The 72089-nt window shown below is 40.5% G+C and overlaps 1 protein-coding gene and 1 long non-coding RNA gene across 2 annotated transcripts; both read right to left on the bottom strand.

The window, feature by feature from the left end:
* Positions 1–16561: 16561 nt before the first annotated feature.
* Positions 16562–25836, bottom strand: LOC132625001 (uncharacterized). Its single transcript, XR_009576607.1, has 3 exons — positions 25703–25836; positions 22077–23437; positions 16562–16882 (listed from the first exon to the last, which is right to left on the bottom strand). It is a non-coding gene; the product is annotated as an uncharacterized LOC132625001 (long non-coding RNA).
* A 29150-nt stretch (positions 25837–54986) lies between these two features.
* Positions 54987–63579, bottom strand: LOC132622483 (uncharacterized). The gene is made up of 3 exons (XM_060337100.1): positions 63395–63579; positions 61285–62712; positions 54987–55339 (listed from the first exon to the last, which is right to left on the bottom strand). The coding sequence occupies exons 2-3, from the start codon at positions 62708–62710 to the stop codon at positions 55311–55313; spliced, it is 1455 nt and encodes a 484-aa protein (XP_060193083.1). The 5' UTR covers positions 62711–62712; positions 63395–63579; the 3' UTR covers positions 54987–55310.
* Between the last annotated feature and the right edge of the window lie 8510 nt (positions 63580–72089).

The following is a 72089-nucleotide window of genomic DNA, read 5'->3' as shown; positions in this document are numbered from 1 at the left end:
TGGTATCCTCGTCCAATGGAAGCTCGGAGACGTCATTGAGGCCAAGAAAGGTCCTCGTGGTGGAGTCTAGTAGGGCCATTTGTTGTAGCTCATCCATGCTTGCCTCCCCCCACTCCATTCTCACTCTCAAGTCAGCAAATAACATCCTCACTAACGTTCAAGATAGTTGGTCCGCTGCTCGGACGTGAGGGATGACGAACCACCTTTTGCCAAATTGATGGTCGTGATATTAAATGACTTATCCAGTCGGGGCATCTCGAAATTGACCCCCATATTGGTCGGTACATCAAACTTCCGGCGCAACATCTGGGGCACCATGCTGGGGTAGAGAAGTCTTCCCTTTCCCTGATTCCTCATTTTTGCCATTTCCACCAACAAAACCTTGCCCATGTTTAGGTCCATATTTTTCAAGAGAAAATAGACCAAGCAACACCTCAATTTAGAAATGTTAGTGTCATTTGAGGTTGGCATGATCCGACAGTTGACGAACCTGAGCATTACCTTGGCCTCGAGCACAAAGTTGTTCCTTTTCAAGGACTGATGTCGCCCATCTGTATCTCTATCCTATAAAACTTTGAAGTCCGGCCCGCATAATGTGTTGCGAAGCTTGCTATAGTTAGGCCTACGCAAGAACCTCTCAAAGTGAGTATGATCTTTCTCGGGGAATTGCATCCATTGGTTAATGGTGTGGTATGAAAATGGAATTTGTTTCCCCCGAATTAGGATGACATACTCCTTCTCTTTTTCATAATCCAGCCCAGGCTCCCAATTGGCATAAAATTCTTTAACCATATCGATATTCGCGGGGCCAACTATCTGTCCGAAACGAGCATATCCCAGGGGAAAAATACTCATATGGATGCGCGAGAACTTATTGTGTAGCTTGTTCGCATCAATGGCAACTTTGGGGGCGGGAGCAATTGCTGGCTCAAAGTGTTGGAACCAGAACCAGTAGCGACCATGCAGTTCTATTGCCCCAAACTGTGGTGCATTGTTTGTGTCATCCTCCTCCACAGGGGCAGGCCTCTTGTTTTTTGCTCGGCTACTTGAGGAAGCCGGAGCTTTTCCCGTATTCGCTCGTTTAGGCCTTTGAGACATTATTCGTGAAAACAAACACACCAATTAGCCCAACATATAATCAAGAGGGTCCACCCCACACTTAAAGCATTGGTATGCTCATGGTGACAACAAATTTGTGGTGTTTACATAGGGATCCAGACTACCCCATTTTATCCAGGTCGTACGGGTGGTAGTCGAATGGCACTCGGGGCCATCACTTTTTATGACAACAATTCCAACACAAGACTACACCCCACACTTATTTTTCGCAACATAATCACCACCTAGCATGTATAAAAATATTTCCTTAACAACAAAAACATTCATGCCCATTAACAACAAATTTTCTTTCTTTATGGCATTTTGACAAACACCTAGCATGCGTAAAAATATTTTTCATTCATTCACTTAGCAAGCTAGGGGTTTTCCAACAATTCACTCCAACACACACATCAACACCACCCCACACTTAATTTTCGGCTATTACACCTCATAATCCACAAATTTTCACATATTACATGCTAATATTTCATGAAAAACAAAATTAATGGGGGAATGGGGAAGTGGGTTTGCCATGGAACAATCTTACCTTCAAAATAAATCATAAGGAAAGAGGGAGAAAGAGACATACCTTGATTCTTGCAAATAATGGGAGGGTTTTGAGGATTTAGGATGAAGAAGGTTGTTTTTCTTTTGTTTTTATCGAGGGTTTTGGGTTAGAGAGAGAGAGAGAGAGAGAGAGAGAGAGAGTAAAGGAGAAAATAAGAAAAAAGAAGGGAAATAAAGGGGTTGTGTGTTTTTCTTGTTATCATATTTTTTAAATATTATTTTTTAAATTTCGAAAAAAAAGACCTGGAGCGGCGCTCTGGGGGGCGCCCCAAGAGGTTTTTTTTTCAGAACCCAATTTTTTTTCCGTCATCCAAATTACCATCGCAGCAACGTGTGCGTCGCTTAGAACGACGCCCATGGCGGTACACACAGTCATTTCTTACCTGAATGACTTTTTCGCCTCCATTCCAACGCTGTTTAAGTGCTTACCTTCCCTTTTCCTTCGAATTGCCCCTCCAAAATTCTGCAGCATGAACAAATGTGACCTATAATTATAAAAATATTGGGTTGCCTCCCAACAAGCGCCTTAGTTAAGGTCGTGGCACGACACTTTTTGTATTTTTCTCATTTTTTCATTTTTTATGCTACTTTTACAAATATGGGTTGCCTCCCGAGAAGCGCTTGGTTTAACGTCGCGACACGACGTAGGCTTTACTTAAGCCTCTTCTAGATCAATGGAGGCCCTTGCGCGGTCAGTGGCCTCCCCATAGTAATGCTTCACTCTCTGCCCATTCACCAAGAATGTTTCATTCGAGTTAGGTTTCTTTAGCTCAACCGTTCCATGCGCGGTCACACGAACTACCTCGAACGGCCCAGACCACTTACTCTTAAATTTTCCACCAAAAATATTCAGACGGGAATTATACAGCAGTGCAAACTGCCCAGGCTCAAACTCACGAGGTTGGATGCGGTTATCGTGCAATCTCTTAGTTCGCTCCTTGTACATTTTCGCGTTCTCATAAGCATGATAGTGAAATTCGTCCAACTCGTGCAGCTGCAACAATCCATTTTCTCCAGCTTGACCCATGTTTAAATTCAGCTTCTTTATCGCCCAATATGCTCTTTGCTCGAGCTCAACCGGTAGATGACATGCCTTACCAAAGACAAGCTTGTAAGGAGATGTGCCAATAGGAGTTTTGTAGGCTGTTCTGTATGCCCACAGAGCATCATCGAGCTGCAGCGACCAATCTTTCCTACTCACGCTCACAGTCTTCTCCAAAATTCTCTTAATTTATCGATTTGATACCTCCACTTGACCACTCGTCTGAGGATGATAAGTAGCTACTACCTTGTGTTTTACCCCATACTTGAGCAGCAATTTATCCAAAAGACGATTGCAAAAGTGCGTACCTTGATCGCTGATGATGGCTCTCGGGGTTCCAAACCTCGTGAATATATTCTTTTTTATAAACCTTGCCACCACACTAGAGTCATTAGTAGGAAAGGCAATGACTTTCACCTACTCCGAGACATAGTCTATAGCAACTAATATGTACTTATTTCCCTTGGATGGTATGAAAGGACCCATGAAGTCGATATCCCACACATAAAATAGTTCAATCTCTAAGATGCCCTTCAAAGGCATTTCATGACGCTTGGAGATATTTTCAGTTCTTTGGCAACTATCACAGGCTCTCACAAATTCATGAGCATCTTTGAACAAAGTAGGCCAATAGAATCCCGATTGAAGTACCTTCACAACTGTTCTATCACCAGCGTGATGACCATCATAGGGTGACGCATGACATTTCTCAAGAATCACTGGAACCTCTTCCTCTGGGATACATCTTCTAATCAGCTGATTTGTGCCAACCCTGTAGAGATAGGGCTCATCCTATACATAGAAACAACTATCATGCAAAATCCGCTACTTCTTCTCATGATTAGCACCAGGGGCGATAAATATCACTCACTATAAAGTTCACCATGTCTGCATACCATGGCACCTCAGCTGACTGAATAGCAAAAAATTGTTCATCAGGAAAAGTCTCTCTAATCACCCCTGCTTCATCTACATGCTCACGATCTTCCAATATCGATAAGTGGTCTGCTACTTGATTTTCTGTGCCCTTTCGGTCAAGAATCTCAATGTCAAACTCTTGCAGCAATAGCACCCAACGAATAAGCCTCGGCTTTGCATCCTTCTTAGCAAACAAATAACGAACTGCAGTGTGATCAGTATGTACAATCACCTTTGTGCCCACAAGATATGATCGGAATTTGTCAAAGGCGTAGACAACCGCCAATAACTCCTTCTCTGTGACAGTATAGTTCATGCCAATAACTCCTTCTCTGTGACAATATAGTTCATGCCAATAAATCCTTCTCTGTGACAGTATAGTTCACCTGGGCTACGTAAAGAGTCTTGCTAGCATAATAGATAGGATGAAATAGTTTGTCCCTTTTTTAGCCAAGGACAGCTCCCACAGCAAAATCACTTGCGTCAGACATCAAAATAAATGGAAGTGACCAATCTGGCGCGATGATAATAGGGGCAGACACTAACCTCTTCCTCAACTCATCAAAATCTGTCAGACAAGCTTCATTAAACACATACTTCACATCTTTCTCTAACAGCTTGCACATTGGATTAGCAACTTTAGAGAAGTCTTTGACTAACTGTTGATAGAAGCCTGCATGCCCAAGAAAACTACGCACTCCTTGAACTGAAACGGGTGGTGGCAATTTTTCAATTTATTTAATTTTCACCTTGTCAACTTTTATGCCCTTGCTCGATACCTTATGCCCAAGAACAATGCCTTTACAAACCATGAAATGACATTTTTCCCAGTTAAGTACCAACTTCGTTTCTTCACAACGAGCTAACATGGCATCAAGATGGTTCAAGCAGTCATCAAAGGAATCCCCAAAGACAGAGAAGTCATCCATAAATACCTCCACATAGTTTTCCACCATATCAGTGAAAATAACCATCATGCATCGCTGGAAAGTACCTGGAGCATTGCACAAACCGAAAGGCATCCTCCGGAATGCAAACGTGCCATATGGACATGTGAATGTGGTCTTCTCTTGATCCTCAGGTGCAATCATGATCTGGTTGTAGCCCGAGTAGCCATCCAGAAAGCAATAATAATCGTGTCCAGCCAATCTATCGAGCATTTGATCCATGAATGGCAAAGGAAAGTGATCTTTTCTGGTGGCGTTGTTCAACTTGCGATAGTCAATACATATCCTCCAGCCAGTAACAGTTCGTTGAGGCACCAATTCATTCTTCTTGTTTTCTACCACAGTCATGCCCCCTTTCTTCGGGACACATTGTACAGGACTTACCCATTTGCTGTCAGAGATAGGATAAATAATGCAGCTGTCAAGCCACTTGATTACCTCTTTCATCATGACCTCCTTCATGATCGGGTTCAGTCATCTCTGGAACTCAACACTAGGCTTGCTGTCTTCCTCCAATAATATTTTATGCATACAATACGAACTACTAATACCTCGTATATCGGTTATCAACCACCTAAGGGCTCGAATTCGATCTCTTAGCACTCGTATTACACGTTCAACTTGCACATCAGTCAAATAAGTAGAGAGGATTACAGGCAATATGTCTCCATTACCTAAGAAAGCGTAGCGAAGATGAGGACGTAATGGCTTTGACTCAAGAACCGGAGCCTCTTCAATAGATGGTTTCGGTTTCATCCATGACTCTAGTCTGTCTAGCTCTTCAAATGGTGTGTTTGCTCGTAAATAAGAACATAAAGTGTCAAGGATGCTAAGACACTCCTCGACTTCTGCATCAATCATCAAATCTTTCCTATACATCAAAGCTGTCTCCAAAGGATCTCGCGAAGCTAGAAAGTGATCTAACTCCGCATTAGTGAGCTCCGGTTCCACCACGGTATTCATCTTCAACTCCTCATAATGGGATGGAATCTTGGTAGCTTTAAACACATCAAAGGTCGCCTCTTGTCCATCAACTGTCATGGACATCTTCCCATCTCTCATTCGGATCACAGCATCAACAGTAGCCAAGAATCCTCTCCCCAAGATGAGAGGAACACTCTTATCTACCTCATAATAAAGTATGACAAAATCAACCGGCAGAATAAACAGGCCTACCTTCACAAGAGCATCCTCAATAATACCATCAGGATAAGTAAGAGATCGATCAGCCAGTTGCAATGTAATAGTCATTGGCCTAAGCTCACCCAAGCCCAATGTTTGGAACACAGAAGTGGGCATCAGATTAATAATAGCACCCAAGTCACACAATGCTAGCCCAAATTCAATGTCACCAATAGTAATCGAAATCGTGAAGCTGCCCGGATCTTTCAACTTTGGAGGAATCTTACTCCTCACTCTAGAACTGCACTCCTCAGTAAGTGCAATAGTCTCAAACTCTGTCCAACGCCTTTTGTTTGCAACCACATCTTTGATATACTTAGCATATTTTGGAACCTCTTGCAAAAGCTCCACCAAAGGTATGTTGATGTGTACCTGTTTTAAAAGTTTGAGGAATTTCTTGCAAGCCGAATCCGCTTTCTGTTTCTGAAGTCACTGTGGAAAGGGAGGGGGTGGTCGAACCACTTCCTCTACGTGTTGCTCTGCGACTGTCTGCTTTGGCTCAGCTCGCTTAGCTGGGATAAGTTTTGCTTCTGCTATGTTCTTCTTTTTCGGAGGCACTTCTTCAAGTTGTCTGCCATTCCTCAAGGTGACTGCCTTGCACTCCTTTGGATTCTTCTCAGTATCACTAGGAAGAGCACCCAGTGTTCTGACATTCTGCATAATAGCCATCTGCCCATCTGACGCTCAAGCTCATGAATAGATTTCTGCATCTCACTCTGAATTTTCTGATTCTGCTGCTGTGTTACTTGTGTTTGAGCTATAAGCTGCTTCATCATCTCTTCCAAATTGCTAGCTGGCTGATCCTGAGGTTGCTGATAATTGTTCGGCCTGTGGAAGTCCTGCTTCCCGAATGGAGTATTGTAATTGTTTCCATAGTAGTTCCCACGATTTTCAACACCACGGTTCTGCTGCCCCACATAATAGACAGATTCTGGATTCAATGGGCAATTGTTATAATCATGAGGCTCACGACAACTTACACACGCTGCCTGCTGAATATGTTGAACCGGTTGGATCTGCTGAGCTTGAGGAAACGCAGTTGATCTTTGGACAATTCTACCTATCTTATTTCCTGGGTTACTAGTTGACGGGTTAATTATAACTTTATGATATTCTCTCGAACTACTCACAAGCCTGTAGATGTTACTATAACGCCTATTTCTCTATGGTCATCAGAGGTAACAAGAACACATTTAATTCTCCGTATTCAACTAAGTAGGACTAAAGGGTATATCTCTATCCTTAGTAGCGAAACGATTAAATCGAACAAACTCTATTTGTTCTTATTACATACGTGAATTCCCTTTCTCAAGTTCAGTTCACGCACCACAGATAATGTCTAACTATTGGCCAGATAATCAAACAATTAAGCACAAGAATAAATAAGCAACCCAAAATATGAAAATTTAATTGATAGAAATTGTCGTCAAACCAACTATCATGTATTTCGCCACAACCCCAGAATTAAGAAGTTTAGCTACTCATGATTCTCAACGGACAACAATAATTCATGAATAATCTAGGGTTGAAAAAGATGAAAATAAAATAGAATCTAGAGAGAGAAAGTAAAACGGCTTACAAGTCTTAGAATATCCAAGCACATTGTTTACAGCTTAATAAAATGTATATTTATAGTCTAGGGATAAAATAAATTAAGTAATCCTAATCTCGGTCGAACCGGGAGAACTTCCGCGCAAAATTGCTTGGTGCGTCGCCTGGGGTGATGAGGGAATTCCAGCCTTGTCTTCTTTTGAGCAATTTCACCAACCACTGTGCAGGGGCGTTGGGGCGGCACCCCAAGAGGGATTTTTCAGTTTCTTGTTTTGTCCAGCTCTCCTCTTCGCTCCTTCTCGTGCACACTTGGTCCTTGCTTCCAAAACTTGACAAAAACTGCTCGGTTTCTAGTCATTTGTCCTCATTGTACCTGAACACACAAACCATACCAACATAAGCACGAATACAATGATTCCATCATAGAAATTACGATTAAAGTACTAAGAACGAGATGTAAAGTGACGCTAAATATCGATATTTGTGCCAAATATCAACATGAAAATAAACGTCAAACTATTGAACTAAAACTAAAAATAGAAAGGTTTTTTGTGCATTTACCTTGTCCAAAAAAGCAAAGAAAAAAATAGAATTTTATCCATATCTTTTTCACTCCATAGCATTTGACATAAAGATAACTCAAATCATAGTAAGAAGAATGAAGTTGTTGTAAAAGTAAGCTGTTTTAATGCCTTCGTAAAGTTTCCAAGAACTTTCTTAGATCTCACCTTGTTGCCTTGCCTTAGCCCCCTGAATCAATAATAATGATAAATGGAACCATAGTTAATTGGTAGATGATAATGTGAAAACCATTATATTGATATGAGAGAGCATAGAGTGATTGGGAATCATCCAATGTTTTCACACAACAATAGGGGTAAAAAGTTGGTCAAGGAAACCTCAGTAGACCTATGTGCCTTATATGGTGAAATTTATTTCACCTCTAATTTCGTAACGGCACTATATGACGGCAAAATAGATTTGCATTATTAGTTTCTATCTCTTTCGGCTGGTGAAATTTAATTCCCCTCTAATTTTGTAACAAAAAAACCACGTTGTTGAATAGTTTTGTGATCTTTCATTTCCTAAATGTTTTCTACATTTACTTTCTTAACTAATTGAGAATATTATGTTTAAAAATTATTCAATGATACAAAAATAAATAGTTTACAATTACAATTTTAGGGGAATAGGCGGTGGAGGACTAAACGGCAATAATGCAATCCTTCTCATTTAATAATGTAATTATTTAGCCACTTTTAGATTTTTTAAAAATAAGTTAAATAGAAAGATTAGGAGAAAAGGGCAAAAAAATCCACAAAAAAGATAAATAGCAATGGTGGTCATAGAGAGGTGTCACATCACCTTGTTTATGTCTAACTTTATTATATATGGATGCTGGAATTTGCTATTAGCTTGTTAAAAAAAGTTAGGTAAATATAAAACTTGAGCTTATTTTTATAAGATTCTTCTCCCGCTTCCTTCCTCATCATCTTCTCTATATGTATGGTAAAAAATTAAAGAGTCATTACTTTTATTTTATTGGATTGGTTTGGACTAAATTGGATAGTTTGAAACAAAAACATACGGGTAATTTTTTTTAATTTTTGGTGGACTCTCGACAATGCTGAACAATTATTTCAAAATTATAAATTCAACTCTTGGTGATTCGCTATGAATTGTAGCAAGCCGGTGTAACGACCCATTTGGTCATTATAGTATTTTGACCCATTTAATCTTGTTGACCCTTTGCCCGAGTCCCATAGTACGACCTATGACTTAGTGAAGTCATTGGTTTGGGTCCCAAGGCCTTCGAGGATGTTTTAAGTCTGAAGTGAAGGCTTAATTTCACAGTGTTGGGGTTGACTTGTTCAACACCGGGTTAAACTGATCTCTTTTGGGAATTCCGAGGTCATCGTTGAGTCCGTAACGTGGTTTACAATCAAAAAGCATATATGGTTTGTGTTCGGGAGGTTCCGGATGAGTTAATACATATCCACGTGTATAAATTATGAGTTTTTCGAGACAGAGTTTATTGCATAAATTTTGCAGAAAATGCTATCGCTCATATATGAGTTAGAAATGGGCCACCAGGTTATTCAACATATGACAAGTACGAGTTTAGGGGTGCTTGGTCAGCAGTGATCGGGCACTCGTCATGGTCCATGGGTTTGGGTCGTGACAAGAATGTTACACCTCGAATTTTTTTTCGTTTATGCACAGTGAATAGACTAACGAAGGGTGAAACGTATGCGATGTTTTGATGAGTAAGAAATAACATTCGATGATTCTAAATGAGATTTCAAAGACATTCGAAGTAAGAGAAGAAAGTTGCAAGAGGAGGCAAGACATGCGAGATGTATCAGAAAGGATTTACGAATAAAGAATTAACGATGAATTAATGATGCTTTGGAGAAGAGTTATAACGTCCCCTAGATTGTTAATGAAGTGATAAACAAGTGTCAAGAAGGTTCCATAAGGATTGGAGATCAAACGAGTCAACGAAAATGATTTTTGGAAAACTGTGGATTGTACGGTCCATTATACGGACCGTACAAAAGATACGGACCATAGGTATGGCCGTATAACCTGTCCAGAGAAGATACTCCACTGGAACCATTATACGGTCACACATACGGACCGTATAAATTGTACGGACCGTATGTGTGGCCGTATAAATGCGTCGGGACAGAATTGTGTAATAATAAGGGTTCAAGTTTCATTTCATTCCATTTTTCCTTCACACCCCTTCTCTCTAAAACATCTCTCTACACTTCTCCAACAAGAATTCAAGGGGTATTTATGATCAATTACATCAAACCAAGTGAATCAAATGTAAGAAACTCATTAAAGTTCATCCAAGACAAAGAATCCAAGTGAAGGTGAAACTAGGGTTTTGCTCAAGTGAAGTGTTTGCACTCAAGGTTCATTCCCACACCATATAAGGTAAGTTTTATGGTATTTACATGTTGTTTAAGGTATTTGAAAGTTGAAACACTTGGATTGTAGAAGGATATAGGAAACGGGTCATAAACAAGAGAATAATGAGATTTTGAGTAGTAGTTGGAATGAGTTGTGAATATTAATATGTTGTGATTATAAGTATGTTATAGATGATATTGAGAACACGAGATAAGCATTATATGCAAGAAAACGTACTAGTATACTATGACCAAGATTATGGATGAATTGAAGTGGAATTGTGAGACGAGGGTAATGTAGATGAATGAAGATTGTTGGTTATGATATTGTGAACGTTATTATGAATGTTTGGGAGTTGATATACAATATGGGAAAGGTTGTTTAAACAAAGGAAATGCTGCCCAATTTTCTCCAGCTTTAGTAAGCACGTTCATGTAATCGATTAGCTAATGTGAATGCGAATTCTCTTGAAGGTAGAAACGTGAGCATTGAAGGAGAACTACCAAGCGATGGAAATTGTTAAACGAAAGAGGTATGTGAGGCTAGTCCTTTCTTTATATGGCATGAATCATATGGTATGAATCCTCCTATCTCTCTATGATTTTCCTACATATTGGGAACTATGAATCTACGAGTATAAAGAAACTTCATATGAGACAAAGAAAAGAGATACGTTACGAATACTACGATACCGATGATGAATCTAAGTCTAGAAGTCATAAAGCTCATGATATGATATTCCTACGAAGCTAATAATCCTTATATGATTCCTATGATAGTGTTATATCCCGTAATTTCGAACGTCGGATTATTTGTAAGCTGAGGTGGGGCCCACACGTCAAGATTTTTTTTTTTGGAACATGTGACAAGTTATATGAATCGCATATGTAAAATTAAACACAACTCGTGAAGGGCTCTTGGGCCAAATCAAAGTGGAAGCCCTCCAAACGAATATTTTTAAGAAAACGTTTTCGGGTGACTTGACTTCGAGGGGCAAAAACGGTATTATGCGTTTGGAATTTGGAAAACTACCAAGAAATAGAAGTTGTAGGTAATTGAATTAGCTTTCCAACCATAGGTTGTGGGTTCTCAGGCGACGTCGGTACAAGGAGATATAGATGTTTTAAGGTCGAAAGGTCAGTGGGCTAGGCCCAACTCGTGACCAACCGGGTTGGCCCAAAAAAAAAATAAGAGAAGAGGCCCAAATTTGAGGGGGGTGGCCGGCCAAGAGGCCTTGGCCCAAGCCCAAGTTGTAACATATTGTGATAAATATAAGAAAGGAGGGGCTAAGTCATCATTTTGTAAGAAGCTTCAAGAACAATTGAGAGAAAAAAAAATAAGAAAGGCCTACGGCCAAGAGAAAGAGAGAAAGGAAAGAAAAAAAAAATTCTAGCTTCCAATCTTGGTTCAAAAATCTTGTTCCTCTTGAATTCCTAACAAGTTCAAGATGCTCTTCGACGTGGCATAATTAGTTAAGCAAGAGGACAACGTTTACGGCGAGTTGAAATTTGAAGAAAAGGTAAGAATCTTACTCTTTTATATTGGAAGAATTATATATATATGTTGTAGCATGTGGAAATGAATAAAAGTGTGAAATTGATGTGTTATGGGTGTGCTTGTATGTGGCCGAATGTGGTGAGTGTTGGAGAGGAGATGAATTTATTTTATTTAGTATGTTAATTGTGTTGTTGTAGTCCTGTGATGAAAATGGAAGGTTAATGGTTCTAGTTGGCATGAGAAAATTGTTGTTAAGTGGTTGTCGGAAAGTATGTGATTTTATTATAGTTTATGTAATTATGAGAATGAAGTTGTAAGATGCAATTTGTTGTGGTTGTAAATGAAATTGGAAGATAAGAATATGTTGTGGATGTTTATGTTGAAGATTGGAAGTTTAGGTGGATTATGGTTTTGGTGGAAAGTTTGTATATTTTGTATATCTTGTGAATAGTTTGTAGAAATGATATGAAATGCTTTCAAAGCGTATTGTAATGATCTTGAATTAGTTAATGGATATGGAAAATGTTGATATTAGTTTGATAGTGTGAAGTTGGAATGGAAGTTGTTGAACTATATAGAAAAGAGGATTATTTATGTTATAGTGCGTTGTGTGGTAATTGTTGGTGTTGTTGGATTGTTGGGTTGTTGTTGTTGATATATTGGGCCGAGCTAAGTCTCGGGGATGCTATATGTATAGGGGAAGTGCTGCCGAAATTTCGGTAGACAAATATAGACTTAAGTTTGAATTGCTAAAAACTAGCAACTCATAATTGGTAACTATGACCAATTGTAGGTTTTGGGCGAAACGGGAATTGAATTTGAGCAAGCGTAAGGCGCAACTAAGGTATGTAAAGCTACCCTTTTCTTCTCTTGGCATGTCCTAGGTGTACTAGATTCGGATTTGAGCCTCGTGGGTTATTCTGCTCATAGAAATGCGAGTCTGAATTTTGGTACTATTCATTCAGCACAAGTGAATTATAGCCCTTAAGTTTTGCTGGAAAACTGTTCAAACATCCATAACCCGTACAGACGTGATAGACTCGCTTTGAAACCTTCATGGATAACTCCATAGAGTCCAATGTTTGTAATTTATATCCGCCACCTCGACTTGACCCGAGGTGGGCCCACAAGTTCCGAAACTTCCTTCGTTTGTCTCACTTGAGCTATTCTTGTATGATATAAAAGTAAGTATTCTGATATTCTGGATAAGCTACTCACCTTCTGTATTTTTCCTGATATACGATTCTTGTGTGATGCATGATTCTGGCATTTGTGATTTATATTTGGAAAGTAATAAAGTTGGCATTTATATTATTGTACGCACTATGTGATATTGACCGCTGGACCCCTGACCGCGGTGTGTGCGACATTGACCGCTGGACCCCTGACCGCGGTATGCCGCACTATGTGATGTTGACCGCTGGACCCCTGACCGCGGTATCTGCGACATTGACCGCTGGACCCCTGACCGCGGTATGTCGAGTTTGGGATGCTAACCGCTGGACACTTGGTCGCGGTATGTGTGATAGTGACCGCTGGACTTTTGACCGCGGTAATTGTGTGTTTGATTTTCTGTGTGTATGAGACGGAAATGTTTTTCAAAAGAAAGCAAAGTATTTTGGCATTTTAATTGCCGTATTTGCCTTCCGAAACCTTTTATGTATGATTTGTACGTCAGATGCAACACTTTGGTATTCTGGCTATTATGCTCACCTTCTGTACATTTTACTTCGGTTATGTCTTCGTTTTCTGTACTTCATGCTTTGCATACTCAGTACATCTTTCGTACTGACCCCCCTTTCTTCGGGGGCTGCGTTTCATACCCGCAGGTACAGATTCACGTTTTGGTGACCCACTGGCGTAGGATTTCCCTTTTGCGGTTCGGAGTGCTCCCTTTGTTCCGGAGCCGACGTTTTGGGTACATACTCTTCCGATGTGTATGTTTATGTTTATTCAGGGTACGGCGGGGCCCTGTCCCGCCATCTGATTCTGTTGATCCGTGTTAGAGGTCTGTAGACATAGACGTGGGTAATGTACAGTTTTGTTTGGACGCGTTGTGTAAATAGTGTTTGGGCGGCCCATCCGCCGTGGCGGCCCTATCGGCCGCGTGTATGTATGCTTCGGTACGTTATGTATAGTATGATAGCCTTGCCGGCTTCTATGCAGTATATATGGTTGTAGGCACCAGTGTGGAGCCCCGTCTGATATTCATTTATGTACGAGTCGTCTGTATGTTGTATCTGGTAAATGAGCGCGTAGGAGTGCCTAGTCCGGCCACTAGTCACGGCCTACGGGGATGGGTCGTGACAGATAGTATTTCCCTTGCCTCTCCATGACTTTCCTACCTTCCGGAAAACTAAGAGCCTATGTTTATGAATAGCCATATGGGATAAGATAAGAGGTATGTTACGAATGCGGTAATGATGATGATGAGTCTAAGTCTAAGGATTCTAAGGCCTATAATATTATGGTTCTACAAGGATAATGATCCATATTACGATCCATTGATGTTGTTCATTGACTACACTCACCTTATATGCTAATTCCTTCAAGGTGAGGCATAATGCTTATGAATGCTCCATAATGGAATCGGGGGCTCTCGACCTTATGTCACCCCGACATTGTTATAGACTGTCTATAAGCTCTAATACATGTCTTATGACTAATACTCCGAAAAGTTACGAGTCTATGTTCATAGAGGATTTCATATGAGATAAAGGTAAGAGATATGCTATAGATACGATGATGGTAATGATGAGCCTAAGTTAGAGATTATAAAGTCTATTATGCGATATTATTACGAAGTTCATGCTACGAATACGATGCGATTTTCATAGATTGTGTTTAAATCCAAATGTACGCTCTATGAAAAGTTATGATAAGTTTATGGGATATATGTGATGATAATAATGACGATGTTGATAGTGATGATGATAATGATGACGGTGATAATAGTGATGACACTAAAGATAGTTATGGGCTTTTATGCATATATGTGCGTATGTATGGCTATTATGAAACCTCGAGCTTATATGGCCGGGTAGAATGTATATATATATATATATATTTATGTAACGCGCGCGCACCTCTGCAGTTGGGTACGGATAACCCTGAAGCCTTGGTAGGCCAAGGTAGATATAACCCTGAGGCCTTGGTAGGGCCAGGTATGTATAACCCTGAAGCCTTGGTTGGCCAGGTACGTGTAACCCTGAAGCCTTGGTTGGCCAGGTATGTATATGATATAAATATGTATATGCTATGAATATGTATATGATATGAATATGTATATGATAAGGATATGTACATGATATAGACGTGAATATGATATATGTAGGAAAAGCCTGGAAAATATGTATGCGATATTGTCAAGCCACTACGTGGCCGTATACGGATAATGTTTAATGTGTATGAGCTATGACGATACATGTACTGTGATAATATATGATATAGGCATGAAAGGTATCCTCCTTTAAAAGTTACGTAGGTTATGTCTTCATTTCATGTCCTATGATTCTCTATTATGTTCATCTCATTCATGCCTTACATACTTAGTACAATATTCGTACTGATGTTTGTTTTCTTTGGACGCTACGTTCATGCCCACAGGTAGACAGGGAGGCGACCCAGATTTGTAGAAGTCGATAAACAGAGTGTTGATATCACTCTATTATTCCGGAGGTGCCATTGAGTTACTATTGTTTGTACATGTATGTTTTGGGCACGACGGGGTCCTGTCCCATCCATATGTCTAGTACTCTAGTAGAGGCTCGTAGATACGTATGTGTGGGTAGTATGGTCTCATGATTTTGATAAGTGTATATATGCATATAGGCATGTGTGTATTATTTTGATATGCATATAGGCATGTGTGTATTATTTTGATAGCCGAAAGGCTTATGTATATAAAAGTAATTATGTTTCCAATTGAGAAATGGCTTTCTTATGATATGAGTATGATAAGTAAGGGAATGAGTGGTGCTCGGTGGTTAGCCCCGGGTACCCGTCATGGCCCCTAGTCGGGTCGTGACGAAGAAACATCCCACAATCTATAGGAAGCCAATTCCATTGACTCAGTGTCTGAAGCATGCATCACTCGTAATGTCCTCAACATCCCATCTATAAAGTTTTGCGGGTCCTCATCTAACTTCAACCCAAAGAATTCTGGAGGGTTTATATTAATAAGATCTCAAACTCTGGCACTAACAACCCTATCACCATGACCCGTACCCTGTCGCTGGGCTTGAGCAGCTACTAACTGTAACTAAATATCCTCTCTCGTCTCCTGGCTTGAGGTATCCGGTGGAGGAACTGGGGGTGCTGGAACTGGAGTTAGGGCTAGAGCTCCTCTATGCTCCTCTGGAGCGGGCGGAGTATGAGAGAATCGAGATGGAACCTCATTCTTGAACTTGCCCTTCTTTATCTCGACCGGTTGTACCTGTCCAATTCTCCTACCAATCACTGACTTGCCTTTCTGGGACGCTGAAGCTTTCCTTTTCACAGGCATTACTGAAATCATAACACACGGTCACGAAAAAGGGAATCCTTGTAACATGGCTCTATCGCACGATCTAAGATGAGAAAGAAAGGAAATATTCTTAAATGTCCTGCAGCCTCCTGCTTAAGTGTGGGGAACTGCACACCCATAAACAGGACTCTACTAAACAAGGCTCGTAGACAGCCTTAGGACGAACTGCTCTGATAAAATTTTTGTCACGACCCAACCGGAGGACAATGACATGCATTCGGAGCTAACCTATCGAGTACCATATGACATACATGCATTTCATCATTATACTTGAGTGGGCCATAAAGCTAACCATCAAATGTCATAAACCGTAAGGGACACAAGCCCAAAAAATATATACATACATATCCTTCATCAAACTGGTTTCAAGTTCTCAAGCGACAAGGCTACCAAAACAAAGATACAACACAACAGGGACCAAGAAGGTCACAGAACATCTAACTGCATATATCTATCTACGAGCCTGTACATAGAGTGCATAACGTCATAAGGAAGGGACAGGACCCTGCCATGCTTATATATATGCACAAAAAAATCGTACCAACTGAACTGCAGCTTTGGAACAAGTGGAGTGCTCCTGTACAAATACCGAGGAACCAGTCTAAGGGTCTGATCCGTCACCCTGTCTACCTGCGGGCATGAACGCAGTGTCCATAAACAAAAGGGACGTTAGTACGAATAATGTACTGAGTATGTAAGGAATGAATAACGGCGCAATAAAGATATGAAAGAAACATGAGATAAGAGAAATAACCTGTACATCTAAATGTCTCTTAAGGAGGATATCATGGCTGCTTTCCTTTAAAAAAAAAAAACATTTTTCATACATATATATAATATCGTACCCGGCCATGATAGGCGCGGTGTCATCCATACCCGGCCATAATAGGCTCAGTGCCATCCGTACCCAACTATTGTGGTGTGCACAATAGGTGCCATACCCAGGCGACTATAGCGTAACTCGGTGTGAGCAAATAGCTACATATAAATATAAAGCATGTAAGATAGCCCAAGGAAAACGTTACATCTCTATCGGAGTGACATAAGGTCGGTAAACCTCCTATTTCCATTATGGAACCATCATCCTCGCTATATCTCACCTTGAAGGAACAATAACCATAAGATGAGATCAACAACAATAAACATGATCCATAATCATAAGACAAGATTCATAATCATGAGACAAAAATCAATAATATCATAAGAACATCAAGAACCATATACCTCTATTATTTCTAGGAATAGGGATATTATCGATATCATTTGTGTGGGTTTGTATCATTAAGATCATGCCTTAAGAAAGAAAGGGACAGCCTTAACATACCTTGTCGTCTCCTTAATTACCTAACGCCTATCCTCCCAAGCTTGTAAATCTACATTCAAGATGATTCACACTAAGGTTAAGTATTTGGAACTTCTCATAAGGTCAAACTAAAGTAATTGGTAAGCTAATGAAAATTGGACAACATTTCCCATATATCATCTACTTCCACCAACTCCAAAACAACTCCCGAAACCACCATTAAACATTAAAAATATCATAATAAAAAGATTATATTCAAATTATACTCCATTCATCCCCAAAAGCTCTTTTCATAATCCACTCATAACAACAACTTCAACACAACACCCTATGACTTTCCTCAAATCTTAGCATAATTACCAAATAAACTCAGAAGCATGAAACTAAGATGAAATATTACCTCAAAATTTAAGAACACTTCAATTCCCAAGATTACTTCACCTTAAAATACTCACCCAAGCTTCTTCAAGAAGAGGAGACAAGTTTAAACCTCACTTTGAAACCCTAAATACCTCGATCTTCAGTTTGATCTTTGATTTAGGCTTCGAGATGTGTTTGAATATGTTTGGAGAGGTCTCTAGAGCTTTCTTGAACTTGGGGTATGTTTAAAATGATTAAAATGAAGAGGGGTCGTCAAACTTTAAGTCAGAAAAATTCCACCGACTTACAAAATACTACCGGTATTTCTTGGCCGTAGGCAACTTTCTGGCCGTATAACATTATACGGTCCGTATAGTTGGACATATAATGCCACCCCAAATTTCTGCTTCTCTGTAAATTTTTATAATCCTTAAATATGGTTCATATCTCAAAATACGGACCATATCCCACTTATATGGTCCATATATTATATTTTCCAAAAACAACTTTTGACGAACCTTCCCGCTTCGATTCACTTATTCTCTAATCCTTCCGTAACTTCCAAACATGAACTTAAACACTTATTAGCATAAGTTAAACATGTCCAACCTCGTATGACCTCGAAGCAAATCCCGGTGTCCAAAATTAAGACAACTAACATACAACAAATCTTATTGTATAAAACCACAAGGTGTAACATTCCTCCTCCCTTAGAAACATTCGTCCTCGACTGTTAGCCTCCAGAAAGTCTATAAATTTTTTGGCATAGTCTCCCCTGTAACTGAACCACTACCAACCTGCCACATCGCAACCTAAACCATACAACGCCACACAGGGCAACAACAAGTAATAACAAAAATGGCCTCACACGACCAATAATTATAAGAAATGAAATACTACGCACGTGGAGGTAATGGTGTCTTTGTCTGGACCTCCTCTTGAAGTGGAAATAAGTGTGGATACCTGGATCTCATATCTTCCTCAACTTCCCAAGTCTTTTCCTCCACATTCTTGTTCCTCCAAAGAACTATAACTGAAGCTACATCCTTAGTCCTTAATAACCGAATTTGACTATCTAGAATGGCAATGGGAACTTCTTCATATGATAGTTGCTCGGTGACCTGAACATCATCAACATGTACAATTCTGGAAGGGTATCAAATACACATATGAAGTATTGATACCTAGAAGACTGGATGGACTGACTCTAAGTCCGATGATAGATCTATTTCATAGGCCACCTGGCCCACTCTATGTATAATCTTGTAAGGTCCAATGTACCGAGGACTAAGTTTACCCTTCTTACTAAACCTCATAACGCCTTCCATAGGCGACACTTTCAAGAATACATAGTCATCAACTTGGAAGTCTAACTCTCATCGGTGATTATTTATATAAGACCTCTAACGACTTTGAGCTGCCAAAAATCGATCCCGAATTAGCTTAACTTTTTCCACTGCTTCCTAAATCAGATCTGGCCCTACTAACTTAGTCTCTCCCACTTCGAACCATCCAGTAGGTGATCTACACCTTTGCCCATATAAAGGCTCATACGGGGCCATCTGGATACTAGAATGATATCTATTATTATACGCGAACCCAGTAAGTGGCAAATGATCATCCAGCTACCTCCGAAGTCTAATACACATGCATGTTGCATATCCTCTAGGGTCTGAATAGTACACCCAGCTTGTCCATCTGTCTGGGGGTGAAATGCGGTACTAAGACTCACCTGAGTCCCCAACCCTTCTGGAAGGACCTCCCGAAGTTGGCTATAAATTGCGCACCCCTATCGAAAATGATAGATGCCGGAACACTATGGAGTTGTACTATCTCCCTAATATAGAGTTTCACATAGTCTTCGGCTAAGTAAGTAGTCCGGACAGGTAGAAAATGAGCTGATTTTGTAAGTCTATCAATAATCACTCATATAGAATCGAACTTACACTGAGAACGAGGCAAACCTGTAATGAAATAACCATTGATTACCTCCTATTTCCACATTGGAATCTCAATAGTCTGCAATAATCAACCGGGCTTCTGATGCTCAATCTTCACCTGTTGATAGTTAGGACACTAGGCTATGAACTCTGCTATGTCTTTCTTCATTCCGCCCCACTAGAAAACTTTCTTTATATCATGATACATCTTTATCTTCCCGAGATGAATGGAATAACGGGAGTAATGAGTCTTTCCAAAAATTTGACAACATAACGCTGCAATATCAGGGACACACAGTCTGCCTCTATATCTGAGAAATCCATCTGCAGAAATCTTAAATGATGACTTTTTCATCTGAGGGGCTGTATCTCTATAATGAATCAGCATAGGATCCTCGTACTAGCGCTCCTTAACTTCAGCCGTTAGAGATGAGAATGTCGAATCCGGAATAGTAACTCCCGTATCGCCCAAATTCTTAGGCTGGCTAACCGCTGAAGCTCACGAACTAGTTCCCTTTTCTCTGGCTGAATATTGGATAGGCCACCCATAGATTTGCGGCTAAGGGCATTGGCTTCTACGTTCGCCTTCCCGGGATGATACAGGATATTAACATCATAATCTTTCAATAACTCCAACCTTTGCCTTTGATGCAAATTCAACTACTTTTGGTTGAAAATATACTGGAGACTCTTATGGTATGTAAAAATATTAATATGCATGCCATACAAGTAATGCCTCCACATCTTTAATGCATGAATCACCGCGGCTAACTCTAGATCATGTGTTGGGTAGTTTTTCTCATGCTTCCTCAACTGCCTTGATGCATAAGCTATAACTCTACTGTGCTGCAGTAATACACAACTTATCCTGACACCTGAAGTATCACAATAGATAACATAGCCTTCCGATCCCTCCGGAAGTGTCAGAACCGGGGCCGAAGTCAATCTGTTCTTCAAATCTTGAAAATTACGCTCACAAGAATCCATCCATTGAAACTTAACTGAGTCTGAGTCAGCTTCGTCAGTGGTGTAGAAATACAAGAAAAACCCTCTAGAAATCACCTATAATAACCTGCCAAGCCCAGAAAACTGCGGACTTTCATGGGTGTTTTAGGTCTCGGCTAAGTCTTTACGGCTTCTATCTTCTGCGTATCCACCCGGATACTGTCAGTTAAGATTACATGCTACAGAAAAGTCACAGAGTCCAGCCGGAACTCACATTTAGAGAACTTTGCATATAACTTCCGAGCCTGAAGAACTCTAAGGACAACACGTAAATGATCTGCATGTTCCACTTCTGATTGAGAGTATACCAGAATATCGTCGATAAATACAATCACAAATATGTCTAAGAAGGGTCTGAATATGCTATTCATCAGATCCATAAATACCGCCAGTGCATTCGTCAACCAAAAAGACATTACACGAAACTCGAAGTGATAATATCTAGTTTTGAAAGCTATCTTCAACCCTTACCTGGTGATACCTTGATATCAAATCTTTATTTCTCACAAATAACACGGGTGCTCCCCACGAGGATGTACTGGGCCTGATAAAACCTTTCTCTAGCAAATACTTTAGTTGCTCCTTCAACTCCCTTAATTAAGTTTGTGCCACTCTATAAGGAGAAATAGATATTGGCTTAGTATCTGGTAGTACGTCAATGGCAAAATCAATCTCCCACTCTGGTGGACTGGAAGCTCATCCGGGAATACATCTGGAAACTCATTAACCACCGAAACAGACTGAAGGGTCGGTGGCTTTAATTATATATCCTGCACCCGAACTAAATGATAAATACAACCTTTGGCAATCATCTTCCTTGCTTTGAGATAGGAAATAAACCTACCGCTCGGAGATGCTGTACTACCCTTCCACTCTAGAACTGGTTCTCCTGGAAACTGAAATTGAACCATCTTCATTCTACAATCAACATTAGCATAACAAGAAGGTAACCAGTCTATTCCCATAATAACATCAAAATCTACCATATCTAACTCAATTAGATCTGCCATAGTATGTCGATCACATATTATAACCATACAATTTCTATATACCCGTCTAGCTATCAGTGGGTCACCAATGGGTGTGGACACCTCAAAAGGTTTAATCAACTCAGGTGTCACCCCAAACCGATTAGCAACAAAAGGGTTAACATACGACAACGTAAAACCTGAATCAATCAATGCATATACATAATGAGAAAATACTGATAATATACCTCTAACCACATCAGCCGAAGACTCAAGATCCTATCGTCCAGCCAGTGTATAAATGCGGTTCTGAGGACCGGTCGAGCTGGACGCTCCCCCTCTGCCTCTACCACGTCCTGCTGATATTTGAGAGCCTTGCCCTGGAGGGCGTACCGATGATGACGAACCAGCTGTTAATTCGATAGGCTGAACTACACCTCTACCACCCCTCGATGGATACTCACGCATAATCTGACCTGGCTGACCGCAGACATAACAAGCATCTGAACTCAAGTGACACTGTCCAGAATGTAGCTTACCACACTGAGTACATCATGATAAAGGCTGACTCATCTGGCCTGAATCACCTTTATATTGAGAACCTGAAGCTCTAGAAACCTGACTCGGTCCTAAATAAATAAATCGATTAAATCTCTGACCTGCAAATCGCGGAGGTGCACTAGCCGCTGAAGGGCTTGAGTGTCTAGAATATTGCAGCCTCTGACACCCTCTGAACTCAGTAACAACACCGAAAGATCTAGCTTTCTTACTATAACCCCTATCATGCTCACGCTTCACCTTTCGCTGCTGCTGATGCTTCTCAAGATTCTGGGCGTGCGCCTGAATGCGGGAGATATCCATACCTCTCTGAAGTTAGGCCGTCAAGCAGTCATCAATCAAATATGGTCACACGATCTCCCATGTTAGGTACCATAGCTGGAGCACACCTAGCTAATGAATTAAAATGGACGTTGTACTCCCGAACACTCATGTTCCCATGTTTAAGATTCAAGAATCTATTAGCTCTGGCCCGTCAAACCTCTGGTAGCAAATAATGTCGAACAAAGGCATCTACGAACTCCTGCCACACGGGTGGAGCTGCATTAACCCCTCTGGACGACACCCAAGTCTCATACCAATGAACGATAACATTCCGTAATCTATAGGAAGCCAATTCCACTGACTCAATGTCTGAAGCATGCATCACCCGTAATGTCCTCAACATCCCATCTATAAAGTTCTGTGGGTCCTCAACTAACTCAACCCAAAGAATTCTGGAGGGTCTAAATTAATAAAATCTCAAACTCTGGCACTAACAGCCCTATCACCATGACCCGTACCCTGTCGCTGGGCTTGAACAACTACTAACTGTAACTGAATTGCCTCTCTCATCTCCAGGCCTGAGGCATCCGGCGGAGGAACTGCGGGTGCTGGAGCTGGAGTTGGGGCTGGAGCTCCTCTGGATCAGGCGGAGTATAAGAGGACCGATATGGAACCTCATTCTGGGACTCACCCTCCATTATCTCGACCGGTGGTACTTGTCCAGCTCTCCTACCAACCACAGACTTGCCTTTCTGGGCCGCTGAAGCTTTCCTCTTCACAGGCATTACTGAAATCATAGCACACATTCAGGAAAAAGGGAATCCTTGTAACATGGCTCTATCGCACAATCTAAGATGAGAAATAAAGGAAATATTCCTAAATGTCCTGCAGTTTATGACAAAAGACTTTGACAAAAGACAAAGTCCCCAAACAAAAGCCATAGTCCCCAAACTGTTCAGGACTAAGACAAATCAAAACCAAGCTACTTCATTTCATTCTTCTTTTAACACTTAAACTCATAAAATTGGAACACTTATGATCACTTACCAAATTAAGACCCATAAATGGATGAAAATCAACACAGATGCAAGAGTATAGCATATCAGTCCATTCTTTCATAATAAATTTACTTCACCCTTTTAAGTAAAATAACTATGGGGCAGGACCAATAAGAAAAAATCACAAATAAGAGAACAAACTTCTTTCCTAGACACCATTTCATTCCATTTTTATACTTTTCAGTTTCAACATGATCATAAATAAGTTACAGATTGACAATCAACCTATTAGCTAGTTATCAGTTAGATTAACTCTAATTAGTCTTCAAATGAGAGCTTAATCCTATAGTTCCTATAGTTAATCACTTCTTTTCATTTCCACTTTTCCCCTTTTTATCAAACTCTGCACATTTGGGAATAAATTATTTGCAGGTGAGGGGTTTATGACATGGAAAACATAGAACAAGTTATGAACACCATGTGTTTAGGCAACAAATCCAGACAAGAAAACCAGCCTTGAGCAAACCAAAAAGGAAACAGAATTCACACTCAAATGCCTTAATCATAATGGTTCTAGGCTTTGCTATTAATCATGGACAATTAACACACATTTGCCACAAATCACAGGTGATTACGCATAGTCTAGCCTACATTAGATGATAACACAACCACAAATACTGCCATGAACAGTCTACCAACCTACAAACTTAAAACATGAACTTGATACCTCTTTGTTTTAGTATTAATTGACAAACAAACCATTGATTTATCTTGTCTTAATTCTATTCTAAGTGAGCAAGATCATTTAAGAGAAAAGGAAAGAAGAAATAAGGTAACCTACTGTTATATCTTCAAAGGTTCAGCAAACAGGTTTAAATCCTTCCTAAGTGCTCATTTACTTATTTATTTTGAAAGAAAGAGAACACATCAAGAGTTGTATCCAAACCAACTTGTCAAGTTCAAACAACCAACATGACAAAAGACTTTGACAAAAGACCTCACTTTACAAGAGGGGCAGTTTATGACTGATTAACAAAGTATGGGACTTCTAATTGTAATCAATCACAAGCACATACTGCAAGAAAATCGCCCACATTCATCTAAATCTACACATAGACTGTCTCATCTCTCTTTAAAAATAAGTTAAACTTCCCTATGTTGACTCTAATTAGGATCATAATCAATAAACTAACAAAGCATTCAAGAAAGAAAGGAAAGGGGAAGGGATTTTCAAAAGCACTTCATACACACTTCTTTATAGTGAACATAGAACCTTAAGATCACATGAACAAGCAAAACCAATAAGTGATTCAAGCAGCCTGCCTCTTAAATGAATTTTACCATGACATTTACACTAATTCCTATCGTGTTTGCATCAAATAAAGCACATGTGAAGCATAGAACCAAATAAGGCACACTTAACAAATAAGCACCATCATTAATAGACATCAAAACATAGCTAACTTTTAAATACACTTAAATTAGGCAGAATACTAAATAACAAAAATGAAATGAATGAAGATTTGCCTTTTGTGTGCGCAGCTAAGAAAAGAACATATTTGGGAGCCTTTGGCAACCCAACCACACATGATAAATAAATGAAGTAAGGACTAATATTTTAACTAAAAAGACCCAACTATTCAGTCTAGGCTTTAAAATTCTTTTTTTACTAAGAAGTTTTTTTTTTTTTTAAAATCTGAGTTTTTCAACTTCTTTTACTCCCAAATTTCTCTATTTTTTATCTACTATTTTTTCACCTTCCAAACTTCTCTTTTGCATGAGGGTTGTAGAACCCCAAAAGTTCACCTGAAACCAAATAACAACGATGTGGGACAAAACCCCTTTTTTTACAATCAAACTCAGTAAACAACCAATCAACGACCCAGATCTTAAGGCAAGCCACCCCACGGTCAGATCTGACCTTTTTTGGGTCGATCTGACCCAACAAACGTAGACCAATAGTAACAATGTGAGCAAAATAAAATTTGAAGCAGAAGAAAATGACGATTTTGACTAAAGATTTGAAAATAAAGAGTAAAGTAAGGTTTTGTTACCACATTCGGGTAAAAGAAATCGTGGGACCAAGTGAATCTTTTGATATTTCACCACAAAGAGTATATAAATGCGGTGCATGTCAGCATACGTTCGTAACGATGCTACTTTTGGCATGGGAGAGAGGAGGGAGAGCATGGTGGCTACTAGGGTTTCATGAGAAAGGAAAGAGAGAGAGAGAGAGAGAATCGGGTGGGGGGGGGGGGGGGGAGGGGTTATTTTGAAAAATGAAAAAAATGAAGTAAAGGGGCGTGGGGGGGGGGGGGGGGTATACCTATTGTTCGTTTAAAAAATGAATTCGGCCAGGTCTCAGCCTGGTCTTGGGCTGGATTCGGTCCCAATTCTGAAATCAATTAAGTAGGCCTCATAAGCTCATGTATACACTTGATATATGTACCTCATATATATATATATATATATATATATATATATATATATATATATATATGTATGCTTGGTGTATACATTGAGTATATCTAATACCTGCAAACAAATAATTAGAAAGAATATTAAAATTGGAGAAAATTTTAATTACGGGAAAAATTAGGCCGTAATTATTTTATTAAAATAATTATAACATGTCGGTTAAATTAATGGGCCTAAAATGGTCTTAATTAATTAGCCTAGCATAATTATTTCAATTATGGCCTTTTTAACAATTTTTGGAAATTAAATTAAACCTATTATTTCAAATAAAATGTTAACAGGCTGATTTTGCAAAACAACTCTAATTTCTTTAAATTATGAACTGACTAAATTAATTATGGCCAAGGAAAAAATATTTATATAAAAGGACAAATTTTGCAGTAATTATCACTTAATTAATTAATTAGCCTAATTAAAACACTTAAGGCCAATTATGCCTATTTTGACAAATCATGCAGATTATATAAAAATAAGAAGTTTAAAAGGTTAAATAGTTAATTACTTAAATTATTTAAATTATTCAAACTTTCAAAGGTAAAAATAAAAGGAAAGAAGTATTTGCAAAATAATTTTAAATAATTAAATAAGAACCTTTCTTCTCTCTCTCTTTTTTCTTTTTAATTAAATTTAACAAAATCTCATAAAATATCATGAAAATGCTCATTAATTTATAAATAAAATTTATGATGCATGAAAATGCATTTTTGTTAATTTAAGGGGAAGAAATATTTATCTGGAAAATTTATAAAAATCATTTAAGGCTTTTAAAAATGCTCAGCTCATTTATTTATTATTCGAGGATTCTGAGTGATTGAAATAAATTATGGGAGGTTAAAAATTAGGTGTCAACACCACCTATCCCCGCAAGTCAAGAATATCATTTTCAAGCTACGGAATTTGGAGAAAAATAACCAAACAGGTCGTTACATATTGTGACTTGGTAGGATGTTTGGTTCGGTTCCCAAGGAACTTGGGAGTATTTTAGGTTATTGGCTGGAAAGTTGGTCGTAGGCCATTGGGTGTTGCCCGGTCAAATCGACTTCTGATGGGAATTCCGAGACCATGAGTGATTCCGTGGCGCGTTTTTATGTGTGAATGCATATTTGGTTTGTATCTTTGAGGTCTCAGGTGATTGTCGGGTTTCGAGGTTGGACTTGTGAAAAAATAGATTTTTCTGGTGTCTGGTGTCCGCTGTAGTGGCACCAGGCCCGCTATAGCGAGTGATCGATGTTTGGGATTAGGCGCTACAACAGACGGATGTCCGCTGTAGCGGATGCACTGCAACGAGTGTGGTCTCGTTAGCGCGAGCCCACTGTAGCAGACTCAAGACTGTTGCAGCGGAATTAAGGGATTTCAGAATCATTAAAGGGTTGGATAAAACCCTTAAACCCCTATCATTTCATTCATCACTTTCTAAGCATATCTGGGGAAAATTGAAGAGCTCTTGGTTGAAATGGTAAGTCTCCTAACCTAGTATTCATTGATTTAATCTTCCTAAGCTTGAATCCATGATAGAAATCCATTAGAATCAAAGAGAGAAAATGGGTTTTGATGATAACTTCTTGAAATGAGTTCTAATCATTCTAAATGGAAAACGTTGGTGGATTTGACGAATCTATTCATAGAATTTGATGATTTGATAGCTAACAGGCTTGAATCTTCCATTGGTGTTAATAACGGTTCGCTTTTAAGTAGGCGGGGTTAGCGCTCGGAAACCTACTTCTAACTTGTTAGTGCTCTTTCTATCACGACCCAACCGGAGGGCCATGACGGGCACCCAGAGATAACCTACCAAGCACCTCTTAGCATACTTCTGGTAATCATATCTAGATGGACCATATGGTTAACTCATAGTAATCATGATCTGGGATAGACACCATTTCAATAGATATAAGCATGTCTATGTAAACATCATATCCTATGCACATATGTACAACCCGAGAAGGCTGCTAAAATGATATACAAAACATGAACCGATGAGGTTACAAAACATCTAACTATATACATCTGTCTACGACCATTTTGATGAGTTTGCGGCCAATATGCTTGTCACACCCCCGCTGGGAGGCGTGACAGGGCACCCAACCCCTCGGCCGGAATTTCGGCTGAGCTAACCTGAACTAGATAACATAAGCATAATGGACTTGGAATAACTTAGCATAAAGCCTTAGCGGCACCTACATTCAGCAAAACCCAAACAGAATAGTAGACAACATCACCTACATATACATATACATATAATCACAGTATGCGCGCCGACGAGGCCGCCACAAAACAATATCATAAGTCAGTAGGCCCATTTAACAGAACATAATTCTTACGACCAACACCAACACACTACACAGGGTCTACGAGCCTCTAAAAGTAGGAAACATCATGCTCATAAAAGGTCGGGACTACTCCACCTACGTATCCAAAATATATACATTAACCATGCATTCATAATCATATACCAAAACAGGTAAGTCCAGATGAATGGCACTTGCTGACCCGCTGGCGATGTTCCTAGCACGGCGCACCTTCAGTAAACCTGTCTTGACCTACAGCACGAGATGCATGTCCCAAAATGGAATAGTCAGTACGGAAAATATGTACTGAGTATGTAAGGCAGGATGAAATACGGTAATGAAACAAGACATAACCATTAGATAAGAAAAATGAAGGACATAATCTGAAAGCAGCTAATATGTAATGCATGATAAAACCATTTTTCATATGCAATATAGTGTGTGTATATATATATATATATATTATATAACGTACCTGACCCTAGTAGGACTCTAAAAATAAGCATCATCATCATCATATCCTCCCGCGTCCGGGGCATCCCGCGTTCTGGGCATCCCACGTCCGGGGAAAATTCATATCATCATCATCATCATCATAACATACCCGGCCCTTTTCGGGACTCGATAAACATACCCAACTGATCAGTGGTTGCACATCTACGTGCCGTACCCGGCCGACTATAGCGTAGCTCAGTAAGTAAAATAGTGCAAATAGAGTATATATATAAATGCTATAAATGCATGCAGAGTTCAAGAAATAGACATGGGCCTTTCGGAGTGACGTAAAGTCGTGACCTCCAAATTAGTTATGGAATGTATATCGAGGCCAAAAGGATAATCAATAATAGTTATGATATCAATAAACAAGCATAAGGATTATACGTGACATTTTGTGGAATTTAAGAAAGGTCAAGGACTAACGGACTTTTAGTCATAATCAATAAGATCTTTTAGAGAAAATCGTATAAAATATGCTTTTCCATAAAATCGGTAAATCTCGTAAAACATGGCTTTTTCTCAAAATCCAGCTTTCTTATAAAAACGTATCCTTTCTTTGTAAAACTTCAGACGGTTCGAAAGGAGGAGCATGCAAGATAAATAGCTCTAAGACTCGTGCCATGGAAATGAGGACAGCTAAACCTTACATACTTGGCTCTGCTGCCTTGCTAATCCCGACTTGCTCCCTTATTCTACCGCTCGTACCTTCATCCCGAAACCTATATCGAGAAATACTTCCTTTCGTCAATTTCGTAGATTCCGTAGATTGATCTTATCCAAATCATATCATCTTGAAGAGTTCGATTAACGAAAAATTCGGTAGCACTTCCTCTATTTTTGTTACATCCAGGCATATGTCTGATAGCCATAAAGTAAATAACAACAACAACCATCAACAACAACGACAACAATAGTAACAACCAAACCCAGTTCTTAGAATCTAATAAAGGGCTTAACTCGTAATTTCGGTAAAACAAACAGTAACCTATCTAGCATAATTCAATACCCAATTCATTCAATTCATTAGATACCCAACAACATATATCATAACAAGTTTAACCCCACATCGATTTCATCCCAACAATCAATACCCAAACAGATAATTCCACCCTTTACCTCAATTTGACCACATATGCGATGATTAACGAATACAACTTCGAATTAACGAAACCCATGATTATTGTTACACCTTGGAAAATTCCCCGTTAATGTACAGTGAATAGGCTAGCGAGGAAAATGAGGTATACGGTGATTTGGATAAGTAAGAAATAGTATTTGATGATCTTAATCGAGATTCAAAGACATTTGACTAAAAGGAAGAAGTTTGGCAAAGAAAGTAAAGGAAATGTTATGTGTCGGGTAGGAATTATGGACGATGAGTTAATGATGGCATAATGATGTCTTAGAGACGAGTAATGACGTCCCTTAGATTGGTATTGAGGTGATAAACAAGTGTTAAGAAGGTTCCATAAGGATTGGAGATCAAACGAAGTGACGAAAATAAGATTCAGTGAACAGATGGGTTATACGGTCGATTATACGGACCGTATAATATTATACGGACCGTATAATGGATCGTAGAAGTTCCACAGAATGAAGCTACTGAAGGGTTGATTTCACGGTCAATTATACGGATCGTATAAAATTATACGGCCCGTATAATGTGCCGTCAAATTGACATAGAGAGGGATGGTCACGGGAGCAGTTTTATGGTCGATTATACGGACCGTATAAATTTATATGGACCGTATAATGGCGTCGGGAAAGATTTCAAGTTTTAAATAAGAGACCCAAGTTCATTTATTTCATTTCTATTTTCCATTCTCCACAACTCAAGACTTCTCTAGAAGCTTCCACACATTTCATATACAAGAATTCATGAAAAATTTATGATCAACTTTATCAAATCCACAAAACTAAGTGTGAGAAGCACATCAAAGTTCATCCAAGTCAAGAAATTTCAAGAAAGGTGAACTAGGGTTTTGATGCAAGAAGAGTAATACCACTCAAGACTTGTTCCTACACTATCTAAGGTAAGTTTTATGGTATTTGCATGTTATTTAGAGTATGGAGAAGTGGAGACACTTGGATTGTAGAAAGATATAGGAAATGGGTCATGAAAGTGTGAATAGTGACATTGTTGAGTAGTAGTTGGAATGAATCATGAAAATGGATATGTTAAGATTGTAAATAGGTTATGAATGACATGTAGAACATGGAATGAGTATTATATGTGAAAGAACACGATAGTGAACTATGGTCATGATTATGGATGAATTAAAGTGAAATTGTGAAATGGGGATAATGTGGATAAATGACGATTGTTGTCTACTATATTGTGAACGTTGTTATGAATGTTTGGGAGTTGATATAGAATATGAGAAAAGTTGTATAAACGAAGGAAATGCCATCCAACTTTCTCTAGCGTTAGTAAGTCCGTTCTTATAATTGTTAACTAATGTCGATACGAATTCTCTTGAAGGTAGAACGTGTGCATTAAAGGAGAACAAGCAAGCTATAGATTAGTTAAACGACAAAGGTATGTAAGGCTAATCCCTTCTTTCAAAGGCATGAATTCTTCAAGCTTTCCATGATCCTCCTCTATGATGGAGCTTATGAGTCCGTAAATATACCAAAACTACATACGAGTATGATAATGATGATGATGAGTAAAAGTATAGAGATTCTAAAGTTCATGATATGATGCTCCTATAACGTTAATGATGTCATCATTGTCAACACTCACCTTATAATCTATTTCTTTCAAGGTGAGGCAGAATACTCATAAATGTTCACAATATAATCGGGGGTTCACGACCTTACGTCACCCCGACATAGCCATAGTTGCCTTCAAAGTCAAATGTATGTTCCTAATGATAAATGTGAAATGATGCTAATTCATGATATGTCCATAAGATGATCAATAATGCTAGCTTGTAATATGCCCATGTTATGTATGAAAATGCCAAGCTATGATAAGATTATGATATGTTCATGAGATATGTGATAGTGATGGGTTATGATTGACTACATGACGATACAATTCCACCGTGCCTAAATGGCTGAGCATGTCACCGCTAATACGGGCTGCATATGATTCCCGTGCCTAAATGGCCGGGCATGTCACCGCAAAGGCGGGCTGCTATGTTTACACCGAGCCTAGAGGGTCGGGCATGATCACCACTAGTGGGCGGCATATGATGGTTACCCAGACGCGGGTTAACGATGAGGATTATGATATGATGATATACGTGATGTGATGACATATGTGCCATGATTATGTAAAATATGATATATGTACGAAATGTATTTGCCTATGAAACTTATGCAGGTTATATCCTTCTCTTATGGCTCATGATCCTTCTATTATATTTGTTTCATTCCTGTCTTACATACTCAGTACAATGTTCGTACTGACGTCCATTTTCTTTGGACGATGTGTTCATGCCCACAGGTAGACAGGGAGGCGAGCTTGATCCAGACTCGTAGGAGCTGATTGATAGCACTCCTATTTTCCGGAGGTGCTTGATTATTCTTTTTGTATACATTTGTATATGTTCGGCACGACGGGGTCCTGTCCCGTCCTTATGTCTAGTACTCCAGTAGAGGCTCGTAGATACGCAGTGTGGGTTATATGGTCTCACGAGGTTGCTACTATGTATATGTACACATTATTTTGATGGCCGAAGGGCCTAAGTATATAAAAGTACTTATGTTTTCTAAAGAAAGATGACTTTCTTATAATTTGGGTATAAAATTGATAAAGGAACGTTGAATGAGTATAATGAGTAATAGAACGAGCGGTGCTCGGTGGTTAGCCCCGGGTACCCGTCGCGGCCCCTAGGCGGGTCTTGACAAAAGTGGTATCAGAGCAGTTCAGTCCTAGGAAGTGTCTACGAGCCGTGTCTAGTAGAGTCTTATTTATGGTGTGTTGCGTGCCACATCAATAAACAGGAGGCTACAGGGCATTTAGGAAAAACAACCATCTTTCTTCTTAAGAGACCGTGCGATAGAGCTGTCTTATAAGATTTTCCCCTCCTAATAGTGTGTTATGATTTCAGAAATACCGCTAAAGGGAAAAGCTACCGCCGCCCAGAAGGGCAAGACTACGACAAAAAGGCGGGTAGAAAGAGAGTCGCCCATGAATGTAGAAGAGGGCGAGTCACATAATGAGGCCCTATCTAATACTTCCTCCAACCCGCCTAATGTGGAAGAACAAGGAGGAGCTCCAGCTCCAATTCCTCCACCGGTTGCTTCGGGTCAACAAGTGACCGAGGCCATACATCTATTGACACAGTTGATTGCCGCTCAGGCACAGCGGCAGAATGCAGGCCCAAGTGATCGGTCAGCTAGTACCCGAGCTCGTGACTTTATGAGTTTAATTCCTCCGGAGGTTTTCGGGTCGAAGCCGGATGAAGACCCGCAAGGTTTCATAGATGAGATGTTGAGGACATTGAAAATTATTCATGCCTCCAAGACTGAATCCGTGGAGTTGGCATCGTATAGACTCCGAGATGTGGCGGTATTGTGGTATAATAATTGGATAGCATCGAGACAAGAGAATGCGCCTCCACTCGTATGGCAAGAATTTGTAGATGCTTTTATCCGTCACTATTTGCAACCCGAGGTCCGCCGAGCTAGAGCGGATAGATTTCTAAATTTGAAGCAAGGAAATATGAGTGCCCGGGAGTATAGCATGAAATTTAATTCTTTGGATAGATATGCCCCGACTATGGTTGCCGACATGGGAGATCGAGTGCATAGATTTGTGAGTGGCTTGGGGCCACATCTGTTCAGAGATTGCTTGACGGCTTCATTGCAAGAATTGGGGCCATTTAGCATAATTCAATACCCAATTCATTCAATTCATCAGATACCCAACAACATAAATCACAACAAGTCTGACCCCACATCAATTTCATCCCAACAATCAATACCCAAACAGGTTCCACCCTTTACCTCAATTTGACCACATATGCGATGATTAACGAATACAACTTCGAATTAACGAAACCTATGATTATAAAGATAGGATTCTTACCTTCCTAAGCTTGTATGACATCTTTAATAACTTAAATTTCAGAATTCCACCATCATGGTCCAAAATTAGTGGGTTTTTAAGTGGTTTCTAGAATTTCTGCGTTGTTTCGCGGGCTTCTTGCAGTTCGTCTTAAAATGCTCGTAACTCCCTACTCCGATGTCGTATTGATGAACGGTTTGTTGCGTTGGAAACTAAACTCGACGAAATTCATTTTAGGCTCTTGAATAACCTCAAAACTCCTTGTATGCTAAAAGTTACACTCCCATCTTTTTTGACCAAAAGTTTCTCCCGAAATTTCACCAACTTCTTCCAAAGTCCCATTAACTTTCTTTTCTTCTATCCGCTTGATCCTGAAACCTTTTGAAACTTTCCATACATGATATTTATCATTAATTATACTTAATAAGGGTCATGTCCCCCGGTTCCAAGGTTGTCCTTCCCTGTTACGACTTACGAGATCATAATTCATCCTTTACTTCATTGTTACGTACTTTCCATGGCTTGTACCTTTCAAGACTTTATGGGACATCTTCGATATTCCATTAATATGGTGAAATATGTGGCATGCTCATGCTCCGAGAGGGCAGGGTATAACATTCTCCCCCCTTAAGAACATTCGTCCTCGAATGTTAACAGTCGAAGGGTTTCCTCACTTGCCGAGTCCATTTTCCTAGAATTCCAATATCATTCCACGGGGCAGAATCTATATTGGACTTAAGTGTGCATGTATACACCAACACTTCTCTTGAAGGCTTCCTCAGCCGATTATCTCTTAAATCTAGATCCTCCTTTCATTACTCCTTACATCCTACGTCTTCTCCTTTAGCTACTACCTTCCGACCAGCTATAACCACTGAGTCTACTTCGTTGTCGGGTGTGGATGGGCTCAAGTACCTTCGGCTGTCCTGAACCAACCTTTCTTTCTCTGTCCGCATAAACACCTCATTTGTCACTTTTGGCCTTCCTGGTTTGCTTGGATCTGTCATGCACATGGCATGTTGTGCGGTGTATACATATACTTCCATAAGCCCTTGAAAGTATGGGGTCCTCTCTCTTATTACGGTCCGTCGTACTATGGCATACTGTTGATAATGTCCGTATTTGCTTCGCATGTCCACAAACATAAGTTCTTGTCTTTATTGCCACCCAAGTTATCTTTGCGAGCAAGACCTTTACAGCTCGACATTTTGTCTTCCATATACTAACTCTTGTTTTCCTTTTCGTTGATTAACTACGGGGTACCGCTGTATACTTGAACCTGATGTCCTTCTTATCTTCGTCTTCTGAACTTGTATTTAGTTTCGGCCAATTCCTCTGTCTATCTTGTTGATAATCTACCTCCAAGAGTCCTTTTCTTCCTTTTCTGTACCCTTGCGTATAGATGGAAATAGTTGACGATCAATGGATTTACTCGGTTATCCTCAGAGTCTTCCCGGCCTTCTTTTGTCCTTATTTTTTTACATTTTAATCCTTCATTATTGCCTATTGTCATTGAGTTAGTGTGGTACGAGGTACTCTTTCCTTGGTTCATTTGCCTCCTGGCTGCCTTCGGAGTCCTCATGACTATCCTTAATTCTTGCAATAATGTTCTAAACTTCCATACCTTTACATCAATCTTGTGTATTTACTCGTAAAGTTTCTTGCCTCATCCTTAATCTAATATCTAACTTTGGGGGTGCCGATAACGCTCAGCCTGCTCTTGGTGACAAAGTTATGATATGCTCCTTGGATCTGGCTAATACTTGGGATATTCTGTTTCTGGTTCTTCCAGTCCTTTGGCTGCTGATAGCATCTACTTACTGTTGTTCTTGTTTTAAGGCCTATTCACTTTAATCATCCTTCGTGTGACACCTTCTTAATGGCCATAGGTTTTGTGCTTACCCCATTCCTTGCGGTTTTGGACTTGGACTTAGTGCCTGTCTTACTCTGATGTCTCAATCTTTGGTCATTTTGTCATTGCCCGCTTCCCCTTATCTGATCATTGTTCCTTACTATACTATTCCTCGAGTGAGCTTAATTCTTAGGCGATGGTGTTACTTAGGATTTGGGGGTGAATTCCATTGTTGTCCTAATGGTCCTACTGTCACTGCTCTTGACAACGATTAGTCGTACTCCCTTTTGTCTTATACCTTACTCATCCTTGCTTGTCTTGGAATTTGGTGATCCGTACAGTAGCTTATACCTGAGTCCATGGTCGTTTACCGAATCACATTGCAATCGCATCATACCTCGCTCCAGTATCTTCTGCTTATGATATTTCCGGATTGCGCCTCTACCTCTTAATTACGGGAGATACCTCTCCACCTTTTGACTAGGTCTAGGCCCTTTCCCGATATCCGTTCTACTTCCATTATCCATATTTCATCTCTTCCAGGTGGTTACCTTACCTTTATATTCTTCCTTTCCTATTCTTTTCTCTCCTCCCTTACAGGTGTACTTACCTTTCTTTACTAATCCATACTTGAATTCCACCAGCTAACCAAAACTACCTATGTGGCTTACCCTCGCATAGGGTGCTCATTACCTGCTGCACTTAGCTTGTCCCTTGCTCTCGTGGCGACTGACCGACATACCACTAATCAAGTCCCAGTCGATGGGTGGGATACATAGTAGCAAATAGGGGTATTACCTGAGCCGGCGCATCATTTTAAGGCCCTTCCAGTCTCATCCAACTATGCTGACCCTCTCTTTCAACCTATACCTTATTCATGTTTTGAGAACCCGTCCTTTACTTCTATCTCCTTCTCCAATCTTCTTTAGCAAAGAATAGAACTCGAGGAATGCCGAAGCCTTTGTCACATGTTTGAGTCTTTTCTTCATTCCTGACTAACTGGTTGGAGTTCTCAACCTTGTTTCGGAGAAGAATTTAGATTCCATTCGCATGTTACTTACTTGCCTTTGGCAATATTCGTATCTCTCACCGTGGCTGAAATATTTTAAGTCGCTTCAAAAGATTCTATAGAAAAACCAATAAGTCTTGAGTTACGCTCCTATTCGTATTACTACCCGTAATATAGTCCTTAACCAATATTTTCCAAGCATGTCATGGAATGCTTCCTTACACTTCGCCTCTCTGCTACCAACGTCGTATAACACCTTATGTTTGGAATAGCTTGAGCGGTTCGCTTGATCAACTTCGACCTTTAATACCTTTGTCCATAGTTTTTCCCCTGACACGATTAGGGTCTTGTCCTTAGAACTCCCCTCGTGTTTTCCTGGTGTGGCCTTTTTAGCTTTCTCCTCATTGTGACCTTAATTCTTGGGTTGGTGGTCTCTAATACACTTGTTATGGTCAGATCTATGGTTGAATGCTCCTATGGTTAAAGCGTCTTACCTTGTTGCTGATCCATGCTTGATTCCCTTCGCGATAATCCTGGTGCTGTCCCGCTATTTCCAAGATGATCGTTCGAAGGCTGGCACTTTCGCAGAGCGCAGTTGACCCAGAAGTCCTTCTACTTTGCCTTCTGACATCAACTCTCTCAACTCTATCCCTTCTCCGCTGTCTTACTCTCCTGCTCTGGGTTTTAGAGTGTTCCGTTGTCCAGTTATCTGCGTCCACTATCTTGTTTCCGTCTAGTCTTCCATACACTTTGCCCTTTTTTCCAGATTGTAGAACTCCATCCTTCTTCATGTTGGTCAATTCCCAGAATTCTCTGAGGCGGGTCTAAGGTGGTCAAGATCCTCGTATCCTTTCACTTCATTCATATACATTGTTTGGGCGTTTACTAAGACGAATGCATGCCTGCATATGATCTTCGCTTTACTTAACGCTTTGTACACTTAATTCGCCTTATTGATATGAATTTGTCATCTGGTTCCTCGTCTTCCCCCAATGCTTACTAATATTTCCCTACTACCTAGCAGAGTTGCAAATCCCAGAATCCTGAGTTCACTTTCCTGATTGGGTGAATCTTCTTGCATTTGTCTTCTTACGGCATTAGTCCTTACTCGCTTCACTCCTATAGCCAGTGTTTTTCCTTTGAGTCGTATGTCGTGGTAGCCTCTTGACTTCTAGTGTTGCCCTCGTACTATACTTAATCCTGCACTATGCTTCCTTATTACGGTTACACTTTCCAACCTGCTCAACCTTTCATTATTCGGGATTGCTTGTCCTTGATGCATTTCGGTCCTTTCTGCTTTTACCTCTCTATACTTTATTTTATGCTCATTTATCCTTGATTCTTATTCAGCTTATCTATTAACTCTTTCATCTCACGGTCTCTCCTATTCTTGCTCAATATACCCTCTGTGTCCTAGCCCCCAGTTGTCTTCATTCGTCTTTGCCTACTCAGGTCGTCCTGACTTTCCATTTGATTTACATGTTGTCTTGAGGTAGTTTCATGTCGTATCTTCCCACCGTCATCCTTACTTGCCTCAACTGGCGATTCATTTTGCTGATTTCTCGGCCTGAAGATAAATACTACATGTCCTTTGTATCGGTAGCTAAGTCCTTTTTCCCATTTGTCTGTTAAATTGGGGTCTGATTAGAACTATCGGCAAATTCTCTGATCATATATCATTAAGAAGAGGGTGAAATAGGATAACTAGCGACTAGGGCCCAATCCTTATTCACTTAATACCCGACATCACAGTTCTCGTCATACCGACCTTAATCCCCCTTTGCAGGAACCAACTTCTTCCATTTTTTTCCATATACCATACTATAGATAATCAAACTAACTTGTGCACACATACAACACACATGATATCAATAAAGGGGCTAATATACCTGTCAGCCGCCTACACGGGTCATGCACATGGGAGCTCTGGTCAGATACCTCTCGAATTAGAGCTCTCATAGCCTCCTCTTCTTCTCTCTCCCTCTCTGTCGGTCTATCCTCTTCCTCTTCCTCCGAAACATATCTCATCATATACACTGGGCCCCCCTGGTTCACAGATGCCTAAGACTGGGGCTATCGGGCTCAGCAATACTCACAGTTGTGGCCTGCCTCACATAATACTGAACCATTGGGGAAGCCGGACGTGGCGATCCCTAGAAGAGCTCTGGCTACCCCTATCCTCCCGAGTACTCCTCCTGTTCCTCTGGCATCTTCCCGAGCTCTATCGGGATCTTATAGGAACCCTCAGATAGGTCCTCCTCTATCGGAGTCGGATGCTCAGAAAGGTCTGGCTCTGGAATGATCTCAGAAGGGTTTGACTCCATGGATGTCGTAGCCTCAGAGGGAGCCTGCTCTGGAATAAACTCGGAGGGGTCTGACTCCATAGAAAAGCTAACACTCCGTCTCCCCTCATCTACTGCTCTCTGATCTGCAGGGACAGATGGTGCTGGTCCTGTATCCACCCTCGGGGCGGTCCTCTTACTCCTATTTGCTGAAACCGGACTCTCCTAGACATAGCTGCAGTATAAACGGGGGTCGAAATTGAAAGTGAATACCCTACGTATGGCTCTAACGCATGATCTAGATCAAGAAGAAGAGGAAACATTCCTAAATGCCTTGTATCCTCCTGTTTATAAGTATGGCGCGCTTCATACGGATAAACAGGACTCTACTAGACACGGCTTCTTAGACACCCCTAGGACTAACCAGCTTTGATACCACTTTGTCAAACACCTGCCGGGAGGCGTGACAAGGCACCCGACCCTTCGGCCGGAATGCCGACTGAGCTAACCTGAACTAGATAACATAATCATAATGGTCTTGGAGTAACTTAGCATAAAGCCTTAGCGGCACATGCATTCAGCAAAACCCAAACCGAACAGTAGACAACGTCACCTACATATACACATAATCACAGTACGCGTGCCGATGAGGCCGCCACTAAACAATATCATAAGTCAGTAGGCCCATTTAATAGAAAACAATTGTCACGACCAACACCAACACACTACACAAGGTCTATGAGTCTCTAAAAGTAGGAAACATCATCCTCATAAAAGGTCGGGACTACATGTCCACCGACGTATCCAAAATATATACAGTAACCATGCTGTCATAATCATATACCAAAACAGGCAAGTCCGGATGAATGGAACTTGCTGACCCGCTGACGATGTTCCTATCACGGTGCGCCTTCAATAAACCTATCTTGACCTGCAGCATGAGATGCAGGTCCTAAAATGGAATAGTCAGTACAGAAAATATGTATTGAGTATGTAAGGCAGGATGAAATACGGTAATGAAACAAGACATAACCATAAGATAAGAAAAATGAAGGACATAATCTGAAAGCAGCTAATATGCAATGCATGATAAAACCATTTTTCATATGCATTATAGTATGTGTGTGTATATATATATACCGTACCCGGTCCTAGTGGGACTCGGTAAATGAGCATCATCATCATCATATCCTCCCGCGTCCGGAAACTTCATATCATCATCATCATCATAACGTACCCGGCCCTTTTCGGGACTCGGTAAACATACCCAACTGATCAATGGTTGCACATCTACGTGCCTTACCCGACCGACTATAGCGCGGCTCGGTAAGTAAAATAGTGCAAATAGAGTATATATATAAATGCATGCAGAGTTCAAGAAATAGACATGGGCCTTTCGGAGTGACGTAAGGTCGTGACCTCCGAATTAGTTATGGAATGCATATCGAGGCCAAAAGGACAATCAATAATAGTTATGATATCAATAAACAAGCATAAGGATTATACGTGACATTTTGTGGAATTTAAGAAGGGTCAAGGAATGCGCACTAACGGACTTTTAGTCATAATCGATATGCTCTTTTAGAGAAAATCGTATAAAATATGCTTTTCCATATAATCGGTAAATCTCGTAAAACATGGATTTTACTCAAAATCTAGCTTTCTTATAAAAACGTATCCTTTCTTTGTAAAACTTCGGACGGTTCGAATGGAGGAGCATGCACGCTAAATAGCCCTAAAACCCGTGCCAAGGAAATGAGGACAGCTAAACCTTACATACCTGTCTCTGCTGCCTTGCTAATCCCGACTTGCTCCCTTATTCCGCCGCTCGTTCCTTCATCCCGAAGCCTATATCGACAAATACTTCCTTTAGTCAATTTCGTAGATTCAACTTATCCAAATCCTATCGTCTTGAAGAGTTCGATTTAAGGAAAATTCGGCAGCACTACCTCAATTTTTGCTATATCCCGGCATATGTCCGATAGCCGTAATGTCAATAACAACAACAAAAACCATCAACAACAACGACAACAACAATAACAACCAAACCCTGTTCTTAGAATCTAATAAAGGGCTCAACTCATAATTTCGGTAAAAAAAAACAGTAACCCATTTAGCATAATTCAATACCCAATTCATTCAATTCATCAGATACCTAACAACATAAATCATAACAAGTCTGACCCCACATCGATTTCATCCCAACAATCAATACCCAAACAGATAATTCCACCCTTTAACTCAATTTGACCACATATGCGATGATTAACGAATACAACTTCGAATTAACGAAACCTATGATTATAAAGATAGGATTCTTACCTCCCTAAGCTTGTATGACATCTTTAATAACTTAAATTTCAGAATTCCACCATCTCTCGCTTTGCTACTCCGATGTCGTATTGACGAACGGTTTGTTGCATTGGAAACTAGACTTGACGAACTTCATTTTAGGCTCTTGAATAACCTCAAAACTCCTTGTATGCTAAAAGTTACACTCCCATCTTGTTTGACCAAAATTTTCTTCCGAAATTTCACCAACTTCTTCCAAAGTCCCATTAACTTTCTTTTCTTCTATCTGCTTGATCCCGGAACCTTCTGAAACTTCCCATACATGATATTTATCATTAATTATACTTGATAAGGGTTATGTCTCCAGATTCTAAGGTTGCCTTTCCCTGTTACGACTCACGAGATCATAATTCATCCTTTACTTCATTGTTACATACTTCCCATGGCTTGTACCTTTCTAGACTTCACGGGACGTCTCCGATATTCCATTATTATGGTGAAATACATGGTGTGCTCATGCTCCGAGAGGGCGGGGGTGTAACAATGCTGCACAGCAAACTCAGTTTACGGCCGCATAGTGGTCTACAAACTCCAGTTTCCGCGAAAACACGTTCTTTTCGATTCGTTTGACCTCCAATCCTTATGGAACCTTCTTGGCTCTTGTATAAAGCTTCATTATCCATATAAGGGGCCCTATAGATCCCCCTCAAGGTAATGCTAAGAAATGTATAACTCAAATAACATGAAATACTCCTAAATCATCACTCAAGTTTCTAATCCCTCAACTAACTCGCTTCCACCGATTCATTTGACTCCGAAACCTTAAGGTACACACATAAAATTATCAAATACCCTTCTTAACCTTATAAAGTCTTCATTTCCACTTTAGTCTTGCATTATTTTACTCATAATGTAAACGACACGAAATTTCCAATGTGTAACACAATTGGGGATCTATACTTTCGCCCATATAGAGCTTCATACGGAGCCATCTAAATACTAGAATGATAACTATTGTTATAAGCGAAATCAATAAGCGGCATGTGATCATACCAATTACCTCCAAAATCTAACACACATGACTGTAGCATATCCTCAAGAGTCTGAATGGTACGCTCAACATGTCCATCTGTCTGGGGATGAAATGTTGTACTAAGACTCACCTGAGTTCCCAAACCATTTTAAAAAGGCTTCCAGAAATTAGCTGTAAACTGTGCACCCCTGTCGGAGATGATGGATACTGGAACACCATGGAGTCGTACTATCTCCTTCATATAAAGCTTTGCATAATCTTCAGCTAAGTACGTAGTTCACACAGGTAGAAAATGAGCTGATTTCTTAAGTCTATCCACAATTGCCCCATATGGAATCATACTTATGCTGGGAATGAGGCAGCCTGTAATGAAATCTATATTAATTACGTCCCATTTCCAAGTTGGGATTTCCATAGTTTTCAATAATCCACCGGGCTTCTAATGCTAAATCTTTACCTGCTGACATTAGGACATTGAACTACGAACTCTGCTATGTCTTTCTTCATTCCATTCCACCAATATATGGACTTAATGTCATGATACATTTTTGTCGCTCCCGGATGAACAGAATAATGGGAACAATGGGCATCCCCCAAAATCTGGTGACGTAATCCTGCAACGTCAGTAACACATAATCTGCCTCGATATCTGAGAACTCCATTTCTAGAAATCTCAAATGATGACTTTTTATTCTGAGGGAATGTATCTCTATTATGAACTAATATGGGATCCTCATACTGACGTTCTTTCACCCCATCAACTAATGATAAAATGATTGATTCTGAATAGTAACTCCCGTGTTACCCGAGTCCATTAATCGAACTCCTAGACTAGTTAGCTGTTGGCTGAGCATCACATAAGCTAACTCCCTCTTCTTTGGCTGAGCATCACATAAGCTACCCATGGATCTACGGCTAAGAGCATCGCCTATGACGTTCGCCTTCCCCGGATGAAACAAGATGCTAACATCATAATCTTTTAGAAGCTCTAACTATCGCCTTTGTCGCAAGTTCAAATCCTTCTGCTTGAAAATATACTGGAGGCTCTTATGGTCTATATAAATGTCTACCTGAACGCCATACAAGTAATGTCTCCACATCTTCAATGCATGAATTACCGCAGCCAACTCTAGGTCGTGGGTTGGATAGTTCTGCTCAAGTTTCCGCAACTGCCTTGAAGCATAAGCAATAAGGTTACTGTGCTGCATCAATACACAAACTAGCCTAGCACCAGAGGCATCACAATAAAAAACATAGCCTTCCGATCATTCTGGAAGTGTCAAAACCGGGGCCGAAGTCAATATATTCTTCAACTCCTTAAAACTGCACTCACAAGCATCCGTCCATTCAAATTTAGCTGATTTATGAGTCAGCTTCATCAATGGTGCAGAAATAGAAGAAAAACCTTCTACAAATCTTATGTAATAAGCTGCTAAATCCAAAAAACTACGAACCTCCGTAGGTGTTGTTGGTGTCGGCCAAGTCTTCACAGCTTCAATCTTCTGGGTATAAACCTGGATACTATCAGCTGAAATAATGTGCCCCAGAAAAGTCACAGAATTCAACCTGAACTCACGTTTTGAGAACTTTGCATATAGCTCCCGAGCCTAAAGAACTATAAGAACAACACGTATATGATCTGCATGTTCTGCCTCAGATCGAGAATATACCAGGATATCATCGATAAACACAATCACAAACAAATCTAGGAAAGGCCTGAACACATTATTCATCAAATCCATGAACACTACCGGTGCATTAGTCAATCTAAACGACATTACCCGAAACTCGAAATGACCATATCTAGTTCTAAAGGTTGTCTTCGGAATGTCCTCCTCCCTGACTCTTACCTGGTGGTACCCCAATCTCAAATCTATCTTTGAGAACTATTTAGCACCCGACAACTAATCAAATAGATCATCAATCCATGGGAGCAGCGGATATTTGTTCTTTATTTTCACCTTATTCAGCTGCCTGAAATCAATACACATTCACAAGGAACCATCTTTCTTTCTTATAAACAACACAGGTGCTCCCCACGGTGATGAACTAGGCCTGATAAAGCCTTTTTCTAGCAAATCTTTCAATTGCTTCTTCAACTCTTTCAATTCTTCATGAGCCATTCTATAAGGAGGAATAGATATGCGCTTAGTATTCTGTAGTACATCAATAGCGAAATCAATCTCCCGTTCTGGTGGGAGACCTGAAAGCTCGTCCAGGAACACATATGGAAACTCACTAACTACTGGAACAGATTGAAGCGTTGGCAACTTTGCTTCTGTTTCTTGGACTCGGACTAGATGATAAATACAACCTTTAGAAATCATCTTCCTTGCCTTGAGATAAGAAATAAATCTATCTCTCGGAGACGCTGTATTACTCTTCCACTTTAAAACTAGTTCTCCCAGAAACTGGAAACGAGCTATTTTGGTTTTGCAATCAACATTAGCATAACAAGAGGTCAACCAATCCATACCCATAATAACATCAAAATCTACTATATTCAGCTCAATCAAATTAGCCATGGTATGGCAGTCACAAACTACAACCACACAATTTCTATATACCCGACTAGATATCCCTGGGTCACCAACGTGTGTAGACATTTCGAAAGGTTTAATTGACTCAGGTTTCACCCTAAATCGACCAGCAACATAAGGAGTAACGTATGACAATGTATAACCTAGATCAATCAATACATATACGTCATGAGAAGATACTAATAATATACCTATGACAACATCGGGGGGGGGGGGGGGGGATCTCAAGATCTTGTCGTCCAGCCAGTGCATAAATACGGTGCTGAGGGCTACTCGAACTGGATGCTCCTCCTCTACCTCTACCACAGCCTGCTGGTATCTGTGAACTTTGCCCCGGAGGGTGTACTGATGATGAAGAACCATCTGCTGATCCTGTGGCCTGGACCCTACCTCCACCACCTATCGATGGATAGTCACGCATAATATGACCTGAATGACTGTAGGCATAACAAACATCTGAACCTAATCGGCACTGTCCCCAATGTAATTTACCACAATAAGTACATTGTGGTAAGAGTGGTCTCATCTGGCCTGAATCACCCCTATACTGAGAACTCGAAGCTTTGAAAGTCTGACTTGGTCCGAAGTGAATCGGTCGATCAAATCTCTGACCCACAAATTGTAGAGGTGCAATAGCCGCTGAATGGCCTAAGTGCCTAGAATACTGCTGCCTCTGACCCCCTCTGAACTTACTAACAGGACCTAAGGTTCTGGCCCTCTTATTGTAACCCCTATCATGCTCACGTTCACTCCTCCCCTGTTGTTGTCGTTCTTCGAGATCCTGGGCATGGGGCTGTATACGAGAAATATCCATACCTTCTTAGAGTGAAGCTATCAAACAATCATCAATCAAATGTGGCCCAAAACCATTCACACATGGATGAATACGATCTTCCGTATCAGCTACCATAGCTAGAGCATACCTAGCCAAATAATTAAAACGAAGGCTATACTCTCGAGCACTCAGAATCCCCTGTCTGAGGTTTAGAAATCTATCGGCTATGGCCCGTCGAACCTCTGGCAGCAAGTAATGATGAAGGAAAGCATCCACAAACTCTTGCCACACCCGTGGAGGCGCGCTCACCCCCTAGAAGACATTCAGATGGTATACCAATGAACAACAACATCCCTTAATCTACAAGAGGCCAACTATACTAACTCAACATCTGATGCATGCATTACCCGCAATGTTCTCAGCATCTCATCTATGAAGTTCTGCAGATCCTCATCCGGTTTTGACCTAAAGAATTCTGGAGGGTCCAAGTTAATGAAATCATGGACTCTGGCACTGACAGCCCTGTCACTATGACCCATACCCTGCCGTTGGACCTAAGCGGCTACTAACTGGGTCAGCAAATGGATGGCCTCTCTCATCTCACGGCCTGAGGCATCCGGTGGAGGAACTGGAGGCGTTGGAGCTGCAGCTAAGGTTCCTCCATGCTCCTCTAGAGCAGGTGGAGTATAAGAGGACCTAGATGGAACCACATTCTAGGACTCGCCCTCATCTACTTCTGTAGGCGGTACCCGTTCAGTCCTCCTACCTTCCACTGACTTGCCCTTCTGGGCTGCTGTACTTTTCTCTTCATAGGCATCGCTGAAATCATAACACACTATCAGAAAAAGGAGAGTCCCTCACAACATGGCTCTATCGCACGATCTAAGATGAGAAAGAAGGATTAATCATTCCTAAAAGCCCGCAGCCTCCTGTTCATAAGTTTGGCGCGCTTCACACCCATAAACAAGACTCTACTGGACATGGCTCGTAGACACACCTTAGGAAGAACTGGTCTGATACCCAACCATAGGGCCTTGACGGGCAACCGGAGCTAACCTAGCGAGCACCTCTTAGCATACTTCTGGTAATTATATCTGGATGGACCACATGGCTAACTCATAATCATCATGATCTGGGATAGACACCATTTCAATAAATATATGCACGTCTATGTAAACATCATATCCTATGCCCATATGTACAAGCCGACAAGGCTGCCAAAATGATATATAAAACATGAACTGATGAGGTTACAAAACATCTAACTATATACATATGTCTACGAGCCTCTACAAGGAGTGCATAACATCATAAAGACGGGAGAGGACCTCACCATGCCTATATGTATATAAAAGAATAGTACCAGCTAATCTGCAACTCCAAAACAAATGCAGCGCTCCCATACAATCACTGAAGAAGCAGCCTAGGGGTCTGGTCCGTCTCCCTGTCTACCTGCGGGCATGAGCGCAGCGTCCACAAACAAAAGGGCATCAGTACGAATAATGTACTGAGTATGTAAGGTATGAATAACAGCATAATGAAAATATGAAGATAACATGAAATAAAGAGATCAATTTATACCTCATAATACCTCTTAACGCGACTTTCATGCATATTTAACATTTCTCTAAAGAATATGAAAACATTCCATACCTACATATATAATGATACTGTACCCGACCATATAGGCTCGGTGTCACCCGTACCTAGTCTTAGCAAGGCTCCGTGTTCTTCATACCCGGCCATAACAAGGTTCGGTGTTATCCGTACCCACCTGCAGTGGTGTGCACAATAGATACCGTACCCGACCATATAGGCTCGGTGTCAGAAAATAACTTTATTCACACACCCACCTTCAGAATATATATATATGGTCGGTGAACCTCCGATTACCATTATGGAATCATCAATATCATTATATCTTTCCTTAAAGGGTCAACTATCATAATATGAGATCAACGACGATGAACAAGGCTAGCAAGATCATGGGAACATCAAGAACCATAAGCTTCTAGCATTGGTAGAAGTAGGGACATTTTGGATATCATATATATATAGGTTTACAACAAAGGAATCATGCCTTAAGAAAAAAAGGGTTAGCCTTAACATACCTTTACGTCTCCTGAATTACTTAACATTATCCTCCCAAGCCCGCAAATATACATTCAAGAGGATTCATACTAAAGGTTAAGTCTTAAAACACCCATAAGTTCACACTAGAGTAACTAAGGAGCTAACGGAATTTGGGCAGCACTTCCCCTATTTTGTCTACTTCCACCAATTACCAAAACAACTCCCAAATAACCATAACAACATCCAAAATATCATAATCAATGAATTATATTCAATTTAATCTCAAATTAATCAAAAATATCCTTTCAAGTTCACCTCATAGTCATCAACTTCAATTCAACACTTTGCGACTTCTCCACTTTAATTCTTTTCCTTTCCAAGAGTTACTAAACCTTTAAATAAAATCAATCATATAAATAAGATGAATAACATACCTTATAATAGAAAAACTTCGCCTCACTCAACGTCTCTCAAGACCAAGTTCATCACAATCTTGAAGAGAAGCAAGAACATTCATCTTCCATGGATTATCTTGAGGTTTTGATATTTGATCTTCTCTCTTGATGATAGAGAAGGGTTTGGAATATTTTGGAACCTTCAATAACTCTCAAGATCTTTATAATAATGTGGGGAAATAAGTGAGGGAGGTGGATATGAAAATGAGATCTTTTGGGACTTAAAAAGGTCTTAAAGTCCTCCCCCCGCTCCAATTTGCGGTGGAGATGCGGCTCAACATAATAGATATGCGGCCGCATCTCCCCTACTCTCCATGGGGAGGAGGTTGGGAAGTGAGGCCAGCCATTTTGATGAGTTTGTGACCAATATGCTGCACAATTAACTTAGTTTGCGGCCGCATATTGGTCCACAAACTCTAGTTTTCGCGAAAACGCATTCTTTTCGATTCGTTTGACCTCCAATCCTTATGGAACCTTCTTGGAACTTGTATAAACTTCATTAAACATCTAACGCGCCCTATATATCCCTCTCAAGGTGATTCTAAGCAATTCATAACTTAAATAACACGAAATCTCCCCAAGACATCGCTCAAGTTTCCAATCTCTTAACGAACTTACTTCCGCCGATTCATTTAACTCCGAAACCTTAAGGTAAATACTTAAAGTTATCAAATACCCTCATTAACCTTATACAGGCTTCATTTCCACTATATTCTTGCATTATTTTTACTCATAATGCAAACAACACGAAATTTCCAAAGTGTAACACTTTCGGACTTGTCTTGAAAAAGAGTCCCCACCTAATTTTAGGAAATTAGGGAAACCAAGGGTGAAGGGTTTATTCAAGCACCCTGAAAAATCCTTCGTAATAGAAATTTCTAGGTAAGGGTTTCGGTGATCCCCTAGGGAAGGTATTAGGCACCCTAGTATTAAGAATCCGTACTATACGGTTAACCTTCGAATTCCAATGTGTGGTTGTCTGCTTAAACTGCTTATTTAGTATTTAATCTCCCGCATTCTATAAAAGACTGTCATTATTTTCATATTTTGTTTTAGAAAAAGAACTAAATGTATTCCCCTTATATGTAGGGTACTTTAGGCTCGGATTTTTAATATCCGGGTAAGAATAGGCTCCTTTATATAAGGATAGTGTATTTTATCTTGTAAAGTATAAAAAATGTTTTGGCTTTTGAAAATGCGTATGTACGTATAAGTTTGTATATATATCCATGTTTTAATCACACACTTCATTTCAGGTCAATCCGTATGATACGTTAGAACGTCTTATCTTAAACTTCGTATTTACGAACATTATTTCACTCTTTTTGAATATATCCGATTTTATAAAAAAAGTGGTTTAGTTTTACTCTTATAAGTTCGTGTATACATGTGAACATGATTTTTTGTCTTATAAGTGGGCTTTAGCCCAAAACCATCTTTCTTTCTCATTTTAAAAAACCGGGCTGTGGCCCAAAGTAGTGTAAATTTTAAGTGGGTTTTGCCTCCCAAAATCTTTGGTTTCGCTACTAGGCTTGGCCCAAAATCAACTCATTCCTATTCACTTTCTATCCAAAACTGGTGTTAACTTTGAAAACACACCATTCTATTGAAAAACTGAGTTGGTTTGCTTAGAGAAATGACATGATATTTGTGTTTTTTAAACCTTTTATATCCATTTTGAACTTGTATCAAAACTATTTTATTTTGTTATTCATTTAAGCTTCAAAAATCCATTCACTAGATCTGGGTTTGAAAAATTGTTGCCATTTCTTATCCGAGCTTGGCATAAAATCGTTGGCTTAACCATTTTTATCGCATTTGAAAATCGTTGTGTTTTGACCAGGTTTGAAAAATCACTTGGGGGCCTAAAGTCATTTAACGACATAAGCACCGTTATCCTAAGATGTCTAGTACTTAACATAAGGATTCCACTATAATACAAGTACAATGAATACAACGCAGATTTTAATAAAAATAAAAAGAAGAGTTAGGCTAGGGGAGTACCAAGCCATTAGTTGGCCATTTTCACCTATGGCTGGGCCTTTAGAGCATTTTCTCCAATATGGCTTCCTTTCCTCGTTTGGACTTGACCATTAATTTGAACGAATTGGTCAGTAGGGCCTCAGCCAACCAAACTTGGTTTGACCAGGCCCAAATGGCCAATGCAGTGAAGGAGGAGGAAAAAACAAAAGACCCCGGTTAGATTCAATTGACTGATCTTATCACACGTATGTACAATCACACATATATAAAGGAAGCATATATAGGTATACACATTATGCCAAATCATACAACCCACAGTTTGCGTTTAAAAGGGAAAATTTACCCAGGCCATATCCTATTTCCTTTGTTTCCTATTTCCAATTAGGTCTGATCCATAATCGTTTCTTGAGGTTCTGAAATGGGCTGAGCCCAATTGCCTGTTGAGTTAAATTGGCCCAGGACTAAAGCCCGTGGCATTCATAAAAATGAAATTGCCCTCCTCTAATTTTCTAATGGTGTGTCTATGGTATGAGTATGTTAAGTGTATATCCTATGGATACTTCGTCGTTTCTCAATGACTTAATCTGCCTTTTATGTTTAATCTAGCTTTAAACGTGTCTTGAACCAATAGTCCTACTAACACTCTAAACAAATATCTCAAATTTTACAAGTAATGATACTCATCCCACGCAAAGGCAAATTCAAGTTCAAGCTAGTTTATTCAACACTAGGCAGATGGGCTGGTCACACAGATTCAGTAAGTCCTTAAGCATTAATAGTTAGCACAACAACATATAGGGAAATTTAATTGAGCATGTTGACTACTTCATAATGAGATTAGGGAAGACAAATTCCAATTGGGAATCAAACTCAAAGAAGCCACAAAGGGGTCTTGGAGAAGAGTTTGCCATGTTAACAACAAACGGGAAGCCAAGTATAAAACCTATCATTTGAACAAGGAGGCACAACACAAGGTAGAACAATGTTCAAATAAACTGTAGATGCTCAAAGTAGTATAATAATTGCCTTCAAGTCCCAGTCGAATTGGTGGAAGCAAATGCAAAGGTATACTGGCTACATATATACCCAGCCTTAAGTGAAATGAGAAGGAGGAAAGAGACAACCATGATATCCAGTTCCAGCAACACTTGAGAAGAGAGATAGCACAAAATGCACATAGGTCAACTTACTTAGATTCAATGCTTTTCCTTTTTTTAAGCAGAAAGGGCTACTTTCGGGTTTTAATTTAGTCAACTCCTTTCCTTTTTTGAGAATTAATGCTCTGAAGTTGATAGTCCCTTTCTCTAACTATGCTAGCCATTCTTGATCACTTGACAGGTTCATTCTCTTGCAATCTATGGTTTTAATGATAAGAATAGCGGACCAAATAGCATGTAGTCAGCAAATACATATCCCATGGACCTAAGGGCATGCCATGGCACCTCTTATTTTGGGGGGAAAGATACTATGGATCAAGTTGTACTTGGTTCTTCTCAATCCGTCATCCTAAGATCCCTTTAAAAGGCTTCCTTAAGTCATGTGACTCAGAGTTCACATATACAAACATTATGACCTCCTTCCCTTATTATTTAACCAAATCAAGCACTAACAGCAGAGACAACTATCATTTTACAAGTTAATTTAACTTAGGAGACTGATCATGACAAGACTCTGAACCTATTCTCTACTTTTGGTTTAAAAAAATGGTGCCCTAAAAGACCTTGCCCAGATGTTAAGTTTTTTCTTAACCAACATAGAGCCCTTATGAGTCCCATAGCTATGCGAATGAAGCTTAGGAGGGAAAAAAGGACCTCAGGGTCCTGAAAGAGAAGTAAGACAGGGTGAGGGGTCATCACTTCCCCAACCCTTTCCTGAATCTTACTTCCAGTAAAAAGGGAGCAAAGGTTTCATTGGTCATCACTTCCACCTCATGCCTAAGCTCACCTTTTACTCTCCTGAGACACCCTCAGCCCCTTCACCACATCCTCATGCCTTACTGACAACCACTTCTCGGTAGTTAAGATTAACCTAACACATATCCTTAAGTTGAACCCTAGTTAAATACCTAGTTAATATGCCCTAAATGAGTTGTTCCTGTCAAATGCCCAGGATTTTAATCAATGAAGTTGTTTTTAATCTCTCTTATCAGGACCATAGATAAAGAACAAAGAGCAGACCATAGAGACATGCAAATTAAGATATACCGTTTAAGACAAAGCAAAAGGTAAAACCATAACAAGCATATCCTTTCTAAATACCTAATTATTTTCACCTTTTGAGCACGCAGTATCACTTTCTCATTAATACCATCTTTCAAAATAACCATGATTAGTTTGTGCCAAAACTATCAGTTTGAATAACCTTAGTCAATATAAAGAGTCAAAATCGCACACAGGGTCTAAGGGTTTCCTACTTATCCATTCTTTTCACTTCTTTATGTTTCAGATTTCAAATTACTAATAAGAGGGCAAGTGTCTAGCCTTTAGGGATTACACAGAATTAATTTCACACATCATCCAGTTCAAACAGTCCTGAGTGATAAGCAGGCCAAGTGAAGTGCTTCTTAACTCTTTTAGTTTTTCTTTCCAGGTTATTTAGACCAGATTTTACAATACAAGAGTAGAGGTTTACCTTCAGCCATTGATTCATATCATTACCAAGGACTTCTTCCTACATCGCATTCTTTTACTTAAGTTTATGACAACAAACCATTCCACAATCATGTATAGGTCATTTCAAGCACACTTTTAGACATATTCAGCCAAAAGAAGACTCCAGTCATACTTAGCAAGATCTAAACTAAGCCAAACATAGTTAAGTCTACCTGAATCTTTTCAAATCTTTCAAAAGAAAAGAAAAGGTTTTGAACTTTGTTCAAATGCACTTACATTTACCAAACCCTTTTTGGGCATATCCAATCAGATTATCCAGCACAATAAATAGGAAAGCATGCAATCACATAGAGGTTTCCAGGTATTAACAAATATTCAAATCATCTTTCAGGGGATGGCATGCAAGTCTTATTTTGAATAGACAGAAGGACAACCAAGGAAATTTCACAAGGTCCTATGATCAGTCTAGGATGAAATCACATATACAACATGTTATCTTGCTTAAAGGATAGCTAGGACTCCCCCCCCCCCCCCCCCCCCCTCTTTTTCCCATTCTAAAATGATCCGTGCACAACTGGACATGGTAAGGTCAAAAGAATTATCTTGACAACCTCAGAGCCTAGAGCACCACATTTTAGTTCATTCATTTTTCTATGGTAGTTGTGTATTTTCCTTTTGAACATGGATACTTAGCAGTCAAGACACCCTATTAGTTTAGGCTTGACTATCTGAGATAAGAACCACTTTGCTTTTTCCATTCTTAACTCACAGGGTCCCACTGGGACACTTTACTTGTTTCATTCTTAGTGCATACTAGTCAGATTACACCACAACCACACTTATGCCATTCCCAGAGAGCCCAAGCAGACTTGAGCACAAGTCCAGCTCATTCAGACTCCCGCAGATGCTTGGATCATGTTTTACAATACTCAGTTAGGCTTGCACATATCTAGAAGTAGTCAAACCTCATTTATGTACCTTCTAATACCTTGATCACATTTAAAGACCTGTATGAGCATGTTTACCCACTAGACCTTGTTTAGAACTGTCACGACCCAAACTGGAGGGCCATGACGGACACTTAACCGTACTAGTCAAGTACCTCCTGACATACATCTGACATGAATATGAACATAGGTGGGCCGATAGGGCCATCATGTGACTTACAATGACTCATAGGGAACATGCATATATCAACTGCTCTGAAAAACTCATCTGTTTAAAAATACTGAACATGCTATATGAGATGGTAAGGCTATCAAAACCAACTGTGATGACAAATGAAATCTCAAGTGTGGACCCCATCTGACTGTACACAACTGTCTGCAAGAATATAAGACCATGCTGACTCCTGGCATCTCCGGAACAAACAGAGTGCATCAACTTCATATGTTGAGCTGACATCCTAATAGATGGATCACCAACCTGTATCTATAGACCTGCGGCATGAAAAACAGCCCCCCTTCCGAGTAATAGGGGAGTCAGTACGAATAATGTACCGAGTATGTAAGTCACAAGATCAACAAGTACATATGAATTATGAAAAATATCTGAAACATGAAAGCTAATCTCAATATCTGAATGCATCTGTAGATAAACATCTGGGAGTATCTGTATAACTCTATATAACTGAAAGTGCCTCTGAGGGCGTATGATATGCATAGGTTATAATATAACTATTAGTGTTGTGGAACGTACAGCCTGATGCATTTATCATATGTTAGTGTCGAGGAACGTATGACCCGATCCATATATCATATGTTAGTGCTGAGGAACGTACAGCCCGATCCATATATCATCATCATCACTGTGCACCGGCTGATCAGGTGGTAATGCGTATATAATGCCTATCCCTTTCACCATACCCCATATACATATAATATAGGCGTATATAACACTTTCTGGTTACGGGTTAATATGCATATGTATAATAAATGTGTCACGACCCAGCCCCGTGGGCCGCGACTGGCGCCCTACTTGGGCACCCAGACCTGGTTACATATTCCAGTTACATACAAACGATTAGCCAAAGCCAGTAAGGCTACATAAACAGACTTGGACCATTTCCAGGAAAATTTCGGCAGAGTTTCCTCTGTTTTACGGACTACCCAGTATATCCTGCACGCAGAAAATACCAACAAAAGCCACTCAGGGCTAACAGGACAATATATATACATATATCAAACGCGGACTGGCCGCCTCGGCGTATAGAATCGCCTAATCAAAACATGCGGACTGGCCGCCTCAGTATATGAGAATCGCACAACGACATGTTCACATAACCATACCTAAGGACCATAACCCACAACCCTGTCCACAGACCTCTAACAGACCGACAGAATCATATGGCGGGACAGGGCCCCGCCGTACCCAAACAGCCAAATATACAAAATATATACAGCAACAGATGTCTATACCAGAAGTGGACTCCGGATCAAGTAGGAGTACTCCGAGATAGCAGAAAAGTGGAGCCTACAATGGGGGATCACCAATGTCTGTACCTGCGGGCATAAAACGCAGCCCCCCGCAGAAAAGGGGGGTCAGTACGAAATATGTACTGAGTATGTAAAGCACGGAGTACAGAAATATGGATCAAAACTGATAGCAAACCATACAGTAAAGTGGAGTATAAACCGATACATCAAAATCAGTGTCAAAATCACATACATATACGTAATGCAAATGAAATCATGCAAACGTTACAGAACGTGGTCGCCACTCCGACGCAGGCGCCACACACAGCATAACACCAGAAGGTTTCAAATCTCCGTACATCCCCGAACACAAACATAATCATAGGTGAGCGTATTGCATCACGAGCCATATCACAGCATAACTCCAAACGGTCCTGGCCCTATGGCGAAGCCTCGGGAACCGTAGCACAGCATACGACCGAATTATCACAAAGCGCACGAATCAAAACCGGCCCGGGAACCGGTGAACGAAGTCATAACAAGGCACGAGCGGAGTCGTGAGCGGACAATGCAAATCATATTTCAAAATAGTCTTTCAAAACATGCTAGTCTCATAAATTATTTCATAATACAAAATAATCGCATACTTAGTCAATATAAAGTTCCATTTCACGAAACATTTCCAAGGTAGTACGTATAGCTCAAAACGTAACTTAACATATCGTAACATTCAAAATACATCCCGTAGGAGGAAGTTCCAAAATCGAAAGTGCTATTCCAAACGTTATTCAAAGGACAGCCCAATGAGACACATAGGGCGTCTCGGGGTTAGCGGGCCCACCTCGAGTCAAGTGAGGTGACGAACATATTTTTACGAACATTTATATGCCAGGGGTCATACATAATCATTACTAGGTTACCCGACCACATTTCGATAGGTTGGAGGCGAATGGTGGCATTCTAGCCAAAATAGGGCCCTTAGGCTTCAATTGAATTGAATGAATAGTAACTTTTCTGTGGATCGGGTTTCGAGGAACAAAAATGATCCGGAGGGTCTCATATTCGACTAACATACTAGGATATGCCAAATGAAGGAGTGGGAAGCTTTACATACCTCACAGACGTCGTAAGCCCTTCCAAAAGTCCAGTCCCGTTTCGTCAAAAATCTTCAAATGGTCAAAGTTACCAATTGAGATTCTTAGGCTTAAAATTTCCATTAACTTGATTTTTGTCTACCGAAATTTCGGCAGCATTTCCCCTATAAATCTAACACCCCCGAGACTTAGCTCGGCTCAAAATACACCAACTACAACAACCCAAACGTCACAGCAACGCAACTACAATTTAAAGCATTCTAGTTTCAAGATTCTACCTTAATACACAAGTCGACAATTTTCATTCAAATTTCACAATTTCTAAACTTATGTCTACATTATGGTATTCATTCACTCACTTAAAATTATTCAATCACATTCCAACTACAATCCAAGCCATACACCAAAAAAAAAAATTGCTCCAAGACCCACAACTTCCCCATAACCATCGAAACTCACAACAAACGTTCTAACTTGTGTCATTTCATTCCGAATTCATTAATATCAACCATAAATCATATTTAAAGCCTTTAGCATCAAAGATATACAATGATATACACAGTTATACCGAAGGTATACACTTTCCGATAACGTCCAAAACCATTTCCCAACGCCACTTTAGTTCATCAATCGATTATTTATGACATAAAAGTCACGACGACGCATTAAGCAGACTAAGCAAGATCAATTCACATTTATTTCCTCTTCTTAAGGGCACACGGCCACCACACCAATCACACACACACACACGGCTTCATACACACCATCAAACAACGGAATTCTCGTCTATTTCCAATCCTTAACACATTTATGTCAATTCCATAACATTAAAAGGGCCAAATTCTTACCTTTCCTTGAAATTTCAATTCGCCGCACACGTCGCTCTTTCGCCAAACCAATTATATCAAGTTGGAGAGCGTCTCGAACTTACTACGAATATGAGAGAAACAAGATTTTTAGATTAAACACAAGGCAAGAAAAAAAATTTGAAGGAGGGGAAAGGGGTTCGGCCGAGAGGGAGTATTATGATTTCTTGGAAATTTTGATCTTGTTTTCTAGAAAATCCCAAGCATTTGCATCATATATATCCACTTAATAGTCATGTGCATAGCACATGACATAAACTAATGGATTTGGGCTTTGCCATGGCCGGCCCTCACTTGATTTTTGGGCCTTGTTTTTGCATTGAATTATCTTGGGCCCAATTCTTAAAATGCCCCGTTTTGAAATTCCCGAAACTAATTTACGGAGTTCCAAATTTATCCTTGGCCCTTCCCGAGGTTTTAGCATTTAAAGATTCCACAACCAACATAGCCATATTCACAAAAATTAAATTAGGTCCTTCTAACACCCGAGTCATAATTATTTCACGATTTTTAATTATACGAAAACGCGGGATATAACATTCTCCCCCCCTTAAGAACATTCGTCCCCGAATGTTAAACAATTCTTACGAAGGCTCACAAACATAACGGGAAAACCATCTTTATATAGCACAAATGGTCCATCCGTTCATTAATATAACAAATTCAAAAGTTTACATTACAAGAGGCGTAGGGAATAAATGGGGGTATTTCTTCTTCATCTCATCCTCCGCCTCCCAAGTCATCTCCTCCCGATTATTGTTGCGCCACAGGACTTTGACAGAAGGCACCTCCTTAGTGCGCAACCTCCTCACCTGACGATCCAGGATAGATACAGGCTGCTCGTCATAAGACAATTGCTTCGTCACCTGAAGATCATCTACTGGGAATATCCTGGAAGGATCACCAATACATTTCCGCAGCATAGACACATGAAATACCGGGTGTACGGCCTCCAAGTCGGATGGTAAGTCTAGCTCATAGGCGACCTCGCCTATCTTTCGAACAATCTGATACGGCCCAATGTACCGGGGGCTCAACTTACCCTTCCTACCGAACCTCATAACACCCTTCATGGGCGATACCTTCAGGAATACCCAGTCGCCAATCTGGAACTCTAACGGTCGACGTCGTCTATCTGCATAAGCTTTCTGTCGACTCTGAGCAGCCAATAGTCGTTCCCGAATAAGTTTTACCTTATCTACAGCTTCCTGGATCACATCAGGCCCAATCAGCTTAGTCTCGCCGACGTCAAACCAGCCAATGGGAGACCTGCATCTCCTGCCATAGAGGGCCTCGTACGGAGCCATCTGAATACTGGAATGATAACTGTTATTATAAGCGAACTCAATAAGCGGCAAATGATCATCCCAGCTGCCCCTGAAATCAATAACGCAGGCCCGTAACATATCCTCGAGCGTCTGAATAGTGCGCTCGGCCTGCCCGTCGGACTGAGGGTGAAAAGCTGTACTAAGACTCACCTGAGTCCCTAGTCCCTCCTGAAATGACCTCCAGAAATTTGCTGTAAACTGGGCACCTCGGTCAGTAATAATAGATATAAGGACTCCGTGAAGTCTGACTATCTCTCTGATATATAATCTGGCATAGTCCTCAGCCGAATAAGTAGTCCGAACCGGGAGGAAATGGGCCGATTTCGTCAGCCTGTCAACAATAACCCAAGTAGAATCATACCTGCGTGGAGTACGCGGTAACCCAACGACGAAATCCATATTAATCAACTCCCATTTCCAGGCTGGAATTTCCATCTCCTGTAACAATCCACCGGGCTTCTGATGCTCGATCTTAACTTGCTGGCAGTTCGGGCACTGACTAACAAACTCAGCAATATCTTTCTTCATGCCGTCCCACCAATACAAACACCTGAGGTCCCGATACATTTTAGTGGAACCAGGATGAACAGAATACCGTGCATTATGGGCCTCGCCCATAATCTGCCGCCGTAAGCCCGCAACGTCCGGTACACAGAATCTGCCGTCATATAATAATACTCCGTCAGGCGAGATCTCAAACTGAGTCTTGGCTCTATTAAGAGCCACATCTCTGTACTGAATCAAAAGAGGATCCTCAAATTGGCGCTGCTTTACCTCCTGAATAATAGATGACTCGGCAACTGGACGAACAGAAATCCCAGAATCTCCAGAATCTGCCAAACGAACTCCAAGGCTGGCCAGCTGATGAATATCACGAACCAAGTCTTTCTTACCAGACGGTACATCAGCCAAGCTGCCCATAGACTTGCGGCTAAGCGCATCTGCTACTACATTGGCTTTCCCCGGATGGTACAGAATATCAACGTCGTAATCCTTTAGTAGCTCCAACCATCTCCGCTGCCGTAAATTTAGCTCCTTCTGCTTAAAAATATACTGGAGACTCTTATGGTCCGTATAGATATCAACATGGACCCCATATAAATAATGCCGCCAAATCTTCAAAGCATGAATCACTGCGGCCAACTCAAGGTCATGAGTGGGATAGTTCCTCTCGTGCGGTCTGAGCTGCCGGGAAGCATAGGCTATGACTCGACCGTGCTGCATCAATACACAACCTACCCCAATACCAGAGGCGTCACAATAAACAACATACCCATCAGATCCCTCTGGAAGAGCCAAAACTGGAGCTGTAATCAATTTTTCTTTCAGCATCTGAAAGCTGCGCTCACAGGCATCTGTCCACTGGAACTTTGCTGCTTTCTGGGTGAGCCTCGTCAGTGGTGCTGCAATAGAAGAAAAATCCTCCACGAACCTGCGATAATACCCAGCCAATCCCAGAAAACTGCGCACCTCTGTCGGTGTAGTAGGCCTGGGCCAATTCTGTACAGCCTCTATCTTCTGCGTATCGACCCGAATACCATCTGCGCTGACAATATGGCCCAAGAATGCCACAGAAGTTAACCAGAATTCACATTTGGAGAATTTAGCGTATAATTGCTGTTGACGGAGAATACCAAGCACCGTCCTCAGATGATCTGAATGCTCCTCGGCTGATCGCGAGTAAATCAGAATGTCATCAATAAACACAATAACGAACATATCCAGAAAAGGCCGAAATACCCGATTCATCAGATCCATAAATACCGCTGGAGCATTAGTCAGCCCGAAAGACATAACTCTGAACTCATAATGCCCGTACCGGGTCCTGAAAGCAGTCTTCGGGATATCTGACTCCCGCACTCGCACCTGATGATAGCCTGAGCGCAAATCTATCTTTGAAAAATGTCTGGCTCCCTGCAACTGATCAAACAAATCATCGATCCGGGGAAGGGGATATTTATTCTTTATAGTCACCTTATTTAGCTGCCGGTAATCAATACACATCCGTAGTGACCCATCTTTCTTTCTGACAAACAATACCGGTGCTCCCCAGGGTGATGTGCTGGGTCTAATAAAGCCCTTATCCAGCAAATCTTTCAGCTGCTCTTTCAACTCCTTCAACTCGGCTGGTGCCATCCTGTACGGAGGAATAGATATAGGCTGCGTATCCGGCATCAACTCTATAGCGAAATCGATCTCCCGCTCAGGCGGAAGGCCAGGAAGCTCGTCAGGAAAAACATCTGGAAACTCACTGACGACCGGAACAGACTGAAGGGTAGGTACCTCAGCTGCAGTATCGTGCACACGAACCAAATGATAGATATACCCCTTCTGGATCATCTTCTTAGCCTTGAGGTATGAAATAAACTTACCCCTCGGCGATGCTGTAGATCCGAACCACTCTATAACTGGTTCCCCTGGAAACTGAAAACGGACTACCTTTTTCTGGCAGTCAACATTAGCATAACAGGAAGCTAACCAGTCCATACCCATAATAACATCAAACTCGAGCATGTCTAACTCTACCAAATCAGCCTTAGTGCTACGATCATATATAGTCACAGGACAATCCCTATAAACCTGCCTCGCTATAACATAATCCCCAACTGGCGTAGCTACCTCAAATGGCTCTATAGGCTCAGACACTACTCCAATTTTACTAGCTACGAGCGGGGAAATATATGATAAGGTAGAACCAGGGTCAATCAATGCATATACAGATCTGGAGAAAACCAGCAATGTACCTGTGACGACGTTTGGCGAAGCCTCCTGATCCTGGCGGCTGGCCAAAGCATATATGCGGTTCGAAGGACCGCTAGAACCTGCAACGCCACCGCGGCCTCGACCGCGTCCCGCCGATGTCGGCACACCTCGCCCTGCAGGGCGTGCAACAGATGGAGCAGATGATGAACCGGCGGCTGACCCTGTCGGCTGAGCCACACTACCGGAACCGCTGGCCAACGGACAATCTCTCATAAAATGGCCCTGACCGCCGCACGTAAAACAAGCTCCTGTAGCTCGATAACACTCCCCTGGATGAGACTTCCCGCAATGAGAACAACGGGGCCTAGGTGGTCTGGGCTGGCTGGGGCCTCTGGACACCTGTGGACCTGCCGCTCTGGAGCCCTGACCGGCCCCAGACGGTCCCGCACTATCAAATCTCCGACCGCCTGACTGAGTACTCTGGCCGGGTGGAGGTAGCTGTCTGCCTGACTGCCGCTGCTGAGGCTGTCCGCCTCGAGAATCCCCGGAATAACCTGCGAACCTAGCCCTCTTGGGCGGCCTCCTGTCACGATCTCTAGTGGACTGATCTGCTCGGTACCTGTCCTCCATCCCCTGAGCATACGCCTGTAATCTGGCGATATCCATATCTGTCCGTGATGCCATCGACATACAGGACTCAACTAAGTAACGGTCCAGCCCGATCACATATCGGTGCATCCGGTCAGCCATCTCTGCCACTATAGCCGGAGCATATCGGGCCAGTGAATCAAACTCCAGGTTATACTCACGAACACTCCGGCCCCTCTGTCGAATCTGCAAAAACCTGTCCACTCTCGCCCTCCGCAACTCTGGAGGCAAAAAGTGGCTGAGAAAAGCAGCCTCAAACTCGTCCCAAGTGGCTGGGGAAGCACCCCGGCCTCTAGCTAGCTCCCAAGACTCGTACCAGTGAGCAGCAACATCCCGTAGCCTGTGCGAAGCCAGCTCAACAGACTCGGTCTCTGAAGCCCTGACCAAATCTACTGAGCGTCGCATCCCCCTAATAAAGTCATGAGGGTCCTCGTCGGGCTTAGACCCGGAAAACTCTGGAGGGCCACATAATAAGAACTCCCGAACCCTCAGGCTGTCCCGCCTGCCATCATCATCATCCCTCCGGCCGTGTCTCTGAGCCTGTCCCGCTACCAGGGTAGTCTGTAACTGCACAACCTCTGTCAATGTCCTGTCATCCGCCCCTGACTGAGGAGCTGGAGCTGCGGGCGCTGGAGTCGCTGGAGCTGCTGAGGGACCTGCTCCAGGCTCTGCCGGTGGTGTAATGGATCCCTCTGACTGAAGTGTAATACCGGGCATAGTCTGAGCTCGAGCTCGGGTAACGGTGACTCTCGGTGCCCGACTAGTCTCTGCCACTTTCGCCTTGCCCTTCTGGGCCGCCGTTGCCTTTTTCGGAGGCATCACTGCAAACATAACAACGAATTAGATCAGAATCACCCTAATAGCACAGCTCTATCGCACGATCTAAGATTTCGAATGAAAGTAACATCCTAAATGTCCTGTAGCCTCCCGTTTATAGATGTGGTGCACAACACACCGATAAACAAGACTCTACTAGACACGATCTGTGGACACTCCGAGGACAAACCGCTCTGATACCACTTTTGTCACGACCCAGCCCCGTGGGCCGCGACTGGCGCCCTACTTGGGCACCCAGACCTGGTTACATATTCCAGTTACATACAAACGATTAGCCAAAGCCAGTAAGGCTACATAAACAGACTTGGACCATTTCCAGGAAAATTTCGGCAGAGTTTCCTCTGTTTTACGGACTACCCAGTATATCCTGCACGCAGAAAATACCAACAAAAGCCACTCAGGGCTAACAGGACAATATATATACATATATCAAACGCGGACTGGCCGCCTCGGCGTATAGAATCGCCTAATCAAAACATGCGGACTGGCCGCCTCAGTATATGAGAATCGCACAACGACATGTTCACATAACCATACCTAAGGACCATAACCCACAACCCTGTCCACAGACCTCTAACAGACCGACAGAATCATATGGCGGGACAGGGCCCCGCCGTACCCAAACAGCCAAATATACAAAATATATACAGCAACAGATGTCTATACCAGAAGTGGACTCCGGATCAAGTAGGAGTACTCCGAGATAGCAGAAAAGTGGAGCCTACAATGGGGGATCACCAATGTCTGTACCTGCGGGCATAAAACGCAGCCCCCCGCAGAAAAGGGGGGTCAGTACGAAATATGTACTGAGTATGTAAAGCACGGAGTACAGAAATATGGATCAAAACTGATAGCAAACCATACAGTAAAGTGGAGTATAAACCGATACATCAAAATCAGTGTCAAAATCACATACATATACGTAATGCAAATGAAATCATGCAAACGTTACAGAACGTGGTCGCCACTCCGACGCAGGCGCCACACACAGCATAACACCAGAAGGTTTCAAATCTCCGTACATCCCCGAACACAAACATAATCATAGGTGAGCGTATTGCATCACGAGCCATATCACAGCATAACTCCAAACGGTCCTGGCCCTATGGCGAAGCCTCGGGAACCGTAGCACAGCATACGACCGAATTATCACAAAGCGCACGAATCAAAACCGGCCCGGGAACCGGTGAACGAAGTCATAACAAGGCACGAGCGGAGTCGTGAGCGGACAATGCAAATCATATTTCAAAATAGTCTTTCAAAACATGCTAGTCTCATAAATTATTTCATAATACAAAATAATCGCATACTTAGTCAATATAAAGTTCCATTTCACGAAACATTTCCAAGGTAGTACGTATAGCTCAAAACGTAACTTAACATATCGTAACATTCAAAATACATCCCGTAGGAGGAAGTTCCAAAATCGAAAGTGCTATTCCAAACGTTATTCAAAGGACAGCCCAATGAGACACATAGGGCGTCTCGGGGTTAGCGGGCCCACCTCGAGTCAAGTGAGGTGACGAACATATTTTTACGAACATTTATATGCCAGGGGTCATACATAATCATTACTAGGTTACCCGACCACATTTCGATAGGTTGGAGGCGAATGGTGGCATTCTAGCCAAAATAGGGCCCTTAGGCTTCAATTGAATTGAATGAATAGTAACTTTTCTGTGGATCGGGTTTCGAGGAACAAAAATGATCCGGAGGGTCTCATATTCGACTAACATACTAGGATATGCCAAATGAAGGAGTGGGAAGCTTTACATACCTCACAGACGTCGTAAGCCCTTCCAAAAGTCCAGTCCCGTTTCGTCAAAAATCTGCAAATGGTCAAAGTTACCAATTGAGATTCTTAGGCTTAAAATTTCCATTAACTTGATTTTTGTCTACCGAAATTTCGGCAGCATTTCCCCTATAAATCTAACACCCCCGAGACTTAGCTCGGCTCAAAATACACCAACTACAACAACCCAAACGTCACAGCAACGCAACTACAATTTAAAGCATTCTAGTTTCAAGATTCTACCTTAATACACAAGTCGACAATTTTCATTCAAATTTCACAATTTCTAAACTTATGTCTACATTATGGTATTCATTCACTCACTTAAAATTATTCAATCACATTCCAACTACAATCCAAGCCATACACCAAAAAAAAAAATTGCTCCAAGACCCACAACTTCCCCATAACCATCGAAACTCACAACAAACGTTCTAACTTGTGTCATTTCATTCCGAATTCATTAATATCAACCATAAATCATATTTAAAGCCTTTAGCATCAAAGATATACAATGATATACACAGTTATACCGAAGGTATACACTTTCCGATAACGTCCAAAACCATTTCCCAACGCCACTTTAGTTCATCAATCGATTATTTATGACATAAAAGTCACGACGACGCATTAAGCAGACTAAGCAAGATCAATTCACATTTATTTCCTCTTCTTAAGGGCACACGGCCACCACACCAATCACACACACACACACGGCTTCATACACACCATCAAACAACGGAATTCTCGTCTATTACCAATCCTTAACACATTTATGTCAATTCCATAACATTAAAAGGGCCAAATTCTTACCTTTCCTTGAAATTTCAATTCGCCGCACACGTCGCTCTTTCGCCAAACCAATTATATCAAGTTGGAGAGCGTCTCGAACTTACTACGAATATGAGAGAAACAAGATTTTTAGATTAAACACAAGGCAAGAAAAAAAATTTGAAGGAGGGGAAAGGGGTTCGGCCGAGAGGGAGTATTATGATTTCTTGGAAATTTTGATCTTGTTTTCTAGAAAATCCCAAGCATTTGCATCATATATATCCACTTAATAGTCATGTGCATAGCACATGACATAAACTAATGGATTTGGGCTTTGCCATGGCCGGCCCTCACTTGATTTTTGGGCCTTGTTTTTGCATTGAATTATCTTGGGCCCAATTCTTAAAATGCCCCGTTTTGAAATTCCCGAAACTAATTTACGGAGTTCCAAATTTATCCTTGGCCCTTCCCGAGGTTTTAGCATTTAAAGATTCCACAACCAACATAGCCATATTCACAAAAATTAAATTAGGTCCTTCTAACACCCGAGTCATAATTATTTCACGATTTTTAATTATACGAAAACGCGGGATATAACAAAATGCAACGCATAAGTATAATGAGTAACTAGAACTCTCGGAGTGACATAAGGTCGTACTACCTCCGATAGACATCTTTTGAGCTAACATCATCAATATATGAAATCTCAGGACCCAAGAACAGAAGGAACAATCATAAAAAGGTATAGGATCATCAAAGACTAAAATACTCTTAATGCTTCTAAGAGTAGAGTAATATGGAAGCTCGTTCATATTATAAGATCATGCCAAAATGAAGAAAGGATAGACTTAACATACCTTGGAGTCTACCTAATGTCCAATGCTTACTTCCCGAGCTTGTAACACTACAACCAAGATAACATGAATTACGATTAGGCCATATGCAACCTTTACTACCCATTTCAAGTACGTATGAAACTTAACGAAATTCGGGCAGTACTTCCCCTATAATTCTTACTCCAATCCAACTCCCAAACGGTGCAAAACATACAAAACATCATCAACAACAACAGTAACAATATACAACAACATAAACAAGTAGAAATCTCTCTAAAATTCCAATCGAAACAGCCTTCAAGGCAGCCATATCAACAAACTAGTTTAGGTCCTTCATATCATGTTTTCCTTCACTTTAAACTAAGGAATTCCTTCACAAACAACTTATGTCAATACTTGAATATCAAAATATAATCAAATCCATTCCAAAACATCTCCCAAAATATCCCTTAATCTTAGTTTAACTCAATTAACTTACCGCTTCCATGGCTATATTTCCTTCACTTTAAATCACTAAAACTCTTGGTAATCAACTTAATAGCAAAGATAAGAATAGTATACATACATTAAAGGGGCTGGAATTCCAAGAACCAAAATCCAAATCAAACTCCTAAGCTCAACAACTTCAATAAAGCCCTAGGAACAACTTCCCTTCAATAGCTCGGGTTTTCGGGGCTCAGATCTTACTTGGCTAATAAAGAAAGGTTGGGAGAGGACTAAGGAGTATTAGGGAGAGTTGAGGGTCTGTTGGTATGAGTTGAAATGAGAAAAATCATGAAATAGGTGAATATATAACACCTGCACCGATTGAAAATGACGGGCCGTCGATGTGCAATGACGAAATCGTCGACAGTTCGACGGTCCGTAACTTCCACCATCGATGTGCAAATGCAATTCTGCCAGTTGCGTTGGAACGTAGACTCGCTGAACTTGTGAATGCGTAGGTTATGCGTTCCGTAACCCCTCATATTCTAGGAGATATGCCTCTCTAAAGTCGACCCAAAATTTCTGTCCGGAATTCTGCCAAATTTTTCCTAAGTTTCAACAAACTTAATTTCTTCGATTCGCTTAACATCCAACCTTCCCGATACTTACTAAGCATGATACTAAGCTCTCATGTATGAAGAATGAGCATGAATAATTCCTTATGACCTTGACGACAACCTCGCCTTTTAAGTCTTCGTCAACTAACTCACGACGAAACTTTACGTATAAAAGTACGGGGTGTTACAAGAACAACTATCACTCTTTACTTAGCCTAATCAGGACTTACGCAACCATTTATAACACAAGCAAACATATTTGCCTCAAAAAACAAGTTTAAGATTTCAGGATGGCATGCTACAGTCAACTTAAGGTAATCATCATCATATATTGATAGTCTTGCATATTCAAACAGGATCAAGCAGTGTTATTGTAGGATCATTCAAGTCATTTGTGGGTCAAACAACTTATACCATCATACTAAAAGATAAACAGTTAAGCTGAGATCCAAGCATAATTCATAAACATCCAAGTCTATAATGTCCTTACTAGTAAAGCACCATCAGAAATTTTGTTCAAACACATATATACAGTCCGTTGGCTTCGCTAAATCAACTAAATGATTATAACAAGATTAGGCATATGATTTAACTCAAATATAAAGTTCAGAAGACCCAGTTCAAACTCGTAACAAGTCTAACCATATGCTAAATTACTCTATCACTAATTAAGTTAAGAACACTTGATAGAAAAGGAATTAACATAAAACTAACAGGAAAATAACTAAAGATAAGCAGCAAGATTAAAGCGTTACCTTTTTTTTGCACAACCGTGAATCAAGAATGAATTTGAAGCCTTTTGCTTCCCAATCCCAAACTCAACCACACCAACACACAAAAAGAAAAAAAGTAAGCTTTGGAACTAAAGTCTTAAACCTAAAAGAGTTTAAATGTATTTTTTTTTTACTAAACAGAGCTTAAATCTTGAGTTTTACACTCAGTATTCAAGCTTAGCGATTCTAAAAACTTGTTTGAGTGTGAAATTGGTCCCAAAATTTAGAGATGCTGATGTGGGACTTGTGATTTTTTCACAAATCCTTACTTGACTCGTCAAATGAACGAATAGGATGAGAAGAGGTTATAATCAACGACTCGATTTGTGCCGGATTCACCCCAATCCACTTGCAATACAATAAAAAAAAGGACAAATATAAAGAAAAGGGTAGGTTGTACACCTTAGGCGTGTTTGGGTTGTTTTTCTTGGTAGAGGACTATTAACAAGGACAAAGCATTTATGGCTTCATCATTTTTCTGCCATGTTGTCGCCTTACACACCCACTCCTCTACTGTCCTACCTAAACGGTGATGGGACTGGAAAGAGAAAAGAAAGGGGGGAGAATGGGGCCGCGGCGCTAGGGTTCTATACCCGAGCCGCAGATGACAAAGACCCCCTTTGCGGTCTGATTATTGTGACAAAGGAGTATATATATTTTGTGGGTTGGGCCAGGTCAAGTCTATTGTGGACTGGGCTCGGCCAACCACAAAAGAAATGAAAATGGGCCCTTTCACATATATATACACACAATGTATATATGTGTGTATACATGTGTATATATGTGTATAAAGGGCAAAATAGGCAATCCAATAAGTCGGCGAAAAATTAGAATACCAATTATTATCCATGATATTTTAATTATAATCAAAGTTAAGACATAATTAAATGGTTAATACCATTAACAAGCTGATTTTGCAATAATGACCTTAATCAATTCAAGCCAAATGAATTTGGCTATTTCAGTTACGACCATTAAAAGGCTAATTTTGCAAAAACGACCCCGATTTCCTTAAAACATGAATTAGTTAATTCAATTGTGGCCGTAAATTATGCAAATATACAAAATTAAAGATTGAGAGGTAAAATGGTCAATTCTTTTAATTAATCAAATTCCTTGGATTTAAAGGAAATAATATATTTGCTAATTTGATTTTTGACAATTTAATCAAACAATTAAATAAATGATTATTTGGAAATTTCTTTTCTTTGATTAAATCTAATAAATATCTCATAAATTTCATAAAATGTACCTTTTGTTTTTTTGCAAAGCCACCAGAAAGGTGGAGATTTATTAATAAAGAAATATGTTCGTATCAATCCAAAAGTGATTGATCAAAGTAATAAAACAACAAAAAAAGGAAAAAATAATCTAAAAGTGATTGATCAAAGAAAGAAAACAACAAAAGAAAGGAAAAACAGGAAGTGGAATGTTATATCTCGCATTTTTGCGCATTTGAAAAATTTGGAATAATCTTGACTTGTAGGAAATAAGGCTATGTTTTTATTTTATTTGACATATGTGTGATATTCATGAAAAATATTGATGCGGAAATACGGAGGAAGGCCAAGGGCAAAATTGGAATTTTAGAAATTAGTTTCGGGAATTACCAAATAGGGCCCACAATTAATTGGGCTAGAAAAATCAAATAATGATAAGAGAAAAATGAGGCCCAATCCATGTGGGGGTGGCCGGCCATGGCTAGCCCAAGCCCATGGAAAATTAATTCCATGTGATAAATAAATAAGGGCCATTCATTATTTCTTCAAGAAACTTCAAGAAAAATAAAACAAAGGAAAGAGCAAGAGTTGAAGGCCATTCGGCCGAACCCACAACAACAACAAAAAAATATATTTCCAAGTCCTTCAACTTTGATGCTAAAATCTTGTTCTTCTTGAATTCTTAGTAAGTTCAAGACGCTCTCCGACGTGGTATAATTAGTTAAGCGAGAGGACTACGTTTGCGGCAAGTTGGAAATTGAAGAAAAAGGTAAGAATTTTATTCTCTTATGTTATGGAAGATGTATGTATGTTAAAATGATTAGAATTGTATGAAAATCATGAAATTGGTGTGAGTGTGTGCATGGCCGTGTGGTGTGTGTGAGGCAGTGTGGTGTGGGGGTGAAGGGGAGATGAATTAGATTTTATTTGGCTTGCTAATTGTGTCGTAGTGGCGTTTACGATGTAAATAAAGGCTTAAACAATTCGAGTCGGCATTGAAATTGGTTATAGGTTGTTATGGGAAATTATGTGATTTTGGTATAGTTTTTATGTAATTATGGAAGAAGAATTCTAGAATGTGAATTAATATTGTCGTTATTAAATTTGGAAGAAGACAATGCGACTTGGTAGTTCCGTTGCATTTGTAGAGGTTTTGGATGGAATATGGAATTGGCGGGATTGCTTGAATCCTTGAGCGTTGCTTGAAATGTTATTGAATTATGTTTGAATAATCTTGAATTAGTAAATGAATATGAAAACGTTGATATCGGGTTGGAAGTGTGAAGTTGGAATGGGAAGTGTTACATAATGTAGAAAGGAAGAACATTTATGTTAGAATGTATTTTGTTGTGATTCTTGATGTTGTTGTTAATGTTGTGGGTGTTGTTGTTGATATTATGGCCGAGTTAATTCTCAGGGATGTTGAATTTATAGGGGAAATGCTGCCGAAATTTCGGTAGACAAATATGGATTTAAGTTTGAATTTTTAAAAAGCTTGGAACTCATATTTGGTAACTATGACCAATTGTAGATTTTGGTGGAAACGGGAGTTGAGCTCGGACGAGCGTAGGACGCGGATAAGGTATGTAAAGCCCTACCATTCCTTCTTTTGGCATGTCTTAGATGTACTAGGTTTGAATTTGAGCCTCGGGAAATACTCTGTTCATAGAAATTCGAGTTTACTTTTAGTACTATTTCATTCAATGAAATTGAATTAGAATCTTATGTTTGTTGGAAAGAAATGCTCAAGCGCTCGTAACTTTCACATACGTAACTGAATCGCCTCGAAACTTTCATGGATGACTCCATAGAGTCTAATATTTGTAAATTTCATACGCCCCCTCGACTCTACCCAAGGTGGGCCCACTAGTACCGAGACTTTCTTTGTTCGTCTTATTTAACCTATTTCTGTATGACATCAAAAAGGGAACTTTTGCCTATGAATTTAAGGCTCTGTTTGATTGCCTCCATAAGTTTTTTGAAGGCTCCCTAATATGAATGATACTAAATTTTCAGAAAATGACCTATGAGGTATTTTTCAAAAGTTTTGTAAATTTAAAGGCTCACGTCTTTTGTATACTAATTCTGACAGACTCGATACCTACTTTGAGCTTTTTGATTTCAATATATAAATGTATTTATTTGTCGAGCCTTGTAATTTAATTGTGTATATGCATATGGTGTCCGCACTACTCTGCTCGTGCCTACTGCTATGATATCGTTTGCCGGTTCCCGGGCCGGTTTTGTGATCGTGCGTATTATGACACATTCGGCCTTATGATGTGTTACGGTTCCTGAGACCTCGCCATAGGGCCGGGTACCGTTTATGGAGTTATGCTGTGATATGGCTTATTATATGTTTTGATGATATGATATGTTGTGATGATGTGTTATGTTCGGGGTTAGTACGGAGATTTGAAACCTTCTGGAGTATGCTGTGTTGTGGCACCAGCGTCGGAGTGGTGACCACGTTCCTGAGCCTTATGCATGATTTCTATTTGCATTATATATACATATGCTTTCAGCACAGACTTTGATGTACTGGTTCGGTATTTACTTCCTGTACCCTTTTATGTCAGTTATGGTTTGGATTTCTGTACTCTATGCTGTACATACTCAGTACATCTTTCGTACTGACCCCCTTTCTTCGGGGGCTGCGTTTCATGCCCGCAGGTACAGAGACTCGTGATCCGCCAGAGTAGGCCACACCTTCTGCCAGTACAGAGTGCTCCTTTTGATCCGGAGCCCATATTTTGGTATATATCTTTGTCATGTACATGTTTTTGTATATTTGACTATTTGGGGTACGGCGGGGCCCTGTCCCGTCATATGTTTCCGTTTTGGTTTGTAGAGGCTTGTAGTCATATATGTGGGTAATGGGTCGTGTGTGTGTTCCTCCTGTTTATGATTTGCGTCTTAATGCGGT

Source organism: Lycium barbarum, chromosome 12, assembly GCF_019175385.1.
Source record: "Lycium barbarum isolate Lr01 chromosome 12, ASM1917538v2, whole genome shotgun sequence".
Lineage (NCBI taxonomy): Eukaryota > Viridiplantae > Streptophyta > Magnoliopsida > Solanales > Solanaceae > Lycium > Lycium barbarum.
The sequence above is the reverse complement of the archived record's forward strand: the minus strand, read 5'-3'. Positions and strand labels throughout refer to the sequence as shown.

What these genes read in the sequence shown, in the direction of transcription:
- LOC132622483 (XM_060337100.1), bottom strand. Translation starts at nt 62,710, where the DNA reads ATGCCTCCGAAAAAGGCAACGGCGGCCCAGAAGGGCAAGGCGAAAGTG. An exon ending in TTCGCCAAACGTCGTCACAG is followed by an intron (nt 55,340 to 61,284) that starts GTACATTGCTGG and finishes TTATGCCCGCAG; the next exon opens with GTACAGACATTGGTGATCCC.